Source organism: Dipodomys ordii, unplaced genomic scaffold (genome assembly GCF_000151885.1).
Source record: "Dipodomys ordii isolate 6190 unplaced genomic scaffold, Dord_2.0 Scaffold48, whole genome shotgun sequence".
Taxonomy (NCBI): domain Eukaryota; kingdom Metazoa; phylum Chordata; class Mammalia; order Rodentia; family Heteromyidae; genus Dipodomys; species Dipodomys ordii.
Window position 1 is genome coordinate 9,826,757 of NW_012267264.1, and position 72,089 is coordinate 9,898,845.

The 72,089-nt window shown below is 33.8% G+C and overlaps 1 protein-coding gene across 3 annotated transcripts; it reads left to right on the forward strand.

Annotated features, from left to right (window-relative positions):
* Nucleotides 1–8,351: 8,351 nt before the first annotated feature.
* On the forward strand, nucleotides 8,352–58,333 carry Tfec (transcription factor EC). Of its 3 annotated transcripts, none has more exons than XM_013020059.1 (8): nucleotides 8,352–8,453; nucleotides 31,693–31,944; nucleotides 34,964–35,050; nucleotides 46,443–46,557; nucleotides 49,697–49,756; nucleotides 52,128–52,203; nucleotides 56,574–56,721; nucleotides 57,577–58,333. In XM_013020059.1, the coding sequence occupies exons 2-8, from the start codon at nucleotides 31,765–31,767 to the stop codon at nucleotides 57,955–57,957; spliced, it is 1,047 nt and encodes a 348-aa protein (XP_012875513.1). In that variant the 5' UTR covers nucleotides 8,352–8,453; nucleotides 31,693–31,764; the 3' UTR covers nucleotides 57,958–58,333. The 3 variants fall into 3 exon arrangements, with proteins under 3 accessions (XP_012875513.1, XP_012875514.1, XP_012875515.1); XM_013020060.1 differs by having other exon boundaries at nucleotides 49,700–49,756; XM_013020061.1 differs by lacking the exon at nucleotides 31,693–31,944.
* The last annotated feature ends 13,756 nt before the right edge of the window (nucleotides 58,334–72,089 follow it).

Sequence of the window (72,089 nt, forward strand, 5' to 3'; positions counted from 1 at the left end):
GCTAACGTAGAAACACATAAAAATATAAAATGGATTCCAATATTATCAGAAGTATATTAACACATAAGCATAGTATTTGTTCCAGTTCTGTGGAAGAGCTATTCTTGTCTGTTTCATATGAGGTTTCATTTGAAAGTTACTTAAAGAATTTTTATCACTGCAAGTGGCAAAAGGTAGCACTAAATATTCAAATTATGTCAGCCTTCCTGAAATTGAATTTTTGCCTTCAGTGTGACAGGTGATTCACTTAAGTAAATCTCGTTTTCTCAGCCAAAATATGAAGATCGTAATACCTGTATTATAATACCCTTATTTACTCATAGGATTCTTAAATTAGTTAATCTCAGCAGTATTTAGTGCATTAACTGACATATGGTAAACACTTGTAACTGTTCACCATTTTTGTCTTTATTATAATAAAGTGGACTTCTCCAAAAAGATCTTAAGGTGTAAATTCAAAGGCTTATATTGTAGGTCACCTTCCTTACACTTGTTATTGTGATTTCATTTGGGAATAATTTTTTATAATTTGAAAAATAAAAAGCACAGCATGATTTTAGCCCATTTTTTTATTATTTATGCTTTTCTAAAATGAAAGGATAATATTAGCTGCAATTAACATGTTGGAAATATAACAAATATTACATGCTTGCCACTTTCATTTATTCAATAACTAGTTATTAAACAGTAACCATATACTATAAACTGAGTTTTGTATACAACGATAAAAAAGCAGTAATTCCTGCTTTCCTGGAATTTACTATGAAACAAATAAGAAATAAATTTCATATATAATATAGCCAGCCATTTTTGTTCTTTATGATATCCATACTGGATTGATATTCAGACCATTTTTGTAGCACTGTAGAATGCCAACTTCTAGAAGGCAAGTAACACACTGGTAAATGGATTTATATTTTCATATAAATTCCTTTCCTTTTTGCTACTGTTATATACAGCTGAAAGTATATTTTAATCACTGTTCTTTGAGAATAGTAAGTTGTTTATATTTAACTTGATTTGATAAATGTAAATAATGTTTGGAATTTTGATTTTTTTTTTTTGCTTAGTGAGATTTGCAAAATGAGAGTCTTACTTAAATCTCTATGCAATATGCTCATATTTAATGACTTATGTGTTAGTACACTATTACCTTGCACAAATTTTCATGTTTGTTATTTATAAGAACTTTACAATTTATAAGCTTCTCCCAATTTATTATAACTTTCACTTACAGTAGATTTGATTTTTTTTCAGAAACTTTGGTACACTGTTTGTGAGAATGTGAAGCATCTATTATTAATGAAATATAGGTATTTTTTCTGAATTGTCTTGAGAGAATAGTGTTCTCTTACTCAGAAAAGAAGTCCTTTAGAATGGAATATTTTTACAGAAAAATCATTATATCCACATATGTTCATAAGATACACTATTAAACTTAGCAGTCTTGTCACATGTAAGCTTCAGATATTGTTGCTTTAATGCATTCCCTCACTACTTTGATAAAAGCCTTAAGATGTTGCCACTAGTTCTTTGATGATTTCCTCTGATGTTACAGTACCTCTCTTTTTTCTACCCCAAAAATCTGTTTTGCATAAACATGAGAAGTCAAGGCAGTTTGAATTAATGAGTAAAGAGATTTAGCAACAAAAGTACATATATTTGTGATCAATTCTTTCTAACTTTGAACTCGTCTCCCTCTCAATGTATAGAAATCTTATTTTAGACATCTAGAAAATAGAGACTATTAGTGAATATGTCATCCAACTTCATAATTTTGAGTTTTATTCATTAGAGGACTTATTGAATTAAGAAGGGTCATTTGTAGGAAAGGTGTCTTATTGACCTAGTCTTGTGAACGAGTCCAGTATTTTGTTGGCTGAGTGCTTTATTAATTTTGTTTGTTTCCAGTTTCCAGATACTTTTGTAGTGATTGTTTATTAAACAACCATTGTGAATTATTTATTGTGTTCCAATTAAATTTAATAATTTTGTAGGGGTCACCTATCAGCAAATCAGTCACAATTCAAATTTGTCCATTTTATCTGTAAAATTCTGCTTTTCATGAAGCACTTGCTATTCAGGGTTCAATAATACTAGTTAAAGGGCTCTTCACTTATTCCTGTGATGAATTGCTGCTTGTCTTACATTAGTTCTCTGTGTATTGATGTCTGGTCAAAGCCCTCTATATTGTGACTCCATGTGCCTACATAATGCATTTCCTTATTTCCTCTTCATTTAAAATGTAGTCCTTAAAATGCACCCCCCCCCACACACACATGTAGTTCAGAATGTGTTTCCATAGATCTATTCTGGCAAAGAATGTTATTCTGACAATTCTCAGTGGTTTCTGTGGTATCGTATTGTGCTAAATGTCATTTTCACTTTGCTATCCATACCCTGTGCATTGATTATATAGACTTCATAACTACGTCTGATATTTTCACCAGTCTTTTTCTTTAAAATAAGGTTACTAGGCATCACTTCCACCATTGTTCCTCTCCTGTCACACCTGTTGTGTTTCTCTAACATCAGATCTGTTGCTTTGTGTCTGACTGCAGCTGAAGGTGAACAGTTGTAGGTCTGAATATTGTGTATGGAAGAGATGAGACTCTTCTTTGTTTTAGGAACTGGCTTATGCTACAATAGCATTGTCCTGGAGGCATTAAAGCTAGTCACCAAGAGCTGAATTGTTCGCATTACATGTATGCGCTTGTGTTTGTGTTTGCTCTCTTTGTTTCAGATCTGTCATCCAAAACAGAGCATAACATGAATATAAAACCATAAAATCTTTGGGCTTTTCAAAGCTCTGCCTTCTTTTTGTTGAAACCAGACAATGAAGTACGGTTTTCTACGTGATTATCAAGGTCTATACACAGAAGAAAAGAATCATTTCTGAGCACACAGCATTCCTTGTCATAGATATTCAGATAAATTGCCAGTCACTTCTATTAATTAGTTCCTATTTAAATGAATTTTTTTCATGATGTTGAATGTTCATATTTTCTCAAATTATTCTCAGAATAATTTTGAAAGTTTATTAACAGATTTCTTATTTAGATTTTCAAATTATTAACACATGCAAGTGAAAGCTGACACTGAATATATATGCACCAAAGCATTTGAAATTAAAGTTGAAGAGTTATTAAAGGTTTTGCTTATGTTCTGTGATGCTTGGCTTTCTCACACATTTTTATGAGGATAAAAGTAAATATTTTAATTCATTTATTGTTTCTTTCTAATCCTTTCTTTTTCCCATTGGTTGTCATAACCAAAATGAAAGAAAACATTATCACATATAGCATGCATATGTGTTATTCAACAGATAGGGCATTCAAATTCTCATACACAGTATAATTAGTATGTGTATTAATGGCAACACAGGTACACTCATTTGTTTACATTTTAAGAATTCTTTTAGTTAGCAAATTTTTGTCTCAGTATTAGGGAAGGATCTAGATACTGGAGATACATAAACTAAAGATCCTGGGAAATTAAAATTAACATTCTCTTGGTGGAAAACTTCACCTAATAAAAACGAGCTCCATTTTAAATTTCCCAAGCCATAGAAGTATGTCTAATTTATTTTGCACTTCAACACTGTCAAAATCAAAGTGAATATTTCCATGATAATTCTTTCCATTCTGACACAAGGTTGGCAATATTTGCAAGTGTAGAGGCTATGTATAGAGTGAGGAAATTCAAGGCTAAACCACATCCAATGAGTTCTAAATGGTAGTGTAGGGAAGGATAAAAAAATTGGGTTTGGGAAAATTAATCTGACTTCATATTTGCCCTGGCCAGGTACTCTGTCAGACCCAGACTCTCTCCTGATTTATTTTGGGATCTTTAGAGTGTAAAGATTAAAAATAGAAAATATTACTATATCATCTATTATCTATTACCTCTCTATTTTAACTTTTTGAATTAGGAAATAAGAATAATTTGTGTTGGCTTCTTCCAAATGTTCTAGCAATAAGAGAATAAAAACCTATTGCTGTCACTGCAATTGTTTTCTTGGAATTTATTGATAAGCTCAATTAATGTGTTGTGAGCATTTTATTTTCTTTGTTTCATCCCTGCACAATGACCACTTACTGAGACAAAAGTTTCTCTCTCTTTCTTTTTTTGCCAATCCTGGGGCTTGAACTCAAGGCCTGGGCATTTTTTGCTCAACGCTAGCACTCTATCACTCTAGCCACAGTGCCACTTCTGGCTTTTTCTGTTTATGTGGTCCTGAGGAATTGAAACCAGGACATCATGCATGCTGGGCAAATACTATACCCTTAAGCCACATTCCCAGCCCTGAGACAAAAGTTTCTAGATCCCATTCCCACCATTCCCACCAGGTGTATGAGTTATCCTTAAGAAAGTATTTTTTTTAATTCAGTTTTATTCTAGTCTTTGTTCTGGTCATATCTAGATTTTTTTAAATGTAACTGCAAATCATCTTTCTTTAACTTGAGAAAAAGGAGAATCTTTCCTGGTTCTTAAGCTTCTTGTAATATGTTCATGCAAAATTATAAAGTGAAAATGAGAATTGTAAGAGCATTTTAACCTCTAAAAGAAATTGGGAAATGCAAAATGAGAAAAACATTTCTTCTACTGCCCAAATATTATTACCCTTTCCAGATTTTTTCCTTTATAAATAATAACAATGTTATAATTATCATAGTTTATTTGAGAAAATATTGCTTTTCTTGTAGCAAAAATTAAATTTGTAGTGACTCATTATTTTATTCTTTTGTTTTTTTTGTGGGTCCGGTCATGGGGCCTGAACTCTGGGCCTGGGCACTGTCCCTCAGCTGTTCAGCTCAAGGCTAGCACTCTACCGCTTGAGCCACAGCACCACTTCCGGCTTTTTCTGCTTATGTGGTACTGAGGACTCAAACCCAGGGCCTCGTGCATGCAAGGCAAACACTCTACCACTGAGCCACCTTCCCAGCCCTATTTTTGTTTTATTCTGAAGAAAACACTATCTTGTTTTCGGATAGGATTTTGAAAGGATTCTTGAAATCTTAAAACAAACATCAGGCCGGCCGCCGGTGGCTTATGCCTGTAATCCTAGCTACTCAGGAGGCTGAGATCTGAGGATCGTGGTTCAAAGCCAACCCGGGCATGAAAGTCCTTGAGACTCTTAGCTCCAATAAAAACCACTAGAAAACCAGAAGTGGTGCTGTGGCTCAAGCGGTAGAGTGCTCGCCTTGAGCTGAAGAGCACAGGGACAATGCCCAAGCCCAGAGGTCAAGCCCCACGACCAACAACAACAAAAAGAACAAACATCAGAATAATACACACATATATATGTACATATATATATATTAGATATTAGTTTTACTGGTAATTCATATCATCAAATTTTTATCATTTTAACCTTTTTCTATCTGCTTCCTCCATTCTTCCTATAACTTTTTCTAATCTTATTTTCTGGTAGTTTTTAAAAAAATCTTTATTTACAGTAAAATAGTAAAGAATAAAGATTGTTGCTTATTTGATGACCAAACGTATATGTTGTATGATAGTGCTTCCCTGAACAAAGTTGATATTTTAAAGAATGTTAACAGCCTAACAACAACCCAATAACAACCTAACAGCAGCCTAATAACAAATAGTCCTACTAACAAATAATCTAACTTTGTCTTAGCATGTGCTAGCATTTCATGTTAGTGTCCTTTGAAGTAGGCATAATTATTGACTGCCTTGGCCAATAAACAATGAGTAGAAGTGATGAATATTTATTTCATCAGAAGCTAGAAGAACTTTTTTGGTTTTTGGTTTCTGAATCCAAAGGTACCTCTCTCATCCTGGGTCCTTGAGTAATTATATGGAACAGAGTTTACTCACTAACCCATACTGGACATGTAAAGTATGAAACAAAGCTTTAATTTTTTGACACTATTTGTTATGACAGCATATACCATCCTACCCTTTCTGACAGAGCACAGCTGTACAATTGCAGCAGACTCTACAGGATTTGTCATTTTTTCTAATCTCTAGGGAGCTGTAGTGTCAATCACGAGAGATGCTGTCTCAGTTAGAACAGCCGAATGTTACAAAGAAAGAAGTTTGCTTTTATTTATTATATAGATAATACGTTGCCATGTCTGAATATAACATGTTCAGATAAGGTGGAAAATCCATGACATATTTTTGATTTCTGGAATTTTATGTGTAATCATTCTCTCCCAATTTTAACAGTTTTCTTTCTTCACTTAAGTGTTCTATTACTTTCCAAATATAAATGCCTTTGGGAGGGAGAATATTTTAAGTCTTATCAATCATTTATACCTTAGCGAATGAAGTATGTAATGAATTAATTACAATGTTTTCTAAAAATAGTGTCTGATAGTGGCAAAAAAATGGGAAGATGATAAAGGACCATACACCTGCCTAGAAAAGGGAAAAGAACATGGAAATTGCATATTAAAGATAATTTACCTATTTCAAAATCTTTAGATGGACTTGTTCTCTGTTTAAGATTTTAGAATATGTCAAAGTATTTCTACAAGATAGAGAAATTTTGAAGTCCTTTGTGTATACAAAAATTAAGCTGTATTAATAGTTTAAAGGTTTCTAGAGATGTTGTACTTCCAAGTGGAGTTATTGTGGGACACAAAAGTTAAGGAAGTAATTTGGCTACTTTGAATGATTTTATTTGCTTTTCAGGGAGAAACAAAATGCTGAAAATGGAGCTGTGGCTCAAGTGGTAGAGTGCTAGCCTTGAGCACAAAAGCTCAAGTCAGTGCCCATGCCCTGAGTTCAACTCCAAGATCTGGCATAAGGAAAAAGAATCTTTACCATTTTATTTGTCTCATAATTAACTGCAATATTTCTTCATGGAGTCCATAAACATTAACCCGATGATAACAAAAGATTGAATCTAAGCTAGGAAAACTTGTGTGTAAGATCTCCCTTATTTTTGTCACAGGGAAGCAAATAACCACTATTACAAGGTAGTGTCTAGAGATAACCACTATTAACTTGTAGATGCCTGGTCATTTAGATGTATGTGACCTTAAGCATTCGCCTAACTTTAGAAACACCAAAGGTATGTCCACATAGTAATATAGCTTTAATTACCTTCTGAGCCTTACAAGTATATATAATGTATATAATAAATTATTCCACACATTCAATGCAATTTTTAACATAAATTAAAATCTTTAATGTTTATTTCTTAACAATGTTTCTGATGTGATTTAATATTAATCTAAATCAATTGATTTTATACTGCTTACTACTTTCTAACACTTCAGAAGATTTAAATGTATCTAAGCAGAAATTATGAAGTAACACAAAAAAGTTTTCTGTTGATAATATCAGAAGCTTTTAAAAATATATCTGAAGTTCTTAAAGCTAGATATGAAAAGCTAAACTATTTTCATATGATCTCCACTTTTAACAAACAATATACATTTGATTGTGTAATCGCAAAAATCAAAAGCAAGAAAAATGTGACTGTAGCCTTTACATGGAACTTCAGTACTTTTATTTGAATACGTTTGTATCTTTTAATAATATAGGCAAAAATAAGCAAATAGTGTGACTATTACAAAATGAGCATAGAGTTACAAAGCAAAAATTGCCAGATGAGAATAAAGTTCTATCTCTTGATTTTAATTTCTTAAAGATAATTAGTACATAAACTGAAACTTTATCAGTTTCATTAATACAGATAGTGGGTAACTAATTGTCATATCTATCAAGAATAAAATTCAAACTAGTACATAAACAACACTACTTAAAAATAAGAAATCTCTAAAGCTCAGTTGTATATCTTCAATATACATGGAAAGATAAAAAATTCTTGGCAGGACTAAACTTATTCTAGACTCATTTTGAGAGCAAAAGGAGATGCAAGAAAACTTTCATTATGGGAAATTCAAATAGCCTTTGAACAAAAACTCAAAATTGATATTCTAAACTAAAGTGTAGTTCTTGAGAACTGAAATGTGCAGATCAGTTTGTTGAAGAACTGTTACTTGTGAAGTACAGCATGTTGCAACAAATGTGGTATCTTAGTCCATTTTGATAACCACCATAGAGTACTTGTGTTTATTCTGGAGAAAAATGTTAATTATGGGGCAATAAATGGGCTCAACAGGAGTTTTTACTGTGGTCACACCACTGTGGAGGAGTGGTGTTGTGTGCTGTTTCTCAAATTAGTAGCATATTTCAGATAAAGAAAGGAAGTAGCCTTAACTTGAAACTGCTGTGTCATTTCTTCTTCCTTAACTGAAATTCCAACCAAGGTTCAGGAAATGCCCTCATGAGCTTACTTCTCTTTTTCCTCAACTAAGTGGATTCCAACCAGCCCAAACTATTCATTACTCATGATCAGATCTTTTACTTTGGTTGTCTCTTTGGGCCTGGAGCTTATGATATGGGAACAGGGACTGTAATCTGGTGTTGTCTGTCGAGGTGATTACACTGAAAGAATCCAATCATTGCTGGTAGGTAACTAATCTAGCAGGTTAATTTTCTGTACTTTAAACAAACTAGGAAGGCAAGTTTAATCAATATCTGTTGTACTTTTGTATACATAGCTTGCTTATAATTATGATTTTGTCTTGTGGGATAACTAGGTATCAGTATGTTAGAGTAGTCAAGCTGTGATTTGCTATAATTTGGATGAAATAAAGCTGAAACTCTATTAATGTCTTATTCTATCTAAGATGTAGAAATCACTGTTTTAGTTCATGATAACCCAAGGAATTTCTTTTTCGGGTTTAATATTCTCAGATATTTACTAAATTGGAACATGATTCAACATTTTATTGCCTCTCATGTTATTTTATGAGTAAATGTTAATGCCTATTTACATTCTAGGAATGTCTATTTTATTAGCTTTTAAAGGTAAGAAAATATAAATTCTGTTCAGAGTAGAAATAACACCAGGCAGTATATTAGCCCATGTTCTTTTCCAGAGTTAAAACATTCTTCATTTTAAGATGTTGTCCTAATCATTTTAAGATGTTGTCCTAATCAGTATTTCTAGGATATTTCTGTAACCTAAGATAACAACATTTTAAGTAACAATTTTTAGCTTTAATAAGTCTTATTTTTATTTAATTGTAAGAATTCAGAATTAAAATAAGGGCTTAACAATGATTTGAATTTGTACATACATGCAAATGTACATACATGTGTTAGATACATATATGTAAATATATAATTACCTATATGAATTCTTATTCCATATTGCCAATGTTATCTCAGAATGCTTCATTGAAAGTAGACATTTGAAGAACAAAAATAAACTTGAGGTAATATTTAATTCAGTTTGGGTAGCTGTAACTTATTTACTGAAACTTCATTTCAGGTTCATACTTTAAAGTAGACTTGATGATTTTTCCTGTTCAGACACTGTGTCAACAAAGCTAATTGTAGCTGGAGTTCATTATCAACATTATCCAGACAATTCTGCTTCAGTGTGTTTTAGGTGAATCTAAGTGCTATTATATAATTCCAATTAGCTTTTAAATCAATATTAATATGAACTTTTACTTTTTGTTGTTGTTGCTGTGATCTACTGTAGGCCACTTTGAAGTTTTGAAGCTTGTGGGTTCTAAAACAAAGACAAACAAACAAAAAAAACTCACCTACAAAAAAAATGAAATACAAGTCATGTAAAAGTCTCTCTCTCTTTTTTTTTGGACGGTCTTGGGGCTTGAACTCTGGGCCTGGGCACTGTCTCTCAGCTCTTCAGCTCAAGGCTAGTGCTCTACAACTTGAGCCACAGCGCTACTTCTTTTATTGGTTTTGATGATTATCTTTTTAGTTAATATTTTTCCAAGCAGTAAAATTGTGCAGTATATCAATTCAATTCACTTAAGTTAAACTCAGAGTTGATGTCAAATGTAAAACATGCTTCTTAAAAGTCAACTTTAATGAATGAAACATAAAAGTTTAAGTTCTAGGTAGCCAAGATAATTATGAGATTTTTACATATATCACATTTTCTAGTGTTAATAAGCTTTCTAGAGAGCTTTTGTCATAATTCACACAGTAGAAGAATAATTTTTAAAACAGTAGTTTGGTGAGTCAAAATGAGAAATAAAAAAAAGTAGAAACTGAAAGTAACAAAATATTTTACTGGAGGGTTTCAAAGAGAATCATGATGAACACTGAAAAAAATATAACAATTATTGTATATCTGTCAAAAGGTACCTGCCATTCACTATTAAATATTTTTCTAATAAGTACATTCAAACATATAAAATATTCTTAGTGTTCTCAAATTTTAAAACATTTGCTTTTACTTTTTTCTGTTAAATAAGTTTTTTTTATTGTGAAATGCTGTACAGAGGAGGGTTACAGTTACATCACTGAGCTAATGAGTACATTTCTTTTTTCAAAGTTATTTATTTATTATTTTTTGTGGGGGGTCTGGTCGTGGGGCCTGAACTCTGGGCCTGGGCGCTGTCTCTCAACTCTTCAGCTCAAGGCTACTGCTCTACCACTTGAGCCACAGCACCACTTCTGGCTTTTTCTTTTTGCTTATGTGGTGCTGAGGAATAGAACCCAGTGCCTCAGGCATGCAAGGCAAGTGCTCTACCACTGAGCCACCTTCCCAGCCCTTTTTATCTATCTATCTATCTATTTATTGCCAGTCCTAGCGCTGGAACTTAGGTCCTGGGCACTGTCCCTGAGCTTCATTTGCTCAAGGCTAGCACTCTACCACTTTAGCCACAGTGCCACTTCCAGCATTTTCTGTTTATGTGGTATTGAGGAATCGAACCCAGGACTTCATGCATGCTAGGCAAGCACTCTACTACTAGGCTACATTCTCAGCCCCACTGGCTTGTTTTTTAAATAGGGAGCAAATTTATACTCAGACCTGCCTAGATCTTGATCTTCCTATTAACACTTCCTACATAGCTGAGATGACTGGTACCATACCACTACTGCTAGTGGTTAGGATGAGGTCTTGTGAACTTTTTGCTAAACTGTAATCCTTTTGATTGCCAGCTCCACAGTTGCTAGGATTACAGATGTATGCCACCATACTTATGGATAAAACTTTCTTTTTATTGCAAACAACCATTTTTATTAGCCTCTTAAATATTTCTTACAAAAATGTGGTGATATAATATTTGGAAAGGCCTACCTTTAAACTGAGTAAGAACAAGATAGTAGGTGAGTCTTTCTCTTGAGTCAACCAGTAAGGAGATCTTTTGAAGTCAAAAGATCATGTCATTTTGACTTAGTTATTATCTTGGCAAGTTTGGTTAAGTTGAAGATGTATGTAGAGGAGTGCTTCTGGACCTATGTGGTAAGTTTTCGGATGCTAAGAGGCTTATGGTATTTGCTGATGAGTATTTGCTGCATTTTGATCCTTAATTCTAGAGACAAGTACCATATGAAAAGTACGTATGGATTCTCTGTGATTGGATTCTAGGGGTATGGGGAGGATTTAAAGAGATCATGATTGCAGTATATCTTGAAAAACACTAGCTATTCTCCTGGTGGATGGCATTGGACTGAAAGACAGAAATATGCAAAACAAGGCATATCCATAAACTTTCAATTATAATTTGGAGTCATATTGTGTGTGAGGGAATAGCATGAGGTAAGAGAAAGGATGGGGCCAGATCATGAAGAGTTATGCTTTTAAGACTTAGGTGATTTTAACAAAGGGAGTAGCAAGATCTGATTGTTCTATAGAGGGATCTCTCTGGCTTTAGCCATTTGGAAGAAAGAATGGATTGTAAAATTGTCATTAGCTTTAAGCCTTTTTATTTCTAGATTTCTTCTGTACTTGCATTAAGACAGCAAAGACAAACTGTGCAGTGTCTGAATAAGACCTTGAAAAGAAGATATGATAGAACTTTGTTTCTGAGAGATCAAAGGCTATCTACAATGATGTTTTCCACTGTAGAAATAACCAATGAAACGGAACATTTCAATGATATGAAACTGGAGCTTACTTTGCATTTTCCATATGACTTTAAGTTAGTGCTTGTGTGTATATGTGTGCTTTAAGTTGAGTCCACACCTAGAGTGGAGAGTGAGAGTCTGGAGCAGGGTCTGAAGATAAAAGATGAGGAATCTGGAGGTGTATACAGCTCAGTCCTGTGTCTGAAGAATAGCTCTGAATTTATTCCTAGTCACCCAAACTTGCATTCACAGAGGAGTTTTGCAGTTGAAAATCTAACTCACAGAAAAGGACTCCTGCCCTTGCTATGAGGCCTCAATCCCTCGAAGCCTCAATCCCTCATTTCTGTCAGATTTTCTAAGCTCCAAAGGGGCTAATGAGCTATTGTCTCATATCAGACGTCTGCCTCCCCCACCCCCCATCTCCAGTTAATGTTATCACTTATCAAACCAGTCTTAGAGAACTCTGCCTCAGGATAGCTTTGAGAGCAAAATTAAATACAGAAGGAAACATTACTTTGCATTATTTGGGAAAGTAATGCTTAATTTATGTTTTCTTTATAAGACATTTCACTATTCCATGTTTTCCCAAATGAATTGTTGGTTCATTTGCATTGGTTTGCATCTGAAACACCGGTTGCAAAATCACTTGGAATTTGTTCTCCCAATGAGAAGTATGACAAAGCTTCTGCAATTACTTTAGGAGTATACATGTAATGATGAAAATTAAACACAATAAGGACAGTATACATGAAAAGATGAACATTAAGCACAGTAAGAACAAAAATAGCAAGAAAATGTGCTAAGAGACAGACATAATTTATAAAATAAATAGATGAGCTAACTATTAGTGTCTGAGAAGCTTTAGTGGATATCAAATATACGTTTTGTGAAGTTTTCTCCCTCTCTCCCTTACATTTCCCTCCTCGCCTCTCCCTTACCCTCTTTTCCCCTCCTCTTTCCTCAAACATTAGGAGCAAACACCTAGCCTAAACTCTCCTGGTAAATCACCTCATTTTCATCTGTCAATACCCTGGAGGCAAGTGCTGACTTCCCTGTTGTTCAGAAGAGAAAAGGGAAGATTTTTAAAGATAGGTAACTTTCTCAAAATGTCCCTGATTGAAGTGATAGAGCAGGGACTGGGATCTAGGTCCATATGGTACCTAGACTGAAATAACTTATATAATCTTTCCTTGTATACTTAAAATTAAACTTTATATTTGTTGTTCTCTTTCATTCATTTTGAGCAAGGTCCCATCTTTGAGAGAGAAAAGAAGCAGTTGAAGGGGAAAAGGTAGAGAGACATTCGAGATCATGATTCTGCTAAAAAAAAATGTTTCCTCGGGTTACACAGGAAAGCTTTTGACTGTACTTTATTTGCAAAAGGAGCAGATGCAGAGGTAACAAGGGACCAGAAGAAATGGCTCTATTTCATAAAAGAAAGGGGTGAAGTGAAAAGACTCATTAATGTCAGAACTGTAGATGGATAACCAGTGACAAATATCAAGTAGATTTGTTTCGGTTTGGGCTGAGAAAGGTCATTGATTATTTTTGGTTAAACTGGTTCACAGAGGCCAGGTCCCCACTAAAAAAAGGAATTAATTGCTTCCATTTCCCACTAATTGCCTCAACATTTCCCTGTGCTTTGTCATTGGAGATTTGGTCAGAGGCGAAAAGTCAAAAGTCAGAGTTTGATGGAATCTACATAAAAAGGGAATCTGAGGAGACCAAATTATGGCATTTGGTGTAATAATGATAATGATATTTAGCATTTTTCCCTGGGAGTGCTGTAGATTTTTAGAGCCCTTTTCAATCTTTAATCAGACCATAGGGCACATTTAAAAGAGTTCACTGTTTTTATTTCCATCTAGAGGATAAGGCATCACAGAGAGATGAACTGACCCAGGGCAAGTCTCCTGAGATGTTAATCCTGTATGTGAGATTACACCCTCCAATGTTGAGTGTTAACTGGAAGCTTCAGCTCTTCCCAGTGGAACCACTCATACTTGTTCCTTCAGAGTCTTTAGGATTTTTTACATGTTACTGTCTAAGATTACTATCAGATTCAGACTGAAAAAAAAAATCACCCTAAAATGAAATAATTTGCTTTCAAAAAGTTCTTAATTCGTTTGGCTCCTGATTGATGCTTGAACTGCCTTTATAAAACAAGACACTCTGTGCTGTGTTTGCTATATTAAGCAATCTTGGTAATCCTGTATCATTCCAAGGTCTTTGGAATATGTGAGTTATATATATCTATATCTATATATAGATATATAAGTAATATATATATATATATATATATATATATATATATGTGAGACAATTACTGTATAATTGTTTTGGAACCCTAAGTGACAATTTTAAAGGAGAATTAAAGGATTTAGGATATGATAGACCAGTGGTGAATCATTGACTCCTATGATTACCTCATAATATCTTCCTTCAGAGACCCAAGAGATGAGTATTTTTTTTTCTCAAGAAGTTCTAATTTAGCAATGTCAACTTCTTAGCTAGCATAAGCAGAAATGCAAGTTACCATTAACTGTTTTCCATTATGAGTTCTTAGAAACCTGATGTATTAGAATGAATGTAACTTTTTTTAAAGCAAGATGGATATGTTTCAAAAACAATCAGTAATTTGATCTCAGACAGTTTATGTAATTTGACTGTAAGTTAATTTCTCTGACTATAAACTTGATCTTCCTCCTTAGATTTTCATGTTTATTAACGTTTGATATTTCGCAAAACACTTTATTTGAACATTTTTCTCATAATTATGTTGCTTTTGAGCCGGACTCTCTTCACCTGGTCCATGTAAGCCTTCCTTTCTACTCCCTCATTAGGTGATTACCCATATTAGGTCATTCACTAATAAGAACAACCTTGGGAACTCTGAAGGGTTCTTGCATCCATCCATCGTACAGTTAGTGGGGCTCGCATCCTGGTAGGGAAGTAGCTGGCCAACAGGCTCAGGGATTGTCAGGGTGGAGCTGATGTTAAAGTCTAACGGATTGATTTTCAAAATTCACAATCTTAACTGCACATTAGCATTGACATTTGTGAAACTTAAAAAGTTAAGTTACTTTGACCGGTACCCCCAATTGTGTGAAGGAGATTTTTGAAGCTTATCTTCCTTCTGCCAACATGGCGACTTATACTAAAAATAACAAACCACTATTATAGGTGGCATCCGTGTCACCAGACCTCGATTGGTTCTCATTTTTTTTTAAATCTAATTTGAGAATGAGTGAAGAGCCCATTTTCTCCTGCAGGCTCAGCTAGGTAGGCAGTGTTCATAAGAAGTTTGGAACCAGGTTGACTGCCCCCATCTCCCACCATTCTTAGACAGGACCACAGCCTTTTCCCCCCAGTGATAAAGCTAAGGATTAACTCTGAGAGGAGCCTTAGTTGTCAGACTAGTTACTCATAACTTTTGGACTTGTTTTTCTTAAACAATGTAACTTAATAAAAACTCCTATCAAATATATAAACAGGACACCCCTGCTGAAATAGAATGTCTGAGGCTGTATACATGGGGAACTTGGATTGACTGTTTTGATTAATTTGACTGCTCGAGTCAGTCAAAAAGTAATCACCAGTGAAGCTAACCATTCTGACAGATTTTTGGCCCACTAACTGCTTATTTGACTGCCTTGCCTGTCAGGTTGAAGTGGTCAGATTGATTGGAGACAGTGTAATAGAAAAATTTAACTTGGGAGAACGTGGGTGTCTGTAAACCAGAATCTACTTTAAATAACTTTATTTGAAATCTGTACTTATTTTCTTGGGACTGGGGAGAAGTTTGAAAATGACACATTGCAGTATTTGACTTTTCTAGAGTGAGATGTCTTGCTGCTTGTTAGAGTTGGTGATATATTTATAGGCTACAACGTAATCTTATTTTCCCTATGCATGTGTAGATTTCAATAACATTGAAACTTTACCCTAACTTAGAAAGCATTCTAATAAGACCTCATATTCTCATACTTTTCTGAAGGTTTGATGAAAGACACATGACAGCAAATGACTTCTCAAATGATGGGTTACCAATTCAGTTGTTAGCAACTTTTGGTAAGCAGAATGACCTTGTCATTCATATTAGTCCTTCTGAAAAAGGAACAAATTACGTGAGAAAACAGAAACAAAATACCAAATAAAATCTTTGGTACGACATACGAGAATTTGGCTGACATGAACTCAGCTGTTTGTGAAACAACTTTATATTTAACAATCATACTGCTCCTTTAGAAATGTTGTTTTGTAATAAGCTCCAAGATTTGGGCAAGACCAAAATAATATCACACAGAAAGATGAAAAGCATGATTTAGGAGAGATGGAAAGAATGATTTATGCTTATATAACAGTCTTGGATTTTATAGGGAGAATATAACCATATTATTATTTGCTGTAAACATAGCTTTATATAGTCTGGTGTATGTTTGTTGAATACCCTAATGTATTAAAATATTCTGTTATTGTTGGAAAGATTTAGTCATCTGATGGTCCTTAATTTTCTCAAAATTCTAACTTCCCCTGCAAAATATTTTGTAAGTATTCAGGACTTATATTTTATCACACATATCTTTAAAAATAAATGCAATGGAAAGATTTGATGGAAATAAGTGGTAGTATGTCAATAATGATTCTAAAATAATGACATATTTCTTTAAATAGCTCTGAGTTAAAGTCATTTTATGTCTCATTTTATTTTTTTAAAATTATTATTAGTAGAAGGGAAAAAGTTTATTTTAGTGCTTTTCAACTTTATGCTTTCTAGTTATGAGTGTTCTTAGCAACAGAGCTTTTGACCTGAGTGAAATCATTATATCAAATACTTTGAAGAATGCTATAAGAAAACCATCAGAGTATTTATTTAAGTTGAATATGTTCTTTATATTATGGTATCATTAATCATAATATTTGAATGATCATCTTGATCTTTCAAAAAATTTTTTCCATTTAAGACTATGAAAATGTATTGTACAAATTTACCTCTTAGGCAGTGTCTTATTCAGATGCCTGAGCAATAGGTAGTCTCATTAAAAATGCTATCTTGAAAGATAAAACTTTGTTTTAATGATTGCTAATGACTGAGAGCAAAGATTCAGGGAAGAAACCAGTGTGAATCGGAATTCATGCTTTGTTCCAGAGCTCCTTACAGTAGTCTCTCCCTGTAATGTCTAAAGTGTTGTGCAGAGCATAGAGGATAGGGCTTCACAAATCGCTGGCTTGATGTGAAGACTTTGTGAGACAAGGTAGATGGAGCTTCCAAGCAAGGTGCCTGATTCAAAGCAAGCTTTCCTAACAATTGATGCTATTATCATTAAGTTGTTCATTTAATTTTTAACTTTGAACAGAACATCAGGATAATGGTAAAGTTAGGTTGGTTTGATTTTTAACTCCATGTACTAACATAAGTTCTCAAAGCCTGAAGTGGTTAATCAAAAAAATGAAATAAATAAGGGAACAAAATAATGAGATCAAGAAAAGGACCATAAAAGGATTACAAAGGTCAGTGGATATAAAAGTGCTCTGTAAGTAGCAAAATACTATAGAAGTGTATTGTTCATTTTATTTGTTTCTTTGAATTCACTGCCATCTGTCTGCTTTTCCTAGAACCTTCTGGCTATATATTTATATGTTTTTGTTTCAAACAAATTTAGTTTCAGTGCTAAAAAACTTTCACATAATTTGTATCACTGACAGGGAAAATTATTAAATTTTGGAAAGATTCAGAAACTGAACTATTTGTGTAATATGTCACAAGATTTTCTGTTCAGCCTGAAAGAAAGTTGTCAGGCTTAAACTTAAGAAAATGGCCATTATTTTATTCTTGTAAATTCTCTTTAACTAGTAAGGAGAAGATTAATTCTAGGCTGGTTGTTGGTGACTCATGCCTAATAAATCTTTTATGTTAGATTTTTTTTCCCTGACCAAAGCAAGTGATCAATGCTAACAAGCATGAGCACTTATTGCAATGTTGAGTGGTTTCCTTAAATGAGTGAGCAATTAAAAGGAGACATGAAACTGACATAGAAGTTCATGAAGGAAGACGAGGAACATCATGTTACTTAGGAGCTTTCAGACAATATCCTAGATTGCTAGATTGTACACATCTAATCCTAGGTTGTACACAGCTTGTAAGTTTTCAGCTATCTCATGTTCTATATATTTGCTTTGGTCTGATAGAGTCTTCTCATCCTTTGGCTCCTCCACTTTCTCTCACCTTTTGGTCTGGTTGTTTCTACCTTCCATGGCCAGCCTTTAGTCCTTGTCCTAAAGATTCAGTTCTCAGTCATGTGACTTGTCTATAGCTCTTCTATTATATCTGATCATCCATTTTACACACACACATACACACACACACACACACACACACACAACAGGTGCTTTATGTGTGTGTGTATATGTAGTGGAGAAAATACAACTATGGGATTTACATCTTGTTAGCATATAAATCACATTTATATCTCTGGATATGGTTTTCCTGGCATAGAAGGTAAATAGAAGAGAAGGTATCTGGTGTTGAATCTGGCACCTGCAATTCATTTCTCAAATCCTTGCATTCTAGTTTCTCCTTCAGACAGAGATTTGGCACAGAAATGCAAATTCAGGACTCATTAGCATGTAACTGGCATTTCAAATCATAGGAACAGATGAGCTTTTTATTCTGTCCTGTGGAGAAGAGAGGGACAGAGAAGATGCTTTATCTGTGCCCTGAGGTATTCTCACTCCCAATTCACAAAGTCCCTCTAGTTCCTGCAGGGTGACTTCCATTCTCCATACTTCTTGAAAAGGATTCTCCGGAGAATTTCCAGTGACCCATTTATTTCCCAGTCTCTGGCAGTGTCTTCTGCTCTTTCTCTTCTTTCATCTCTGAGGAAGTTGACTTTGATAAGCACTTTTTTTTCCCTTGAAACTCTGTCCTACATTGGTATTGTGATGCTGCACTGTCCTCCTTTTCCTGGTACTTTTTTTTTGAGATTCTTTCAGTTTCTTCCATCCTTAGATGCTGATTGTTCTCAGCGTTCTTCACTCAACCTACTCTTCCTCCAGTTTCAATTCATCATTCTGAATAACTTTCTCTAAGATCCAGTTTCAGTGAACTGTCTACACTGGCCACCAAGTCCCTGACTCTACCTTCACACATTTAGGTGTAGTAGGTCTCCTTCTGGGATGTTTCAGAGGCAGTTTCCTTGACACTGGAAATCAGTAATGAATCCATCATTTCTCTTTCAAAACTTTTGCTTCTAGTTTTATTCCTTGTTTTGTGAAATCTACCTTCTCTACCACTTCCTATTTCATACCATAGCACTGTTTATGAAACTTCCTTTTTATTGTATAACTCAGTTACAGGTCCTAATATTTTTTCTATTAATTCCTTTCTATTATTGGTAACATTTGCCTATTTATTTAAATCTAAATGCTATTGCTCTAGCGAGGGCTCTTTGTATCTCTCCCAGAATATGATTCAAATCCCTATTTATTCTTCTTGTCTCTAATACCATCTTCCAATAACTCAGTCTCCATGTCATTGCCTGGGGATATTTCTGAATGTTAATTGATCATATTGATATCCTACTAAAGGCCTTATTAGGGATTTCAGAACAAAACATAGGGTAATAAACTTACCTGCTTATGAGCTATTTTCTACTTAATTTTACATTTTTATTTCTTTGCACTACAATTCCTTGAGATCAAAATGAAAAGGAGAAAGGAAATACTGCCCTTTGTAACTTCTATTGGAACATTTTAGTAACACTGAAAGATTAAGTTAAGGAATTTGGGGAAGTGATCTTTGCTAGCATTTTCCTCAAGTAACTTCAGCTGTGATTGAGAAATCCCCTACTACCAGCATTTCTAGGCAGGCTGTTTCTTAGAAGTCATCAGCAAAATTCACAATGCTACAAGAAGGAGAAACCCAAACAGAATTAAAGCCTGTATTAGCTTCCTTTCTATTACCAAAAACTTTATGTTTTAAATCCCCAAGGAGTAAAATTTCTTACTGTATAACTCTAATATGTTAAAGTGTGTTGCTCTGAGCTAGAATCAAAATGTTGCCCAGACTTAGTCCTTATCTGGAAGCTCCAAGAGAGTCATCTGCTTCCTGTCTTTTCCAGCTCAAAGTTCCGTATCACATCTACATCTGCTTTCATTAGTAAATCTGTCTCTGTCGGTTCTGTTTCCCTCTTACAAGGACTCTTGAGATTACATTGGATCTACCCAGATAATCCAGAATAATAGCTCCATTTTAAGATCCTTAATTAAACACACCAACACATTTCTTTGTGCAATGTAAAGCTAGACAGAGGTTCTAAGACATCTTTGATGACAAAGACATTAATTTACCTATACAAAGTCACGATATAAACAATTGGAAAAAATTTTAAGAAGGTTAAAATGATAGGCTTGCAAATAGAGTTTTTGTGTTTTCTTTTTAGTTTTCATTGAAAAACATGTTTTCTCCCATTTTTTAAAAAGTCATTTGTGTCCTCAAACAAATATGGAAAAGAGCTAGGAAAGTAATTATAATAAAATAATTTTTGTATATTTCAAAACTATGATAATTACTTTTGAAAATTTTCAGAGAATGTATTTATCCACTATAAGTTATTTTGACAACTTCTCATATCCATTTGTTTATGGCTGATATTTATTCCCAACTAAATGAAATTTAAGGAGACTGAAGTATAATGATCATAGTATTTACTTAGAATAAACCAGGCTGAAACTAAAATTATTTTCATGCTTCCTCGTTTCCCTCCTTTCCACTTGCCCTTGGTGTCTCGTAAAATGGAGTAATATCAGCAAAGCATTAAAAAAAAAAAAAGAAACAGAAAAAAAAAGCTAAGATTTTTTTTCCTGGAGGGAGTGATGGGTCCCAAACACTGTGCTTTTATGATACAGTTTTAGAAACTAACGTGGATAAAAACAACTTAAAGAATGCGAAGAGTTACTATGCTGTAGTGGCAGATTTTAATTTCAGCATGGTTGCCTCTGTGTGAAAAGAAAACAAATCTTGCAGCATGTGGTGGCTATAAGACGGATAATGCGAAACAGGAAATAAACAAAAGCCTAATCATGAATGAAACAAGTTCCATTAATATGGAGAAAGCAACTCCAACAGCTTTTCTGTAAGAGAGAAGCATAGGTTAACTCATGTTTCCATGTATCTATAGGTCATGCTTTTTATCTTATAAAACAAGTAACAAAACTTGCAGTTGATAAAATTCCTGCTCACAACCAGAAGATGAGAAATTAAGTATATATGTTGCTTGTATGTTTATGAGCAGGCCTAATAACCTGCATGTATGTCAGTTTCTTTGAAGAAAGCATAAGGGGAGTGTGTATGTAAACCGCTTGAATACTTTTATTCAGCTTCTGAATATGACTACTATTATTTTGCATTCTGGAGCTTTCATCTATCCCATAATGTCCTGAATTAATGTTTCAAAAAATTTTATAGCCATAAAAAATTTAAAGCAGAAGTACATTTCTTTGATTCTAAGGAATTGTTCTTCAGTTACCAGGGGAAGATAAAACTATGACAACTATGTCACAGAGGTCTTTCTTTTTTGAAATTCCTAAGGAATTTGATGAATGTAGATACTGTAATGACAAGTATACTTAAAATATGGAAAGGCAAAATCAATTATGTTTAGAAGTTAAGTAAAATAAAGACAGGATCAGTTTTATGCTTTTCTCAGAAATACCAGTGAGGTCTACAAGAATTGAGTGATAGAAATGTGCTTTTGAAACGAAACCATTTTCTGCAGTTTGTCAATCAAAATGAATAATCTTGAAGTCTCACTTTCAATTAGATTATTTTAATATTTAACTACCTAAAATGCCCCAATCATATTCTGTAGAAAATGGTTAGACTAGAATACTGCAGTTCTAATGATGACATGTTATTATGATAGAAATGACTTCATTAATTGATGATCATATATCAACCCATAAAGGAAGTAGATAAAAGATAATAAAAGTTTTCAAGTCAAAGAAGGTATACTGTTTGGGAATTTTTCAAGGATAAATCTTTGAAATCTTTTTTTATTATTATAAATATATGTAACTTTCTTTGTTAAATATCCTTTATAAGATCTGACCAGGCTGTAACCATACTGATATTATCCCAAATCCAAACATTAGGAAAATGATTACTATAGTGCATTTGTAATAGAAAAATATCAAAAACTGAAAACATAATAGGGTTTGAATATTTATCACAGTTCCTATTTTTGTGGCTTTAGGTCTGTTTTGGAACATGCAGACTTAAAGAAAATTACACTGGTAACTTCCTAAGATATTTGAAAATCTGATGTTTTACTGAAGTCAGTCCTGTTTCTCTTTTCTTCTTCATATAATTCAACCAGTATCAAGATGGTATACTGAGACAATATGCAAGAATTCTGTATTAACTTTCAAGTTAAACAGTATGGTATAAACCATAACCTAAGCACATTAGTTGATTTAAGAAGCAAAATATCTTTTAGCTTTATAAATCTTAAAAAAATTGTTGGTGTTAAAGATCCAATGCAATCAGATAAATCATTTGAATTGACCATTTTTAACACTTTACTAAGTCTAGCTTAAGTAACTGACATGTATTTCCAAATTATCTAATTTAATTCTAAATACAGCTGTTGTTAATAACATTAAAATAAAATGTTGTTATACCTGAATGATATATTAAAAAAATGAAGAACATGTTTTTTCTTTTTGCAATGTATTTGTCCAATGGGGAAGGATAATTTTTCATTTCATTATATATCCAAGAGATTTGAAGTTTGCTTTGTGATATCATATATTTCATAAAATAGTAATTAACTCCCTTTGTACTGAAGTCTATCAGAAGTATTTATTCACTTACTCTCTTTTAATAGGTAGGGCCTTACTATATTGCACAAGATGGCCTGGATCTCCTGGGCTTGGGTGATTCTGCTCCAACCTTCCTAGTGCTGAGACTGCAGGTCTGGGATGTAAATCTTTACTTGTGCTTAAGTATTAAAAAGTAATTGTGTAGCTTCAATGAAGTTTTTATTGCCTTGTGAGGTTTTTATGGTATCATGAGGTTAAGTAAGATAACACATATGAAGCATAGTTCCCATCCCACATTTCACTCAGTCAAAAAGTAATGACAAAAAATGCTATCCAGAAGCCTCGGGTTAGGTGTTTTTCATAACTCGCAGTGTTTCAGGTTCATATTATCTGTACATTTTGATATCCCCTAGGATTTCAAGACAGCGCTCTACAGTCCAAAACATTAATACAGCTACAGCGAAGTCTATGGGCATTTATTCTAACTCTGGGATAAAAATAAATGGTATTAGTTGCCTCACTTCATTTCATACATGATGTTTGTTAGCAAGTGGGATCACACTGACTTGTTTATTTTATTTTATTTTATTTATTTTTTTTACAACTTTTTGGGTTTTGAAATAGTAGGTAATGGGTTAAAGGCTGGTAACATGAGAGTTGTAATATAGGTGAACTAAGATAATCAGTTTGTAATTATGCCAAAGCCTTGAATGCAGAATTTTGGAAACAGAGAAAACATATTTATTTCTTAGGGGGTCTTACCTTAGGGTGTAAGGCATGAAAAATTCAAATAAACATTCTGTAAAATGTGCAAAGAAAAATGTGCAAAGAAATGTACTAAACGTTTTATAATAGATTTTTCCATTATGTAATTAGAAGATGGGTGTCTAGCTTGTTCAGTTCTAAGCCGTTTCATCTTCTGATCATGTTCTCATCATCCTTGTATGTTCATCTCATCAGTCATTACCCTTTTGAATGTAATGGAAACGATATCCTTTATATAGCTCAGAAATTATAGTTAGGTTCAAGACTTCTATATTTACCTATTTCACATCCCCTCCTAGATGCTTTCAAAGTATCAATTCATGAGTTTGTGATTCTCTGTCCTATCACAACCTTATCATCACAATGAAACTACTGTCGTTCCCTAATCCATTTCTAAGCATCTCTTCAACCCACCTCTTTTGTCTACATGATCATGTCACCCTAATCACATGGCTTTTTTTGAACAGCTCTCTTGATGAAGATTAATTTACCTCTCAAAATTCATTTGACTGAACTTCTATTGATCCTCCCTGTGATAAAGCAAATAAGAAACATTTAAATACTGAGAATGTTGCTGATGTTGTTTCTACTGGCCTCTGGAGTCTCAAATCTCTCTCCTCTGTTCTATTATCTCCTTTCAGTGTATTTTTCTTACTTTGCTTCCTCCCATGCCATGATTTCTGCACATGATGCCGCATCCCTCTGACCATCTTTCTCCTACTCTTCTTTTCATTGCTTTATATTTATTAGCAGATCTAGTTCTCTCATCTTCCTCAGGGAACTCTTCCTTCATCTCTGCCTAGATGCTTTCCTTTTCCAACATGTTATGTTTATGTTCCTTTCTTATCACAATAAAGACTTGAAGGTACATATATATATATATGTATATATATATATACATATATATAAATCATTTGTATGATTGCTTGATCAAAACTTATCTTTTCTATCTGCCATAAACTACATGACCATACTTGACTTGGTACCCATTGTAACCCATTACATGCCTATCATACATAGTCAAAGTCGCATTTGTTGAAAAGGACAAATCAGCAAAATTGATAGCAGAAAGTCACATTTATTAGGATGTCCTGTTCATATTTTATCTAGGTCATTCTGCTTGACTTTATGAAACATTTTACTTTCATAAGACTTGTCACATTGTATTATAATTATATGTTTAAATATTGATTCTCCCCTAATAGGCTGTGAACTCTTTGAAGAATGTGTTATGTGTGTTGTGTTATCATTATATCCCCAAAGCCTATTATAGTAGCATAAAACCTGATGTTGTGTAGCCATACAAGTTATCTACATACTTGAGAGGGAAAGTTGCTGAGCGATAGAGCATTTGTCTAGAAAATATGTAGGAAACCCTGGATTCTATTCCCCACACTCAAAAAATATATAGAGAATTACATAGTCTTTCAAATGTATACCACATATATTTCAAAGAAGCATGACTTAAATGTTCTGAATGTTTTTTCAGTTATTGATGTGGCCAGTTGACTATAATGTAAATGAATACAAGATTTGATTCTTTTTGTTACTATCTAAGAAATTTCACATACACAGACTTTAAAATGAAGTTGGACTAAAAGCACATTAGTTGCTAATATTTGTTCTCTTTCTTTTCCATGATGCACAGTGGTATCAAGAAACTAATATAAACAAAATGAATAAGCACATATGATTGGAGCTAAAAGAGTTGTAAGAGAGGCACTATATTTTATATACTAAAAGCAACTCCTTATCAAATGCAATGATTTTTACCAGTAGAGCAGAACTGAATTAGGAAAACTATGCTTAATAATATCCATGTCTTTCTAAAGTATTTTAAATGTGGACCTCTCCTTAAAGACACACCACTGGAATTATCCAAACTCAAATGATTGGGACTGAAGAAATATGTTACAATCACATTTTATATCATTATCTCTTAAATAGCTTTAGATTATATAATACTCAACTGAAATACGCTGACAGTTATTCAGAAATCTAAGTAAAACTTTTGATGAACTGAGTCCTACTTTAGTTCAGCAGTTATATCTCAATCAGACAAGCTGGACTGTATAATTTTAGGTTTAGTCAAGATGAGATTTATGGGTATATCATATCCACAGACTTCTGTGAGGAAAGTAAGATTTGAAGAAATGAGTTATTAATCTTTACTGCATAATATTACAAATGTCATGTGGCTTTTATGAGTTGGTACGTAGGAGGGAGTAGATTCATAAACCCCCCAAAATAGATTTCCTTTTATATACCTCTGGTATCAAGAACATAATTAATGGTTACCTATTACTCACTTGTGAAGCTCAATTCTTTTCTTCATTTATTAATTTCAAGTTTAGTATAAAATTAACAAAATTAAATAAGGGCTGTCACACTGGAGTGAACAGAATTGGCTATTATACTTTCTGATATGTGTGAAGACACACGTGCATATGTGTGCTTATGTGGTTTATTTACTATCATCAAGTAATATATTTGCTGTATTTATTAAATATGTGGCTGAAGGTATTGTGTTCATTTTCCTACTGGTGTCTAAGGAAGTCTTTTCCTACTGATGATCGAGACAATTACTTGTGTAATGTTTGCTATGATTTTTAGCATTGAGTGTCTAAAGACCAGTTCCAAGCAGTTGATTCATCTCCTCCCAGCTTCTTTGCCCTCAGTTTAGATAAGTGGTCTCTGGGTGGATAGTGACACATGGGTTACAACCTTGCTTTCTGGAGAGGAATAACTTTCCCTTGGGACTGACTTTATCAAAAAGAAAGCTCTCATTAAACGTTTGCTGAGTGAATGTTGAAAGAATTAGCTGAGAGCTGTTATCTCAGGATTTTTCTATTAAAAAAGATAACACTTTTTAAAAAGCTCTAATAAATATATTTACATGTGAATTATAATTTAAAACACATATGTATAGAAATATTTGAAGTATGATACAAGTAGACAGAGTCATTGAACTGGTTGGTGGAGTCCTTCAATGCTTTTTTTTTTTTAACAGCTACTCCTTTTTCTCTTAATCCCTTATAACTTGTATTTTCCTTGCTATCCCCATAATATGCTATAAAACTCATTTAAGGTCTGCATCATATAGAACATTGAATAGTAAATTGAAAGAAGGAATGTATTTATCTTGGAGAATAATTTGAATACTACTGTATAAAAATACACATCTTTCCATGTGAGGACAGAGGGAACCCTTCCAGCCTGTATATCTTGTCTGTTCTGCATTGATCTATAGCTCTTTGCTTACCAAGGGATTTTGTGTCCAAATGCAAATACTGTATGTAACTAGGTAGTATTTATTTGATTTTTAATTACTTTCTAACTAAATGTTTTGTGAATCGTATTATCACCCTCAAAGAGTAATCTAGACTCTAGAATTTAAAACCCATACACCCTAAGAATCATTTTTAGTGCCACTTCAACTGCTATTATCAGAAATCATTTATGACTTCCTCCCATTCACAGGCTCTCAAGAATTCCTGTGTTGATTACTCTCAAAACAGAAATAGAAAAATGGAAAAGAAAATGAAATCTCAGATGCATGTACTTTATAGTCCAGGGGATATTCTCTAATGTTGCCTTTAAATTGGAGATGCCTTTTTACTTCTGCCTGATAAAATTTCCCTGTAACTTGTTGGACTTAAAGGAATCCCTGTGATTCTAGTTATTCTTAGGTACTTTGGTTTGCTCAGTAAGCATATTACCTCTGGTTCTCCTAATGGATCTAAGCATCTTTTTTCCCCCCCAAAGATATTGGTAAATGTGTTTAAGAAATCTGCCTGCAGTGGTACTGTAATTGAACATCCAGAATATGGAAACAATTCAGCTGCAAATTGTCCTGCCTCTACTGGGTAGAGACAGGACTGCTGGGGATGATCAGCTTTAAGTTCTGTGGCTTATGAAAGCTTAAGTGAGGATTTGCTTTCAACAAGTACAGCTTCTCTTCTGCCCCTTGTCACGAGTTTAAAAAAGCTCATACCTTGTATAATGTAACCGTAGGCTTCCACTTTTTACTGAAGGTAATGTAACTCCTTCATGCAACAAATAGAAAGGAGTCAGGAAAGATTTTGCAAAACTAGCTTCCAAAATGGCTCTATGGTTTTCCATTACTACCAACTATGAATAAAAATCTCCATTGCTATGTATACTTGCTATATACATTGCTATGTGTATGTTAATGTTTTAGATTTTGGTATTCTGACATTAGTATCCTCTTGCTTTAATGTTCGTTTTCATGATGACATATGATGTGGAGCATCTTTTTGTGTGCTTATTTGTCAACTGGATATATTTCCTGATCTGATATCTGTAAGGTCTTTGGCTAATTTTTCAGTGATGTTATTTTCTTTGTATTGTTGAACGTCACTTTCTTTTTAATAGGTTGAATATTTCATTACTCTGTATGTCTTTTGCAAATATTTTTGCCTGATGTGGCTTTTTATTGTCTTCATAGTACCAGGCAGGAAAATTTAATTTTAAAGAAATCCAGCTTATCACATTTTTTTTGTATCTAGGAAATTGGCAGCATGAATGAACTCATCTAGATATTCTCCTATGTTAATTTCTAGGAGGTTTTATATTTTTCATATAAGTCTGTGATGTATTTTGAGTTAATTTTTGTGAAGGTTGTAAAGTATGTAACTGGGCTCATTTTTGACAGCTACTATCAAATCACTGTTAAGTGTCATTATTTTGATTTATAGGTAATGCAAATGCCTTTTAATAACAAAATAATCCCAAGTTCTTCCTCTTGTTCCTGTATCAAATTGCTTACATTTACTTATTCATGGGCATACACAAGCCTATATGTGTGTGTGTGTGTGTGTGTACATGTATGTATGTGTATACACATAAGTTTATGTATATGTATTAAACATACTATATATAGATAAGCATAAATTTATGTATGCCAATATAAACAATAATAATTACTATCATATTGTTATGGTTCTAAAACAAAATGTTATGCTGTATCAATTAAAACTAAGAAAAATTTAAAAAGTTATTTTACCTTCTCTTATTCATTCTTTAATGCTTTTCTTTATGTAGGTCTGAGTTTTTAAAAATCAGTATGTACTATTACGTTAAAGAACTTCTTTGAACATTTATTTGCATGGTGAGTTGAGTGATAAAAATATTTAAAACATTAAAAATATCCTAATAGTTCACTTTTGGCAAAAATTTTTACAGAGTACAATATTCTAAATGAAGGTCATTTTTACTTCTTCAGATTTTTAAGCATTTCATTTCATTTCCTTCCTAGTTGCATGTTTTCTGAGAAAAAGTCAGACAATTCTTATCTTGGCTCTTTTGCAGGTGAAATGATAGTTTTCTTTGACTTTTTGTAGTTTGAATATGATTATCACTGGGCATGGATATTTGCTTCTTTCTTCCTTTCTTTTTTTGTTTCTTTTCCTTTCCTCCCTTTTCTTGTTATACTTTTTTGAGGTTTCTAGATCCATGGTTTGATGTCTGATAATTGTTTTGAAAAATTGTAATTACTATTTCAAATGTTACTTTTTTTCTTGCTTTGTAATCCTCCGGTATTTTCATTATGTAAATGTGTAGTTATTCCGCAGTACTTGAATATTCTCGGCATAATAATCTTTTATTTTTCCTTGTATTTTTTTTAACCTTTCTATTAAGGAGTCTTTCGATTGAGGTAGTCATTCCTTAGTCCTGTCTACTAATAAATATGAAAGAAGTTCCTCATTGCTGTAGCAATAATTTGATTTCTAGTACATCTTGTTTTTATTCTTAAATGTTTCTATTGCCCTTCTTTTATGTGAGCTATTCATATATTCATACACACCTGTGGCAGAGTAACTACAGTTGTTTTAATCCAGTCTGATGAGTCTAAATTTGCTTGCCATAAATGGATTCTGATTGTGATTCTGTGTCTTCAGATTGTGCTTTATCTTTTAAATAAGCTCTTTAATTTTTTTTGATGACCATATATGATGTCCTATGCTTAAAGATTAAACAAAAAGGCATATGCAAATTTGTCATAATTCATACTGTTGTGGTTGCCTGTATTGCTAGAGTGATTGATAGTAATACTACGTAATAGGTTATAAACTCTTAGAACTCAGGGATCATATCTCTAACTTCTCTTGAACTCTTGATATAACACTTGAGTAAATGCTCTAATAATAGATGCTTATAGAAGTTAATGGATGAAGAGTGAAAAATGAATTAGATATGAATATTATAAATTCTGATTCAGCATGCTTTCCTTCAGATCTGAGATATTTTGTTTGTCAGTATACATTGTGCTTTAGTGCAGAGTTTCATACTGCAAGATCACTACACTTGTGAAACTGAAAATGGTATTTATAATGTATGTTTTGTAAATGTACACAGATTTAGAGGGATTAACTTAAAACTGTAGGATAATCTAAATAGCTACCCTTAAGAAATTACCAGCAGCAATTTAATGAAATGTTATTTTACAACTTTAAAGCTCACAGCAATATAATTAGTAATATGTGTAATCTTTATTACCAATCTTAATCTTTTTTATATGACTGAAAAATTATTTTATGGTAGTACAATTAAAATAATGCTGAAAATGTCAGCGTAACAGAATTAAACTAAAGTAACTACTACAATATTGTACCCTAAACCAGCTAATTTAAATGCAAAATACTTTGTAAGGGCTATTTATCTGAGCTAATGTATGTTAAGGGATTTAAGGAGTAGTTTGTGTAACTGAAATAAAAAGAAAAATAAGCACTGTACAGCAATCTTTGCTATTGTTTAACATGAGGGAAATATTAAGTAGGTTTATATATGGGCCACTTGAGGAAAATGTATTAGAAGCTACATCACAGCTTAGTAAATAAAAAGTCAACTGGCAGGCAATACTGGATTCATAAGTTTTTAAAGGGAAAGCTTGAGATGCTGAACATTGCCCTTTTACAAATAATGGGTTAACAATAACCATGATAGCTAGACCGAAGTTGCTCAGAATTTAAAGGTATGTTTTGTTGAAGATATTCACAGCTGTTTACTTGTCAATGCCAAAGGAATTTCTTCTGAATATTTCCATCTGTCAATCCACAATAAAAAAACTCCGCGATGTCTTATATATAAGTTTATCTGATTTGGGGAAGGGAAGGGGAGACACAGAAAGGGTGAGACAAAGGGTGAACCAGTTCAGCAGTAAACTATTCAACTTGGGGGGAAGGAAGGGAAGTCGGGAAGGGAAAAACTGGGAAAGAAGGAAGGAATGAGGGACATTGTTCAAAAAGAATGTACTCTTTACCTGACTTATGTAACTGTAACCTGTTTGTATATCACCTTTACAATAAAAATCTCAAACTTGGGCTGGGAAGGTGGCTCAGTGGTACAGCGCTTGCCTTGCATGCCAGAGGCCCTGGGTTCAATTCCTCAGCACCACATAAGCAAAAAAGAAAAAAAAGCCGGAAGTGGCTCTGTGGCTCAAGTGGTAGAGCGCTAGCCTTGAGCTGAAGAGCTGAGGGACAGCGTCCAGGCCCAGAGTTCAGGCCCCACGACTGGACCCCCCCCCAAAAAAAAATCTCAAACTTATACCAATTTATAGCTACAATGCATACTATAGGGAAGAGTAAAATAACCTTTTTACAATATAAAACTGGACTTAGTATGGAAATTTGGGAAAATACTGAAAAGTTGAAAAAAAAACTAGCTAGATTTGTCATAGCACACTGTCACACATAGTACATCAGAGTTAACATCTAGTATATAATCTTTATAATATAATATATTATATTATTTGTACATGATATATTTATATAATATGCTATAATCCTTACATATAATAGTATATGATAGTAATTTTTAATATTCTTGATAAGTTTTTATGTTTCACAAAATATTTAAATGTAATTTAATGGAACCTAAGGAATATATATGATATCAATTGCACTCAAATTATTGATTTCACTACATTTTCCTTGTTTGAAGCTTTCCTTTTCTAGGACTCTCAAGATATTGTTGTTGCTTATATATTATTTTCTAATTTGCTCTTACAAGCTGGATAAAATCGAAGATTTAATAGCCTTTTTCTTCCTAAAACTAAAACCCATTAAAATTGCACATAACAACAGAAACATAGATATTAATGTGAAAAAATGTAGACATTACTATGGGGTTATGGAGGTAATTCAAGTTCTGGAAGGAGAATGATAGACTCGATGATTCTTCAATTTGCTGGTTCTGATTTTGTAGGTCCCAGCACACTTGGAAAGTTCCACAAAGCCTCAACTGCAGAAGACCCAGCTACCGCAAGGACCGCCCTTTATGACCCTTGACCACCAGATCATCAGCCAGACACTCAGACGATCCCACTCTCCTTCAACAAGCTGTGTGCTTTGGACACAGTATGGACACCCAAGCCCAGATAGAGACGCTGGCCTCACAGGAACTCCACTCACCAAATTACTAACTCTGGGGAAAGACAATGGCAGTGTGGAATGGCGTGTAAGTCTAATTGCTGGTTCTAAAGCTCTAGCTTTAAAACAGAACAGAACAAAACAAAACAAACCCCCAAATGGAAGTCGATGTTCACTGTAAAACCGTTTTACAGTGATCATCTCAAATATATGTTAACAAAAGGAACGTTTTAACGAATTAACCATATCACCTTGTTATGAATAATACGTTATAATTCATTCTTCAATACACTCTTCAATTAAGTATCAGTGACAATCAAAATAAGCACTAACAGCGGTGTGCTGGTGGCTCATGCCTATAATCCCATTTACTCAGGAAGCCAAGAGTGGAAGAAGCATGGTTCTAGGTGAGCCTAGCAGAAAAGTTAGTGAAGCCTTATCTTCAAACTAATCAGCATAAAATTGGGCTGGAAGTGTAGCTCATGGGATAGACTGCCAGCCAAGCAAGCAAGGTCAAACCACAGTCCTATCAAACAGTACTGCACTAACAGTAATATCTGTTTACAAATTTAAATTCTAATTGTACAGGTTTTCTGAATAACTTTGGTAATTGGAGAACTTATCCATAATTTTAGTATCTTAAGCACAAAACTGGTGGAAATTATTTAAATAACAACACTTTTGTGTTCTAAAATATTCATTAGAATAAAATGAACCATCTTATTGCACTTAATGTTTCATGAATTTTTTCAGAATCTTTTTTTTTTTTAGTGCTTGATTTCATTTCATTAATTTATTTTGACCATGGTGGGGCTGAAATTCAGGGCCTTGTCTATGTTAGGGAAATCATGAGCTACATCCCTGGGTCTTTATATGTATTGATTTCTATCTTCAAATTCTTACCTATGATCTAGTAAAACACAGGCAATTAATGGACAGAGAATACTAAATCAGTTAGAATGTTGATATTTACTTAGTTTATTTTTATTGTGACTTGTATTTCAGTAAACCTTCAAAAATACTGATGTATTAATAGTGTCACGAAACAACAAGAATCTGGAAAAAGATGTGATATTCATGTTTAGACAAACTATACTGTCTCTATTTTCCATTTGAGTAGTGCTCAGAATCCTATTATTTGAAACCAAATGATAGAAGAAAACAATCATACAGTAGGACTCTCAGAAATCTAAACAAAATGTAGATTCCTACTTGTACATTTACTTAAACTTTTCAATAGTAGATATAAAGATCTTTCAAAAACTGGGATATAGAACCAGCATTTCTATTCACTCAGTGAGGAGCATAAAAGATATGTAGGATGAAAATCATCTCCACAGTAAATATGTGATATGATTTTCATCTCCACAGTAAATATTAGAATTATAGCCAATATGACTCATAACCACCACTTTCAAAGTTCATTTTCTTGTTTGGAAGATCAGTTTTTAAGGGAAAAATTCTGAATCTCAAAGCATATGACTATACCAATCAATTTAGATAAAATCCAGAAAATGACCTTATCACAAAGTTTTTTTTTAACATGGATAAACGATATATATATATATATACACACACACACATATATATGTACATATATATTTTAATTTAACCCCTAAACTATTTTCCCTTGTGACTGTCTGAATTAAGTGATAATTTCTGAGATTTATATCAGTACTTATATCACATTGATAACAGACATATAATGACATTTTCATGGCATATGTTACATTTCAAATGTTGAATTAAATAAGTTTTTCTTTTGCTCTTTAGCTTGTTAATTACTCGATGAAAACACTGTATCTTATTCCTATCTATATATCTAAATTTTCATATTAACTTCTGGCCAATAATATAATCAGTGGGTATATTTGGTGAATATGGAAGTCATAAGTTCTATGAGCCTTGTCCTTGGGTTCTACTGTCTGTGGTCTATTTCCTTAGTAGAATTTGAGCTTCATGAGGCAGGAATTTATATTAGTAGCATTTTGATTTATGTACAAATCATCTTTGGGATTTTTTTTTTTTTTTTGCCTATCCTGGGGCTTGAACTCTGTGCCTGGGTTGTTGTCTCTGAGCTCTTTGTCTCAAGGCAAGCACTCTATCACTTGAGCCACAGTGCCACTTCTAGTTTTCTGGTGGTTAATTAGAAATAAGAGTCTCACAGACTTTCTTGCCTGGGTGGCTTTGAACTGTGATCCTCATTTTTCAGCCTCCTGTGTAGCTAGGATTACAGGCATGAGCCATCAGTACCTAGCATTGGGAAATGTTTTAGTAGTGGTGTCTCAACATTTGATTCAAGTTGGCCAATGATTTTTCTTAGAAAATAATATTAATGAAATCTCAAGATCTTCTTCAGGGCCTAGAGTGTGTGGTTTAAGTGGCACAGTGCTTGCCTAGCAAGTGCGAGGTCCTAAGTTCAAGCCCTGGTACCAGCATAATAAATAAATGAAACTAATAAGCTTTCATAATATTCGCCAGTTTTAAATTTTTGTCAACTATAATCTAACCGATGGCATTTAGATATCTACGTGTAAGAGTCAATTGAAGGCTGGGAAGGTGGCTCAGTGGTAGAGTGCTTGCCTTGCATGCTTGAGGCCCTGGGTTTGATTCCTCAGCACTACATAAGCAGAAAAAGCCAGAAGTGGTGCTGTGGGTCAAGTGGTAGAGTGCTAGCCTTGAGCTGAAGAGCTGAGGAACAGTGCCCAGGCCCAGAGTTCAGGCTCCACAACTGATCAAGAAAAAAAAAGTCAATTGAATTTTTTTTATTACTGATTTTTAAGGAGTCTCCCCTCTACATCCTAGATCTGTTGGCTCTGGCATGAAATATTTCCTGGAAAGTTGTATATTTGTGTAGGTCCCTCTTTCCAAGGGTGTAGCCCAGCTATCATCTGGAAGCAAATGCAACAAACAGCAACAGAACAGTTTCAAGATGATCTCACTTTTAGTGATGAAATATTCTAGGCTTTGATATACATAACCAAAAAAAAAAGATTTAAATAGCCAAAACAACTTTTCGAGTTTTCTAGGATTGCCCTTTGTAATCTCAGTCTGAAGCTCCTCTTTAACCATTATTTACAATCTTCTAAATATATTATATTTTGTAGGTGGAGGATGTTATTGAGGATATAATCGGCATGGAATCAAATTTTGAAGAGAAAGGAACAAACTCTTCTCTGCTAATGCAAAGAACAGTAAGTGTTTCTACACCCAAGGAAGTCAGTAAACTTAAAATGAATATTAGAATCTACTGATTAAAATAAAGAACTTTCATTTGATTAGTAAATGGTAATTTATACTGCACTTTTGAAACAGACATGAAATAATAGGTAAATATTGGGAAATGCTTTTTGTTGATGTCAAAAAATCAAACAGTATAACTAAGAATATTATAAGATTATTTATCTATATGTAGGTGTGTATGTATGCATGCATATGTATGCATGCAGGTATGTGTGTATCATATGTATATCAGTCATCTATCATCTAACTAACTGTCTATCATCTCTCTGTGTCTCTGTCTAATCTTTATGAACATACAACCAATTATATGTCTAATTTTCAATAGTATTTTCTAGGAGCAATTCAGTCTTCTTCATATTCCTATTTATAGCATTGTGTGTATTCAAACAGCTTCATGAGGTTGTGACTCAGCTTCGATTATTTCACCATTATTAGGAGGTACAAAATTCAGAGGCTGTATCTTTGAAGAGCACAGAAATGTTAATAACACTAAACCATATAAATTTATCTCTGAGACAAGAACCAGGGTTTAAGGATGAGTGGAAAGGATTACAATAGGACACATCCTACTTTAAAGGATATGGAAAGTCTTCTGGGTTGAAATGAACACAAATTCCTAGAATACTATTCAATAAAGGAGTGGTATCGTATTTCCTGTTTGATCACTGTTGCTTTCTCATTGTTCATGTGTTGACCAAAGAAAATATTCTTAAAAGGCGTACATCTTCTTTCCACATATTACATGGTTAGCGTTGGCTTGTTTGTGGGGTGAAGACCTTATAAAGAACATAAACCTATGAAATATGTGAATTGAATTGCTTCTTTAAGTTTGTATTTAAGGAAAGACTTTATTTTAAATATTTGAGACAGATGGGTTCATTAGTTCATAGTTGGCTAGACTGTACTAAGATGAATGCCTTAAATTTAATGCCCTCAGTTCTGGTAGCAGCAGGAAGGGGGAAGGAAAAACCAGTATGAATATGATCTAAGTAGTTGATTTGCATGTGAGAAAAATCAAATAATGAAACTTGAAATTGTTTTACAACTGAGTGATAGAAGAGTAAGTTTGATGAAGGCACATTATAAGTATATGTCAAAGTGTTACAATGACCCTTCTCCTGCTCTCTCCTTCCCCCATGGTTTGTATGACTAATATAAGAATGAGGTGGCAACTCCTTCTTCCCTTTCTTCTTCTAATTTCAAATGGCATAGTTACATAAAAAGCAATTCTCTACATTAATATTTTATCAACGCTAATTTCTTCTTGTCTAATATCACAGCGTGAAGATAATATTTTCTTCACTAGTATTTAACTCCTATGTTTGAGGGAATGATATTAATTTCCTGCCATCTTGTCTTCCTTGCATGTGGTACTTACTTCATTGAAATGATATATTGAAGCAGTCTTTGTCTAATTGAAATATTAACATTATTTGTCAAATTTTATCTACTTTGTGTGTGTGTGTGTGTGTCTGTGGTGTGTGTGTGTGTGTGTGTGCGTGCACATACATGCATGCCAGTACTGTGGTTTTAAATTAGGCACTTTTGGTTGCTAATCAAGTACTCTACCACTTGAGCTATGCCTTCAGACCTTTTGCTTTGCCAGGTAGGGTCTTGCTTTTGCCCCAAATCATCCTCAACTTTTAATCCTCCCACTTCTGCTGTCCACATAGCTGAGATCACAAGCTTGAACCAACAGGCCCTGCTTGTTTGTTGTGGTGGAGTCTCCTTAACATTTTTCTTTTTCTTTTTGGCCTGTGTTGGTCTGAAACCCTAATCCTTGGGATCTCCAGCTTCTGACTAACTGAGCATTTTTTGCCACTCCTTGCTACCTTACTTATTTGTTAAAGGCTTTGTAGAAAAGCCTACTCAGTACAAATACATGGCAATGACTCTGGGGAAATTTGTTTTTACAGAAGGTCCTTTTATAAAATATATACTATTAGCAAATCTGTATTAATGGTCATTTGAGTGAGACAGGGCATTACTTTTGGAAAACTTTACAAGTAGGGAGGGAGATGGTGTGGGTATGGGTATTAGGGTTAAGTCTAAACCTAGCAAATCATCTAACTGGTTTTGTGTTGTTTCTTATTTCTGCATGACAAGAGCAATTAAAATGCTGATCAGTGAGATGGTTTAAATTTATATGCTAGAAGGCTAATGTACATATTTTAAGCATATATTTTAAATGTTAGAGAGTTGTTTTGGAGCTCATATTAAGGAGAAATCATGTTAAATTGAAAATTGGAGGATATGTTTAGGAAGAGAATGTTTCAAATCTCATCATGAAATATTCTCAAGATTGCATCAAGTGAAGGGAACAATACAAGTCAAGAAGTGAGAAAAAAGAATGTATAAGAAGAGCTGGAAAAATAGGAATAGCAAACAGAGGATTTTTATAGCTCATGGAGGCAAAAATAAACACTTGTTTGATTCAGAGGGATGATTTTAGTAAGTGTCCTAGCTAGTGAACTTTGGTTCACTGGTGGTACAAACTAATTAATCAGGTAAGGAATTTATTGGCTCATACCATCTAAAAACCCTAAGTAATATGATATGTGATAATCCTTTCACAATTTTCCTCCTTTTCCTTCTGTACTGCCTTTATTTATTTCAAAACTTGTATACACATATATGTGTATATATATACACACATTTGTTTCTAGATAACTTAGTTTTTCATTTTAGACATCCACTAGCTTATAAGAAAGCAAAATAAAAGTTTTTTAAGTTCATTACTCTAATGATTAGCTCGTTACTTCATTACTGGTTTGGCTTTTTTGTTCTCTACCATTTAAATCACGCCTCCAGCCCTGTTTTTGCTGACTGTGTTTGATATAGAGTCTTGTATACATTTCTGCCTGGATTGGCCTCAAACGTTGACCGTCTCATTCTCAGCCTTCTAGGTAGCTAGAATAACAGGTATGAGCCACCATCACCCAACCTAAAAGGGCTTTTAAAACCAATGAATTCAAACACCACTAGTAAATTCTCCATCCTCATTTGACTTGGCTTTTCAGTGGCATTTGATATGGATGATTACTCCTTTCTTGAAATATTACCTGAGATGCTGCGCAGGTATCATATTATCTTTTATTTTCCCACGCATCCCACTCATTTTTTCTCCTTTAACAGATGTCTAAATGCTATGTGTTCCAATGTTCAGTCTTCAGCTAGCTTTTTTCATATGTCTGCACATATTTTATGGGTGATAATCAACCCATCTTCAGGCTCAGATCTACTTCCTGTGTGTTACATTCATATATTTTACTGCTTGCAATACAAGTCAGACTTCACATGCCTATAGAAGCTTTAGTTCCTTTTGAAAATCTGCTTTTGGTTGATCATGAACTACAACAAAAATAAAACCTTTATCTCCAAATTCAAGGTTTTCCACCTGTCTCAGGATTACTCCGATGCCCACATCTACTGTTTGCCTTAATCAGAATCAGAGATTTCCAGAATCATATATTTTTTTCTTAGTCACCATGTCCTGTCCTAAAGCAGAGACTTGTTGATTATTTTACTCAGCATCTAACACAGTGTCTGGCATAACCAAAGTGCTCAGCACATTAAATAAATTATTGTAAAATGTGCCCATGGTACAGTAATCATTGTTCCCATGAAAAATTCTACTTAGGAATTCATTTGATAGATAAAAGGCAGCAGCTACAAGAACAACAATAATGCCTACTCTGTATTCAATACTAACAAGTAAGATTTTTACAAAGCACTTTTTCTGAAACATTGCATGTAAACTTCACAGGAAACTTTTTTACAAATGAGGAAAGAGGCTTAGAAAAAATTTTAGTTACTTGTTGAGGTTTATATATTAAGTGAATAGCGGACTCATAGCTTGAATCCAATCTTGTAAGAGACCAAATACGATGGTCCTACCCTATCTGTCATGTCAACATATGCAAAAACATAGCTATTACATGGAAATGTAGACTTGGGGGGGATATGAAGGGACAGTAGGCAGGTTTGATCTTCTTTCAGACTGCAGCTGAATGATTGTTTAGCCTCTAAGTTTAGATCTGTCTCTATAATTCCCACCCATTGGTCTTAGTCTAACCCTTTATTTCAGAGATGAGGTTGTGTATAATAATTCATTTCTTTCGACATATATCGGTATTTTTCAATCAGGTATCTGTAAATGCTGGTGGCATTTGGCAATCTAAGTAAACTCTTATAGTTCAAGACCATTCCAGAGATGAGGACAGAGTAAATATTAACAACCCCTGGTGCTTAGCTAGAACTTGAAAAGACTGAATAACATCAGTGAGCAAGCTTTTGTCAATCACAATCTAGACCAGATTAGTCTTAAAGTCCAAAGAAGAGCCAAAGTTCACCTTAGGACACACCTCTCTGGTTATTGTTTGCAAGTTAAAGGAAAAGAAAACGATGAAGGAGAAAGAGAAAACCATTGCTATTGTGAAGGTTGTAGACCCTTCAAAGTTAAAACTGGTGAGCAAGTATATTTTGGAATTCTTTCCATGTTTGGAGATGAAACCAGCTTAAATACTGAATTAAATCTTTATAAATTAATAGTCAATAAAATAAGGTATGTGGAAATTGAGTTTTGAAATTTGTAAAGTATAATTTACTGTATTGACAAGCTTGTTTATCTATGAGTTGCTTTTAATAAGTGGTCTGAGCCACAATAAAAATGATTATAGCTGGCTTAAGAAAGGATTGTTAAAATAAATGTTTTATTGTGTTTTTTTTACCTAAAAGGATAAAGGTTTCACTAATTGTTTTAATGTTTATATTGCTAAGAGTTTTTTTTATTAATTTAGTACTAAATGGATAATATGCATATAAAATATGTGATATGAAAGTTCTTGTTATTCTCCTCTTTTATATGCTACCTTTTTTGTGTATGTATTAAAAGCCAACTTTGTCAAATATAAGGTTGTTTCTCCTATTCCAGCCCCACTCATTATTTTTATTCACTTATATTAGAGGAAAAATAATAATAACAAAATAACACAGTGGGATTTCTCTGGTCAGTGTTTGTCATTCAGGCCCCATAGTGATGCTTTAACAAATAAAATAAAGTTAAAGGTAAATCAGTGGTGTGTGTCTTAGGACTGGGAAAATCTGGTTTACTGACTCTAAATGAATAAACACCCAAAAGGAAGAAAGATATTCTTTCAAGTGTACGTTTTTCATGTATGCATACATTGTAGAATGCGTGCCTCCCTGTGGTGTTCTTCTTTAGACCCGTAGTTTATTTTCCTTTTATGTCTACAGTTATTCTGTTTAATAGTCTCCTGATCATTTTTAACCATTTTAGGTTCACGGTGAATGCCTTCACTAAAAAGCAAAACAGAGGATCTAAACAACTTCAAACTTGCTGTCAGTTTCCCTTGAAACTCACACTATGTGACATATCACACGTACACTCCCACAGACTGATTAGGATTTTTTTCCTTTTGTTATATATAAACATCAGCAAATCATTTGAAAATAATATATACATATATATATATATATATATATATAACTTCATATAGACATTCTGTTTTGTATTTGTAAGGAAATTATCTAGTTGGTCACGTATCTGTATATACACATGTGTATTTCCAGAAAAGCCTTGGGATTTCCATACGTAATCCAATTTCAGAACATGATGAGTGTATGCTATGGTGCTCTTTCTCTCTTTCTAGGTTAATACAAAAGAAGAGTATAGAAGCAGTAACTTGTAATTAAAATAGAAGATTTCTAGCAGAGTTTTTCAGTCTTATTGTATTTTAATATAAATCAGATTTCCAAATGAGGGAGAGTATTCGGGATGGCTAGAACACTCAGCAAAGTATGAGAATGCAATTTTATTCTCGATATTTATTGATTGAAAAAGGTATAGGGAAAGCTCAGTAGAAAAGAATAAAACTAAGAAAACAGTCCAATAATTTCCTATTGTTCCAAACATTTGAGATTAAATGTACTAAAGGCAAGAGTCATAGTAAGAGAGGGAAGAAAGAATCCATTCTTTGTATTTATCAGACAAGCTTGGATTTAAAGCTAAGCCTTTTAGTTGCTTACAAAGCTATTTTGTCTTGAGATAATTATTTAATTGATACATAATTGTTTCATTTTCAAAGTTGTAATTATGCTTTTTATTATAATTATAATTATACTTATTATGCAATTTGATTTGGTTAATATTTGGCAGAGAATACTCAACTATGAGTTAGCATGAATGTTATGATAAAGTTTGTGTTTCATTATCTTTTAAGAGATTCTCCATCTATGAGTTCACATTTAAATTTCTGAGAAAATAATGTTTCCCATAATGGTTGTACATTTCCTTCAGCAATGTTTCAGGATTCTGACTTTTCCCTCCTTGTTTCCTTTTAATAATCACTGGTACAGTGAGTGGGAGGTGGCATCAGAGGTGTTTTGATTTTCATGTTCCCCATTACTAACAATGGTGGACATCTTCTTATGTGATCACTAGGTATGTACATATTCTTGGGGAAAAATGTCTATTTATGGCTCATGCTCAATTTGAAAGTTGTTTTCTTAATTTATTTTGTTCCTGGTAGTTGCAGAAGAATATATGGATATGTGTATGTGTGTGTGTGTGTATGTGTGTGTGTATACATAGAAAGAGACAGAAGAGAGACAACTGACATGATTTCAAGTTCTTAGCCTCTATATGACTTTCAGGTAGTTTATCTTATTATGTCATTGTCTTTTCTCATACTTGTTGGTGATTTGATCTACAAAGTTTTAAATTTTACTTAAGTCTCTCCTTTTTTTCTCTATTGCTGAGATTTTCGTATTATATTTAAAAAGATCACAACCATATCAACTGTCATAAAATTTTTGCTGTTTTGTTCTAAGACTTTTTTTATTGCTTTTTAAAAACAGTTTTATCTTATGTTTCATTCTTTAACCCATTTTGAGTTAATTTTTAAATATGTTGTGAGATAAAGACCCAACTTCATTCTTTTCCTGTGGCTATTCAGTGTACCCAGCACCATTTCTTGGAAAGAATTATCGGTAGATAACCTTGGCACCCATGTTAAAAAAAAACGTTTGACCAGATATTACAAGTTTTATTTCTATCCTCATCAATATCCTTAATAGGTATGTATATCTCTTTTTATGCTAGAACAACACTATGTACTTTACTATAGCATTGTAGTAAGCTTTGAGAACTGACACTTGTTTTTTTATTATTAATAAGTTTTTTATTGTGAAAATACTGTACAGAGGGGTTACATTTACATGAGCAAGGTAATGAGTACATTTCTTATCAAGCATTGTTGCCTCCTCCTTTGTTTCCCCTTCCTATCCCTGCCCTCCCCTCCCTACCTTCCCTGACATCTTGTTCATTTACAAAACTGTTTTAGATCTTCAAGGTATTCCATATGCATTTTAGTATGTAATGTTCTATTTCTTTAAAATGTAGCTAGTATTTGATAGGAGTGACATTTAATCTGCAGATTGTTTTTAGTAATAGTCTCATCATTAAAAAAAATGTTGGGCTGGGCTGGGAAGGTGGCTCAGTGGTAGAGCGCTTGCCTTGCATGCTCAAGGCCCTGGGTTCGATTCCTTAGCACCACATAAGCAAAAAGAAAAAAGCCGGAAGTGGTGCCGTGGCTCAAGTGGTAGAACGCTAGCCTTGAGCTGAAGAGCTGAGGGACAGCGCCCAGGCCCAGAGTTCAGGCCCCACGACCGGATCCAAAAAAAAAAAAAAAAAAATGTTGGGCCTTCCCATCCATAAACATGAACTATCTCTTGATTTATTTTTTATTTTATTTTATTTTTTTGTTGTCGGTTGTGAGGCCTGAACTCTGGATCTGGGCACTTTCCCTCAGCTTTTCAGCTCAAGGCTAGCGCCCTAGCGCTTGACCCATAGCACCACTTCTGGCTTTTTCTGCTTATATGGTGCTGAGGAATCGAACCCAGGGCCTCATGCATGCGAGGCAAGCACGCTACCACTGAGCCACCTTCTCAGCCCCTCTTCATTTGTTTAAGTCTTCTTTAATTTCCCTCAGCCATATGTTTTAGTTGTCAGTGTGCTAGTTTTTCTTTGAGTTGTTTATTCCTAAGTATTTCATTCTTTTTTGATACATTTTAAACAGAAATGAGAGGAAATTGATATTTGTGATGTGCAATTTGGCCAAACTCATTTGTTAATTCAAATATAGGTGTTTGGGGTAGAATCTTAGGACTTTATAACTTTAAGTCATGGGCCATGTCATCTGTGAACAGAAATCACTTCGCTTACTCTTTTCCGATTTATGTAACAGTTGTTTCTTTTACTTATCTGATTATTCTGACTATAGCATCCAATATCTATTGAAGAGAAATGGTAAGAACAATCAGTTGTTCCCTTAGATCATACAGGAAAACTTCCCCTTTAAAGATGTACTACATCTTTCAGTTTATTTAGTTTTCTTTCATTTTAATTAGTCTTACTACAATCATGTAAAACGTGTTATTATTTTCACCAAAGGAGAAAACCTTTGCTTTGTAAATCACTCTCATATTAATTGTTTTTACTTCTTTATATTCTTATTTTATTGTTTATTTTACTTTTTGGGTTTTTAGTGAGGAGAATTGGTACTTACTTTATTTAAATAATTCCAAAAATGGATCTACTTTCCTCATATTGTTAGAGCACAAATTTCATTTAAGGCATTTAAAAATGGTAGACATTAATTTATGTGCATGTTCATTAATTTTAAATTCATTTAAAATTTTTAGTGTAAGTTGTTTTTTTGGTTGGTCATGAGGTTTGAACTAGGTGAATTCCCTCAGCTCTTCAGCTCAAGGACAGTGCTCTACTACTTGAGCTACAGTGGTTATTTGGAAATAAGAGTCTCATTGACTTTCCTGCCCGGGCTGGCTTTGAACTGCAATCCTCAGATCTCAGCCTCAGCGTAGCTAGGATTACAGGCGTGAGCCACTGGCACCCAGCTCAATTTAATCTTTTGTGTGCTTTTCAGTGTGATTCTTTGTCATGCCCTTTTTTTTTTGTGTTCTTAATCATTAAACCAAAAAAAAAAATACTTTTTTCCCTTCCTTCCTTCCTTGTTTGCTTCTTTCTTTGTTTCTTTCTCTTTCTCTTTTTTCTTTTCTTTCTTTTTTCCTTCCTCCCTTCCGTCCTTCCTTTCTTTCTTTCCTTCCTTCCTTCCTTCCTTCCTTCCTTCTTTCTTTCTTTCCTTCTTTCTCTTTCCTTCGCTCTCTTTCTTCCTTTTCTTCTTTCTTTCTTTCCTTCTTCCTTTTTTTCTTTTTCTCCCTTTCTTCCTTCCTTCCGTCTGTTTGTCTCCCTCTTTCCTTCTTTCTGTGTGCCAGGACCTGGAGCTTGAACTCAGGGCCTGAGCTCTTGTACCAAAGCTGGCACTCTATTACTTCAACCATGGCTCTAGTTTCAGCTTTTTGCTGGTTAATTGGAGATAAGAATCTCATGGACTTTCCTGCCCAGACTGGGTTTTATTTATTTATTTTTATTATGAAAATACCATACAGAGGAGTTACAATCACATGGGCAAGATAGCCAGACTGGTTTTGAACTGAGATCCTCAAATTTCAGCCCCTGATTAATTAGGATACAGTTATAAGCCACTGGTGCCAGGCCAGTTCCTAGTGTTTTGTTCAGTATATCCATTATGTTTCTCAAAGTAACAATGAAAATGTTCAGATCAGGTGGGTGATGCTTGAGCTTTTCAAATATGATCTTGGAAAATTCTATTTAAAAATATCATAAAATGGCTTTTAGCTTAAGAAAAATAATTGCCTTTTTTATTTCCTCCCAGTTAGTTGTATTTGGTTGAAACATATAGAATATCTCAAATTCAGCCAACTAACTTTATCCTTATTTTGTAGTACTGGAAATTGAATGGAGTAAGTACTTGACCTACTTGATCCTTCTTTCTGGGATCTATAATGAAAAAGAACATTAAAAATGAGTTTATTGTACTGGGGGTAATTTGGTGCTAGAGATGATGGTGATCACGTGAGAATTGATCATCATGTGAGAATTTCTAAAGTATCAGCACTAAAAATTAACATGAAGGAATAAGTAAAATAATGACTGTGAACAACATAAAGAGAAGAGTTTTACTGTAGTTAATGATAAAGATACTATTTCAATGTATATCAGAATACCATATGCAGGCAAGAGAGTCTTATTGAAATGAACATAATTAATATATTAGATGATTTTAACTGGATTTTCAAAGTTTATTTTCCCTCGAAATACACAATATTTACCACATATATCATAGCAGTTTATTACTCCAGAAACTAATTTGGTCTTAATAAAACCCTCATATTTATTTCCATTTTGATTTTATAATATAAAAAATTTCTCTCAGGTTGAATTGGAGTTCTGCAAATACATAAAACTATAGTGTTAGATGTCATATAATAATCTTGTTAAACTATTTTTGATTATACTTATTGTTTTTAGTCATTTGGGAAAGGAAAAAGTTACTTTTTATTCAGTTTTTGGCTAACTGCCCAGAAATGGAATAAAGATGGTTCTAATGGAAATATTCATATCCTATGTTGTTAATGCAGCTTTTCCTGGAAAAAATAGCTAATAACTTGAAATATGAATATTTTTAAATTTAGTTTTCTTGAGCAATCAAATCAACAAGTTTGAATAAAGAGGCATTGCAACTTAAGTTGTGAATAATAAAAAACTTTAACTTTCTGCACAATTGTTTCCACGAAATACTTTAACAACTGCACTGTGTTTAATTGGATGTGCTCTGTATTCACTAGAGGCAAAAGTAGGTTTAGAATATTTGTGGTTGGGATCTTTTTTAATTATCTAGAACATTAAGTGTACAGTAAGAAAAAATACCCATTCCAGAATGGAGAGTTTCTCACTTAATGAACAGTATGAAATAGCCTAGAATGTGAGTTGTCTGTATCATTGATGTCATTAAGAAACTCCTGATATTCAACAATTAAACCTTATTAGTGGTATTCAATGAACTTTCCAGCTTTGCTAGATATGTATTGATTTTTTATACAAAATGATATTTTTAATTTCATTCATTTATAACTATGTCATATGCTGGCTCAAACCTACATAACTTTGTAAATATTAATCAGAATTTTTTCATGCATGAACTCATTTCTCATCTGTTTAAATATAAATAGCTTTTTTACAGTATCTTATACATAAACAGCTCATGCATATTTCAAATTAGTCAATGCACACTCTTGTTTAAAATTAAAATGTGATGTAGTATAGTCTCATCATTAGTAACAAGGTGACAAATTTAAAATGAGGAATTTAAAGTTCACAACTAAATATATCCAAGTACATGGAAAGCTAATTTATATTATTTTTCTTTTTTTTCTCTACAGCTATCTGGAAGTATTTTGGATGTGTATAGTGGTAAGAAGGGGATTTCACCAGTTAATATGGGTCTTACAAGTGCTTCCTGTCCAAGTAATCTACCAATGAAAAAAGAAATTATAGGTAATGTTGGTTTTATAGTTTTACACTTTAAATTTTTATCAACTACATAAGATATAAATGACATCAATTATCATGTTAAATAGAATTTTAATGTGAGCAAAATAGTTAAAAGGGAGAAATTTAAAAGGTAATTTCCAATGTGTGTATTTATGTATGTATATACATAAAATATATAAAATTGTATATATATCTATATCATCTGTCTATAGAGAAAGAGAGCATGATGAGTCTACCATATTTACAGATTTATTCCACACATTTTGGATCAAACATAGAAAAAAATAAAAATTAAAAATTAAAAAATTCAAACTCTGTAATTTTAAAGTTCTTTAAAGTACCTCTGCTCACATTACATTATTTAGTTGGTTTGGAGAAGCTCTCAATCAGTCTTGGTAATGTTAGTTGTGTTTAAATCACTACATGATTTGCTGGTTTTCTACTTTTTTAATTTTGTAGAAATATATTTTCTCAAATGCAATAGTGTCCAAATTAGCAAAGTAAAAGTTATGGTAAAACTACCAAGTAAATGTGCTTAAATGCTAACGTTGGAAGGAGGCATGTCTTCAGCAAAAGTGCTGATCTCTGTGCATCTTGAATATTTGTGGGTTTTCCTTAGTGGTAGTCTTCTTATAAGATAGATACAGATAAAAGGGTCTACTGCAAACAAATACATACATATGCATTGCATGTGTAGTTATGTGTGTGTGTGTGTAATCTTATACCTATCATATGTTTATTTGTGTGTATATGTGTATATGTAATAATTTTGACCTAGGTTCATTTGCTATTGAATAGATGAAACTATTAACATGATTGCAAAATAAAATAATATATTAAATTAGGGAAATAATTTTTGTAAGTATCAAGAAAAGCTTAGTTAAATTTTTGTTTTTAATTTGTGTGTGTGTGTGTGTTTGCCTTGGAGCTTGACATCATGGTCTGGGCACTGTCCATAAGCTTTTGTGCTTCAGGCTAGCATTCTATACCTTGGGACATAGCCACTTCCAGCACTTTTGGGGGCTGACTTCCAGCTACTATCCTTAGCTCTCAATTTCTGGAGTAGCTTTGATTACATGTGCGACTCGCAACTGTTGCCCAGCTGGTTTAAACTTTTTTTTTTTAATAATGGATTTCATGATGACTTATATCTAACTTTCTCAATTGAGTAAACAAAAACTTCCATTTTCATAGTTCATTTCAAAATTATTTCAGTTGAAAGAAGTTATAGTCAAATACTTCCAAATATATAAATGAAGGACGCAAAGGAAGAGTTATTTTCTCAACTATAACATTGTTTAGAAGAAGAAATGGACAAGTTCAAGGATTTCCTTACTGACAAGTCCAGTGTTAGAACTATAAAGAGTAATATAAAATTCACTTAAATTTTTTTGTAACAAGTGATTAATCAACTAAAAAATTTCTAGGCTTAATTCATTCAGACAATATTAATGACTTTAAATAGAACTTTTTTTTTGGTCCGACATGGGCCTGAACTCAGCCTGGGCACTGTCCTTCAGCTCTTCAGCTAAAGGCTAGCGCTCTATCACTTAAGCCACAGCGCCACTTCTGGCTTTTTCTGCTTATGTGGTGCTGAGGAATCGAACCTCATGCATGCAAGGTAAGCATTCTACCAACTAGTGAGCCACATTCCCAGCCCAGAACATATTGTTTTATTACCTTTGTGTGTGTGTGTGTGTGTGTGTGTGTGTGTGTGTGTGTGTATCTGTGTGTTTTATGTATGTGAGAGAGAGACAGAGACAGAGAGACAGAGACAGACAGAGACAAAGAGAGACAGCGACACACAGAGAGGGACAGAGAGAAAGAGAGAGAAAGAGAGAGAGAGAGAGAGAGAGAGAGAGGGAGAGAACACTGATCCTGGGGTTTGAACGCAGTGCCTGGATGCTGTCTCTGAGCTTTTGTACTCAAAGTTCACTTTAGTACGTGAGCAACTGCTCCACCTCTAGTTTTTTGCTGCTTGATTAGAGGTAAGAATTTTGTGGATTTGCATGCCCAGATTGACTTCCATTAACAATCCTCAGATCTCAGTCTCCTTAGTAGTTATGATGACAGGCATGAGCCACCAGCACCCAGCTTGTTTTACTACCTTTTTTAAAAAGCGTAACAATTCTGAGAACAATGTAATATCTAATTTTATGTAGTCATGAGTTTCCCCTAAAATTTATAACTTTAAACAACTATTTACAATTTGATGTAGTCTATGAGGAACAGGAATCCAGGAGAAGCTTACCAAACTGATTCTGACTCAGTCTTTTGTAGAGCTGTAATCCAGACATCAGCTAGAAGTACTCAATTGGACACTTGAATAGGATTGGTAGATGCACTCCCATTTCTAGGTCTTGCAAGGTAATGCTGCTTATTGACAAATAATCTGGTTCATTGTTGCTTGGGTACCCTCATGATATCATGACTGGTGATCTCAGTGGAAGCTGACGTCTTCTATGATCTAGCCTTGAAGCCACACTGGACATTTCTATAAAATTATGTTGGTTTCACAGGTAAGCTCAATTCAGGGCAGGAGAAATTACAAAAAGTGTGAATATTAGGAAGTAAGAACAATTGTAAGCCATTTTAAAGGGCAATACCCACAGCCACAACCACATAATCCACAGAGTGTAGTGACATTTATTTGAAAGATAGCAGAGAGTTGTGTGTATACTGGAGGAATGCAGTCCCAAGTCTTTGGGCATAGAAATTTTATGTATGAAGGATTTAGGTTGGAATAATTTCTATATCACAAGGTTCAGAAGATAGTAAAAGAAATGGTAGACAGTTTAATACTTTTGTATACTATATTTCTCTCGCAGTCATCATGGTAATAATCAGGTGAATTATTCATATTACTGATGAAGAGCCTGAAGACAGGAATTTTGGTGTTTGATCACGTAATTACTAAATGGAAAACCAGAAAAATAATAGTCCAAGTTTTACTACTCCAAATCTTGATGGCTTTACTCTTGACTTCACTTGAGAATTTTAAATTTCTCAATATTTGTATAAAATATTATTTTTATCATTTTGGATCAAGCAATGTACATTTCATGTAGCATTTCTAAGGTATGTTCCCTAAAAAGGTTTGAAAGTATTAACTAAGCAGTGTTTCAACTTTGTTCCTTTTCAGTAGAAACTGACCCACGAGCTTTGACAAAAGAGAGACAAAAAAAAGACAATCATAATCTCAGTGAGTATAATTTCCTATTTGTGAAATAAAATTAATGTAAGAAGAAATGCATGGATATTAAATTGTATTGTCTTTTATTGATGTCCTGTAAGTACTTGAAGTCAGAGGATCAAAATTAATTTGTACATGCTCTGAATTCTGAGCTACTTTGGGAAATGCAAAATCTGAACAAATTGTTTAAATAGGGATACAGGTGGACCCATTGCAACGAGATGTAGAAGTCATTATGTCAATAAATGAACTTTACAACTTTGGGGGGGGAGGAGAGAGAGGGGTATGGGAAGGGATGGGAAGGGGAAACAAAGGAGGCAACAATGCTTGATAAGAAATGTCCTCATTATCTTGCCCATGTAATTGTAACCCCTTTGTACGGTATTTTCACAATAAAAAAAGAGAAAATTTACAAAGCTACGTATTTTCACAAAATGAGACATGTTGAATTTTCTCCCTTGATTGATATCATTCTCAAGTAGGTACCTCAGATAAATACATTTGCTTCCATGTGCCCTGTGTTGTGACTTTTTGATCCAAAGACTTAAGAAAAAAGTGGCTACAGAAAATGTATAGCATTTAACTGTCAGAAACTTAAGTCCAGCATCTCATTTTTCTGGATTTATTCTTTTCTTCCTAGTGATTTGTCATCTCAAAGGCATTGCTTATGTTGTAATGCTGAATTTCCCAGGCTTCCTTGAGGTTAATTTGACTCTGATAAGGGGTCACAGGAGACAGAGAATGTGAGCTTTAGAGTGCTTAGTTTTGTCACAAGTGCTTAAGTATTTCAAGTGGGCTTTTGGCTAATTGAGTGAGAATCTTTTCGTTCTAGGAGCTAAATCAAAAACTGAGAAAAAATAAAACAGAATAAAAATAAATGGTAACAAAGCTCTGATGTGAACAAGTAATTTCCTTATAAGTGATTGGCTGGATTTTATTCTGGTATGAATCTGTGTATCTGAACTCCTGTCTAATGTACCTTCCGTATCATAGTGGTGACAGCTGACTGTAGGCAGAAAGAGCTGACTAGTGGTTTTAAGAGTTCTGAGAAAAATGATGGCATTCCCAGAACCCTTAAGGATACACCAGATAACTTTGGCTCAGATTATGAGACATAAAAGAGTGGGGAGGGTTGATGGCTGGTGGAAGCAACTAATATAGACTGAGAAACTATAGAGTTTTCTTTTAGTACATCTGTTAATGAGTACTGCCCTTGTTCTTCCTCTATTGATAGCTGCAGTTTATCAACAGGTCACTTAATGTAGTGTATTATAGGTGTCTGCTGGGTGCCTTATCCAAGTGTTTTCTAATCTGGATCTAGAACAACCCATAAAACTATAAAAATTGTTAGAGCATAGCAAAAGTACAAGGCAGGTTTCTCTTCCTCCACGTCTAAAAATGTAAGAGGTATAGGTCAAGTTAGTAAGTGCTAAATAAAGTGCATTTCATTCTTCCTAATGACTAGAAGACCATGAGTGAATTTGACATTCCTAGTCATCATTGTTTGACCTGGGAATATTGTGATAATGCCAGGACTCAGCTTGCTGCCCACCTACTTCTCTCCCCACCTCTATTCCATTCTGTGCTTGGGATGGCTTCAAACTGAAACCCTATGGATTTCAGCCTCTCAGCTGTCTAGAATTAAAAGTCTGAGCCACTGGTATTTTTCTATAGCTCTTGATTGAAAATATTAGGCACATAAAATTGACTGCTCTTAGAATAAATATTGGACACATGTCTGACCATATATTTGACATTTATTGAGTAGTTACTATATCTATATATATATACACATATATGTAGTTGCCATGTGTTATGACTGTATGTAAATGCCAACAAAGAAAATTGTCTTAAAATCTATATTAGTAGTTCTTAAAATAGGAGAAGTTTGAAAATCACCAACATATATATTACTAGAAAAATAAATTAATAGGTATTTGCACACTGTAATGTGCTAAAAACTCAGGAAAATATATGAATAAGTAAGCATGTTACCTGGCCTCAGAAGATTACAACCTTGATGGACCAACATTTGTGTGAAATAACAAAATAAACATATATATACACATATATGTTGAGACAACATGTATTTATGTATGTGAGTAAATATTATACCAATTTAAAGAACAAAAATACTTCTTTTAGAAAAAGAGGATTAAATAATTTAAAATCATATATTCACATTTCTAATGTTATAAATTGTATTTTCTGATAAGATATATTTGAATTTTGATTTTGTTATTAAGCAATATTCACTTTTGACTAAATTTTAAATAATTTTTCTCACTATTTTTCAAGTGATTTAATAAGAAAGTTTACAGCTGACCAAAAGTGAACTGTGCCTTAATGAGAATAATCAATAATATTTCTCCTTTAATAGTTGAAAGAAGAAGAAGGTATAATATTAATTACCGAATCAAGGAGCTTGGCACTCTTATTCCAAAGTCTAATGATCCGTGAGTTCAAAATAATTTCTGTAATAATATTGTGATTTCAATGCCCCCCAAAAATGGGTGGGAGGAAAGAGGGAGGATAGATTCAATGATGAGGAAACTAAGCATCTCAACAGCAAAGGTAAGGCTATTGCTGGGCTCATGTTAAAATATTCCAGGATACTCAAGCATCAAGGTTGTCACAGCGCTGCCATCTGAACATAGGAAATACATTTGCTTCTAAATTCATAGCTGTTCTTCTTGTATAATAACAATAGCAGCAATTTCACTGATGATGTCAAAGATATTTGTGATGATCACTGGGATATTGCTTATGGGGTTAAAACTTATTCCAATTTACAATAAAATAAAAAATGGAATTGTCACATTTTTAAATTCTAGAGACTCTCAAGTCATAAATAGAATTGAAAATTCTGTCAATGCTGGGTGACAGTGGCTTAGCCTTGTAATCCTAGCTATTCAGAAGGCTGAGATTCTAGAGTCACAGTTGGAAGCCAACTCAGGCAGACAAATCTAAGAAACTCTTAGATCTAATTAACCAGCAAATCACTAGAAGTAGATGTGTGGTTTTATTGACAGAGCACCAGCCATGAGCAAAAAAAATAAGAAAATAAATAAGAGAAGTGAGAGTACCAGGCTCCAATATTGGCATAAAAATCAAAAGAAAATGAAGCAAAAACCCGTTGATTGATGCCAATCAGATTTTATTGGCAGAGTCCAATATTAACTTTGAGACTATAAATCAAGAAATAGCTAATCAAAGTGTCAATATAGAATGTTGAATGATTATATAAAAACAAACTAATATGGATCTTTAATAACCATTTGGAAATAATCTGTAAATATTAGCTAGATTTTAGTTGGAACTTAACAAATTTTGGACTAATTGAGTATGACTAAGAATGTTTATTAAAGAAAATAAGCAAATACTCATTACTTATAAAACCATGTTAGGAAGTTTGGGAAATTGTAACCCTTAACTGGTAGCAGGAAAGGAACCACTGAAGTAGTATAGGTTTTTTTGATAAAGAAACTATTAGAGTATTATACATTGTACATAAAAAGGATATAAATACCCCATGAAAAGTTCATGACAGTTTTAGGGGCTAAGAATGCCTCAATTTAAACATATCTCTCAGATTTATTTGCACATTTATCATCACAAATAGCTTTGAGATCATCAGTGAAATTGCTGCTATTGTTATTATACAAGACTCATCTGAACCTTAATGCGCCTCCTGATTAAAATTAATTTTACCATAGGAAATCAAAACAAATACATAAGACCAAATTCAGTAGTTACTGTTTTTATGTTAATAGACATTTGGAAAAGTGTATTTCTTTGCAGGTCAAAATAGTGGAGGTAGGAAGGAAAAAATATACTTTTGTTTGAGAAAATCACAAATCCAACATTCATTATGATGTTTGCATTTTTTATATTAATAATTTTTTATTGTGAAAATACCATACAGAGGGGTTACAATTACATGAGCAAGGAAATGAGTACATTTCTTATCAAGCATTGTTGCCTCCTCCTTTGTTTCCCCTTACCATTCTTAATTAAAACATTTTATTGCTTTCAAGTGGATGTGAATGCCTAAAAGACAAAAGACTTCTCATAGTTTTGTCTGATTAATTTCTACTGCAATTTATACATTGGTGTTTCCTGCTTTGGTCCTAAGTCTATTCAAGCTTTTCACCAGCCCCCCTTTAAAGTTTCAAGATTTTTTTTTTTTTTGTCAGTCATGGGGCCTGAGATCTGGGGCCTGGGTGCTGTCCCTCAGCTCTTCAGTTCAAGGCTAGCACTCTACCACTTGAGCCACAGCGCCACTTCTGGCCTTTTCTGCTTATGTGGTGCTGAGGAATTGAACCCAGGGCCTCATGCATGTCAGGCAAGCACTCTACCACTGAGGCACTTTCCCAGCTCCAAGTCTTAAGGTTTTTTTTTTTTTAACAAAAATTGTTTTATGAGAAAGGAAGGGCCATTATCAATATTCTCTTTTGTAAGTACTAAAAGTAAAAATTACATGAGGAATACTTTTTATTGAATGCACAATAACAATAACTCTTGAAAACTTACCAAATATAAACTAGATATAATCCATGATGATGACAGAAGATTGGCATGTATCTCCTGAGGGAATGAAAAGGTTAACAATTTTATGCAAGTTGTTTGAAAATGATTATGACTATAAAGAACATTTATAGACATTTTGTTAAAGTAAATGAACATCAATAGTAAAGTAATATAATATCCATGAAATAAATGGCATTTGTTCTGGAAAAAAAGAGAATCATAATGTGTAAGTGAAATTAAAGGATCTACAATCTGAGGCCAATAGGAAGATTATAACAACTGACAAATTTAATTCAGTAGCACATTAACCACAATTATTCAAAAGCTTTATGAAACTGTGCTCATAAATGGACATGTAGAATATAATGTAATGTACAACTACTTAAAGATAATAAAAAAGCTACCTAAAAATCAAGAACTAGGAAATAACCAATGTATTACTGTTCAACCAAATTACAAATACATTTGTGTTTATTCCTAAATCTAACACAGTTCTAAATCAAAATATAAAACACCTCATTTGCTGATGTAAAGACCATACACATTAATGTTGACATTTTCCTTTTCTAAACAAATGAAATCTCAGTTTAACTCACTGAGTATGTTATTCTTATTGAGTTGTTCCAACATTCTTTCTTTAACTATGCTTTTATGTTTAGTATATGTAGGGTACTTACATATTTTTTTAATTTAAAATCATTTTAATTCTAATTTGCTTGAAATTATCATGGAAGAGAGGCAGAATTCCTAGAAAAAGTTAAACAATTTAATAATAACTTTCATTTATTCCAATGCTTTCAAATAGCATGAATGAGTCCTTTTGAAAATAGCACACTCTAGGTACAAATTGAAAAAAGACATTGTGTTTTTTCTACTATTATTTTGAAAATTAATCTCAGCTCTAGATAAACAGGTCTTTGAATTTGGAAGTTTGCTAGCAATACACTTCACCAATAACCTTAATCTTTTTTCCTCATGAAATGAAACAAAACTCTTGCTACTACTTAAAGTTTTAGTTCAGGAGGCTACAAATAGTTCTATTTCAGACACTATTGCTTCCATGACAAAAGTAGCTAGTCTTTTTATATTATCCTATCATGCAATAAATTCTTACAAGTAGCTATTGTCTCAATAGCTATCAGAACAAGATAGATCACCTAGACCCAAACATGCATTTCCACTTGGTGGTAGAAAAATGGATCTTCCTTTAATTTGTAATTGCTAATGACATAGTCAACTAACTTTAATTTCCAGTGAGACACATTAAACTCATAGCCTTCATAACTGCGTTTTCCCACTTCAGATGAGAATAAATACAAATTAAAGTCAACACGTAGGACTATGTAAACAAAAAAATACATTTAGAATAATATTACATTTCCCCGCATAGTTACTTTATGCTGTATTTACAACATCTTATGTTATTAATCTGAAACAGAGTATTTTCAGCAATTAGTTTGGACTTATTCTCTGCGCATTATCAATGCTCATAAAATATTACTATCCCTGATTTATATTCTCAGGCATTAAAATCAGTAGCTTGTTCCACATTTCCATATTGAAAATTTCTCTAATATGAAAAATAAATTTTATAAAATATTTCCTATATTAGAGACAAAAGTTTACCTAGTAATATTTCGTTGTATTTATTTACCTTAAGCTTGTTTAAAAATAGGCAACCATATCTAGCATTTTTAGCTACTCAGCTGTTTGTGCAGAAAAAATTTTTTCAAATGGTGCAAAATGTTTGCTCTTTTGCATAAAGTGATATTGTCAAAGTCTGGTATGTTACAGAATCAATCCGGATTACCATTCAGTAGAGTTTTTATTTTTTTCTCTTACAAACAAAAGCAACCTTATTAGGAAATAAGTTAAAAGATTGGTACATTTGAAATGATCTTAAAATTTTTAGGCTTAAGTTGCTAGTAATGTACATTTCCTAGTTCATTAATGCAGAAATACTGAACATAGATTTTAATCTTGGAGTTAATAATAAAAGCAATTTTCACTAAAAATATAAAAACTGTAATGGTAGAATCATGATATTGCATTTAGTTCTCCCACAAAAAGTCACTTTATTACTTTCCTTTGACACTTATTTTCATTCTGGGATTAATTTTACTATATAAGGGCTTCTTAACTATTCTATTAAAATTTCTATTCAGAAGCAATAATATCTAAGAGTGAATAATAGTCATGTAAATCATTATTTCATATTAATGTAAAAGATTTTGTAAGTTCTTATGAATTCTGCTGACATGCACAATTGTGAAAAGGTTATCTCTCCGCTCTACAGTGATATGCGCTGGAACAAAGGAACCATTCTGAAAGCATCAGTGGAGTACATCAAGTGGCTACAAAAAGAACAACAGAAGGCTCGAGAGTTAGAACACAGACAGAAGAAATTAGAGCAGGCGAACAAGCGACTTCTCCTCCGGATTCAGGTTTTTATAAGACTGTTACCATGAACTGCATAGCTAACATATGGCATACTGTGTCATACGTTTTATCTGTTTTATTCATTGGTCTCATTGACTTTCTTATGAACAGTTTTTCTTGTGAGAGTTCATTTGATCATCTTTGATGGCCCTTTAAGTGTTTATCAGTTACTTTTTTTTTTTTTTGTAAAATTTGGCTTCAATTTGAAGCCAATTGAGGTGAATATGCATGCATACATATATCTATATATATTTAGCAAATGCAGAAAAATGAAATTTGTTTCATAAATACATGTATTATCCCAGCCCCAAACATAATACTAAGTAGAACATTTGTTTCTATAGATAATATTGGACACTAAATTCTTCCCTTCTGTTTAATTTCTTTGGCAACATTGCTATGAATTTTATTGCCTCAAGCCACATTGCAGTAGTTTATATTAAGCCACTTCTCATTGTTCATGTGACATGAAGTATCAAAATATGGGGTTTTATAACCTTCTCTTTTTCTTTTTAATGCATACATTTACTCTATTTCCATGAAATGGCCCAGAATTATGGAGAGAAATTAATCAGTAAGAGTAAATGGGAGATAGTCTACTATTTCCATATGGCTATTTTGTAGTGTGAGCCACTAAGGGGCCATCATATAACATGAATAACTTTGGAGATCATTGAGAGGAGAATTTTTCAAAACCTGGGTGATTTTCTTGGGGTTACTTTGCAGGCAACAGAAATGCACTGAATTTTTTTCTTTGTGAAGAATACTCTTCATTATTTTGGTTCTAATTTCTGGTTTATTCTCTAGAGTTATATCTTTTTTGCAAGCCATTATATAATGATTCTTGTTTGAAATTTCAGGAACTAGAAATACAGGCTCGTGCCCATGGGTTGCCAGCCTTGACTTCACTTGGCATGGTTGGTTTAGAGGCTCACCTCACCAAACAGCAGAGTCACCCTGAACAGAATTCAGTAGACTATTGCCAACAACTGAACCTATTTCAGAGAACAAGTCCTGAACTCTGTGATCAAGCTATGGCCTTCTCTGATCCTTTGTCACACTTCACAGATTTATCATTTAGTGCTGCTTTGAAAGAGGAACAAAGATTGGACAGCCTGCTACTGGAGGACACAATATCCCCATTTGGAACAGACCCTCTGCTATCTGCCACTTCCCCTGCGGTTTCCAAAGCAAGCAGTAGGAGAAGTAGCTTTAGCTCAGAGGATGGGGATGAGTTATAAGAAATGCAAGCTCAATCTATCAACTAGTAAACAATTTCATGTCAGTGCTATGGTCTATGTTTCATACATTGCTTTTGTTCCATTTTTCTGAAAGAAATGTGTTGTTCATGAAAAACTGACTAGAAACAACAGAAGGACTTACAGAAAGACAAATCCCGATACTACATAGTCCAAATCTACCTAAATTTTGTTTTCCCAGTAGGCAACAAGTCTGTATTGATGTCTTAAAAACTTCAGTGTTAACAAGTTATTAACAGACTGTGAAGAGAAATTGACTGAAAGATACAACCCTTATTTTAGTCCTTCTCTTTAATATTCTACAATTCACCTCTTAGATTTGTGCTTAAGAATCAACAAATGGGGCTGGGAAGGCGGCGCAGTGGTAGAGTGCTTGTCTTGCATGAGGCCCTGGGTTCCATTCCTCAGCACCACATAAGTAAAAAAAGAAAAAAACCGGAAGTGGCGCTGTGGCTCAAGTGGTAGAGCTCTAGCCTTGAGCTGAAGAGCTGAGGGACAGTGCTCAGGCCCAGAGTTCAGGCCCCACGACCAGACCCCCCCCCCAAAAAAAAAGAATTAACAAATCCAGTGATATTGCCTCTTTTTTCTGTGGGTCCCCTGTCCAGACTTCAAGCCTGATGAGGAAATATTTACAGATTTCTTTGTCATGTAATTGAAAAGTGAATCTATAATCAACATGAGAATTTATTAAAATAAAGAGAATTTGTTTTAAATTTTGTTACGAAAATAATCCCAATGCTTTTGGTTAGCTCAATTCCATTGGTTCTAACAGTGTTCTGACACATTTATGTCTCTTTCTTCTATTTAGAGTAAGAGAAAAAAATGGATAATTTTCTTCAGCACATAATTAAGAATTTCATCATTTCCCAGAAACATTTACACATGTGTACACAGTTTGGATAGGGCATATTATTTCATTTTTTCTTCTTTCTTCTGATTTCTCATTAGTAACAGAATCACATCACAAATTCTCCTTTCTTCTTCAAGAGATATCAGACAATCAATTTCAGCAAAGAAAATGTAAAATGGTCTCTTACTAAGAAATTGTTTCAGGTATTCAAACTTTTTCATTATGCCCAAAGTTGGATGGCATTCGATGAAGTTTTCTCCAAATTGACTAATAAAAGTTACATAGACAATACAAATAATTAGTAAATGCAGGACCTATGTTACATTCAACTCTGAATCTAGTATAAAGTTGTTTTCCCCCAAGAACTCAGAGTGTCCTGTACTCTTTGGTGACTTTGTTACCATTTCACAAACACATCGACAATGTCTCACCCTGATTTTATTTCTTGAGTCTGCTTTAGGTTTGGGAATTGGGTTACCAAAGATGTTGCTGTGTATTATGCTCCACATCTGAGAGGTATGGTGATCACCTAGTCAGACAGTATTTATGAAGGATTATTTAGAATTTCAGTGAGTTCTTGTTCTATAAAAACATTGAGCAGACAAAGATATGGTGGTTGGGGGGAGGAAGCTGGATTAATAAGACTATGTGAATTAATAGAATTAAAATATAAGCTTAAACTGTAAAATAGAGATGTTTAGAGAAAATGAAAATGTTTACGAAAACTGCAAAATTCAATATCAGAAATTCTATGTGAGGAAGGTATCTTTGTGAAACAGTCAGCACAAAGATCTGCGCGACCTCTGAAGATGCTCATTGAATAGTCATGTCATAGAGGATGAAATGGGGTAGTAGGAAAAAACTTGTTAGTATTAGGAAGAAACCTAAAAATGCAAAGCAAAATATCTATTACCACCTTGAATGAGGTGTAATGTTATGGATTATTGATCATTGAAATACTGATATGTGAAAACTGTTCACATGGAAAATAGGTCACCACAAAACTTTAGATCCTACTGTTGGAGAAAGTGGAAACATAATAAATCCTTATCACATGATGAATATATCCTTCTTAGCTTCCATCAGTAGCCCTGATTTTGGAGAATTAAATGAATTTTAATTGATTAACATGAAAAACACTAATTTTGAAGACTAATCAATGTAGTTGGAGTTTATCTGTGCACAAGCCTGGTATTTCTATCTTGAACAAGAATCATTAAATTATGTCTTGGGAAGAGAATATAGCTCTTCAATAGAATGACAAATGATGTAAGAGTAATGACATCAATGGCGCAAGACTTTTCAGAATGTGGAAAGAGAAAAGCGGATAAGATGAGAAGAGAAACCAGAATCTAGTAAGATGTATGTTTTTCATGGACCTCAAGAATCTCCTTTCTGGGGTTGGGAAGGTGGCTCAGTGGTAGAGCGCTTACCTTGCATGCATGAGGCCCTGGGTTCAATTCCTCAGCACCACATAAGCAAAAAGAAAAAAGAAAGCCAGAAGTGGTGCTGTGGCTCAAGAGCTGAGGGAGAGCACCCAGGCCCAGAGTTCAGGTCCCACGACCCAACCGGACCTCCCCCCCTCCACCCAAAAAAAAAAAAAAAAAAGAATCTCCTTTCTCTGTAATTTGAGAAGTTAAATCAAATTATTTTCAATTCTGATAATAAGGGCAGAATTTTATCATACGGGTAAAAAGCACATACTTAGTTTTCTGGCACTTGTTTGTAATCCAGGCCCTGAAGAGAGTCAGGAAGATCAAGGACAGCTTATGATATTTCACAACAAACAAAATCACTCAGCATAAAATATCCTTTGAAAAATGCTTGTGAACCTGATTTTTACTCTTGTGATTCTGTTAAATATCTCTCTCCTACATTCCCCAGCAGTATAAAACAATCAACTCCACAAACTTTGCCTTTACAACCCCATGCTCTCCTATTCCAATGCTCCCTCTTTATTTTAAAACATCTGCATTTTTGCCCATGGAAGTAACTTTTTTCAGTTTGGTTGTGGGGCTTGAACTCTGTCCCTGAGCCTCTTCATACTCGAAGATAGTGCTCTACCATCTGCACCACAGTGCTACTTCTCGTTTTTGAGTGATTAATTAGAGATAAGAGTCTTATGGGAACTTTTCTGCTCAGGCTGGCTTTGAACTGTAATTCTCGGATCTCAGCCTCCTTGAGTAGCTTGGAATACAGGTGTGGGCCACTGGTGCCTGGCTAGAAGTAATTTTTAGTTGTGTTTAATTTTAATCTTGTTATTCATATACAAGGGAAATGTATAAAAGAAAAGGGAGAGTTATTTTCCTAAAAGAATTATGCTATGAGTAAGTTACATATTTTGGAACTGTAAAATATGACTACTATGTTTAAAAGCAAACTAAATTCAAGAATCTTGTCTAGCATCAGAGCAGTTACTTATGACATGCCGGGCTAAAATTAATTCAGCTCTTTAATCTTAATAATAGTAATGTGGTTAAAAATCTCTGACTTTAATAGCATTTTATATATATGAATAGTTGATGTAACATTGCTATAATTATAATCTAATATTGATTATATCAAGAAAACATTGTTAATATAAGACTGTATAATTTGTAATTATTGCTATTTTTCATTTTAACAACAAAGCAAGGTCTTATTTTCTAAGAAAATGAAGAGCATTGGTATACTTCAATCCATATATGAATTTTTGTACAAGTACTTTTTAAATGCAATAATATTTTCTTTGCATAGATTAAAAAATACTATAACCATTAAATCTTTTAACATTTTTTTTGTTCTGTCTTTGTATATAGAATGCAGTGGAAACATAGAGTATGGGTGAATCACCTGAAAAGATACTTAGCAGCCATGAGACTTCATAACTGACAACTGCTTTCCATGTAGCCCATGCTGAAAATGATGCTCCAATATTTCCCCATTATTGAACGTAATTGTTACATTTTCTAATAGGGTCTCCTGCCATCTGCTTCTCCATGCTGTTATGCCTTTGATTTATGGAAAATATTTATCAGAATGTTGTAAAATTGCTAACAGGCAAATGGCAGCAGTGAGATCACTAAGAAACTGCAGAACCTTTTAATATACAAGATACTCCCCAGACAATCTAGATAAATAGAATACTGTGTTTTAATATGTAAAATGTTTTAAAACTGCTAATTGGTATTGACTAGATCCATCCCTTGATAATTAAGTTAATAAGAGTTTTGGTGATAGTAAGATTTTCTAATATGTAATGCCACATTTATGATTTTTTTCCTACATACCTGCTTCAAAAATGATGAAGCATCAATGTTTTGTTAACTATAACAAGTTATACTTATCATGCTATCCCATGTTTAAATATGGGCTCTTTGTTTTTTATGACTAGATAATGAAAAACATAGTAAGTACCAAAAAGTTAATCAATATAAATATTTCTATGTATAAACAATAACCAACCTAATGCACATAAAAGTAAGTCAGGGATTTTTTGAGCAGTATTTAAACTGAACTGATGAATGAATGGATTTTATAATTGATTGTATGCTGTATGTGACTGTACAGGTGTTGGTGCATTTGTACATGAATGTCAATGAGGGAGCTTTAACATTTTTTTCTAATCTCTATCTGAGAAAGGTTTTCTTCAAATGAGAATTCTTGTGTTAGGCTTTATTATATCATATGTCTGTAAAACATCTTAAGCCATCTTCAAATTTCTTTCTTTGGAAACACATGCACACACATACACTCTCTCTCTCTCTCACACATACACACATACACACACCTTATTCTGAGTTAAGTAGAAATATGAGGAAAGCTATAACATATTTTAATATTTTTATTGTAACAGGCAAAACTTATAAAATATTAAAATATAATTCAATCAACACATTTATTATCTACCCACAAGAGGATTAGAACTTATCACAAAATTATTGCTATCACTAGCAGAATTCTGACTATATGATGTTTAAAGAATAAAATACAATAAAGTTTATCATATAGTGAATATCTATCATATTAAATAGATATCAGTTTTATTAATTGGCAACCATAAGACAAGACAACAGCATATTGAAAGGTGATGATTTTGATAGGTTTGGGTGTATTTTGGTTAAGTATATGATTCACATATTAAGAAAAAGTTACCTCCAGGCTATTGTTCCTCGCGTGGTTTAAAATTTACATATTGCTTCCCCTTATGTCAAAACATCTGGTGTCTGCAAATGCTAACATTTCTTTAAAAAGTTTCACAAGCCAGGAAAAGTGAATTGGAAACATTGTGTGGGAATCAGTGGAGCATCATAATAGAATAAGAGCTATGTTCAGAAAAAATTACATTGCTGCAAACAATACTCTAGCCAGTATTATAATTTATTTGCTTACACAAGTGAAAGGTAACATTATGTGTATATGTGTAGAAAAATAGTGTTTGAGTCTTATGCTGTTTCTTCAAAAATGCCTGTTAAATATAATTATATGGAACAAGCAGGTTTCTAAGTTCTTCAAAGTTTATAGTACCTTTAAAAATGTTAGAAGCAATTTATAGTCATAAAAGTATTCTGATATTCCTAAGACAGAAAGTAGGCAATACTTGAGATACTATTCATTTCTGTTTAGTCATTGATAAATAATGTTAGAGATATAGATTCCCTTTTCTGTACAGATTCCCAAAACAATCAAGTCTTTCTTTGTTAGTTCTAACCTAGTCTGAGCCTCTGTTCTTTCCTCTACCAAGATCATATAAAGTTTTCTTATTTTTAAGACCTACCCTGTAGTCAATGTTTATCATCATCACAGAGGATTATGATCTCATCTTTAGATACCAACCAGCTGGTATCTAAATTCCACCTTCATTGTGTTTAATGCATAGATTATGTCTTCATGAGAAGAATAAGTACTGGATGAGAATACATGCATATATATATACACACACATATATTTGCATTCATATAAACACTGTCATGTGGGAGGAACATCTGTGTAAGCTTCTTCAGACAATAAAATGAGAGACGTAGTTTTATTTGTAATTCTGACAAATGTAATGAGATAAATGTATGATTATCATAAATGAAAATAATGTCACAATGAATACAGAGCAATCTTCTATTGAAGAGATTTCCATTTATTTATTTGTTGCTTCTTTAATAGGCAAGAAATGGCAGTTGACAAAAGAACATAAAATATGAGATTCATAAATTCCATAAAATATGGAAATCCCTAAAGCCTGGGAAGTGCTATGTGGGTGAAGTGGGGTGCTTCTGGAAGCACAGCTCAGAACATCTAAGTAAATCTCAGGCAAACTGAGAACTAAACGTTGTGGTTGGTGGAGAGGGGAGATGAACAGAGGAAGGGGAGGAGGCCTCTAATTATAGACCACCAGTCAGATTACTGTCACTCCTCATAAACTGGGATGTAACTCTAGGATTTCAGAACATTTGGACTCACTTGGATTAATAACGTTCTGTGTGTGTGTGTGTGTGTGTGTGTATGTGTGTGTGTGCACGTGTGCACGTGTGCATGCATGCACACTGGTCCTGGGGATTGTAGTCAGATCCTGAGTGCTGTTCCTGAGCTTTTCTGCTCAAGACTAGTGTTCTACCACTTGAGCCACACCTCTACGTTCATTTTTTGGGTGGTTAATTAGAGGCAAGAGTCTAATGAACTTTCCTACTTGACCTGGATTTGAACCTTAATCCTCAGAATCCATTGAATGTCAGCCTCCTGAGCTAAGATTATTAGTGTAAACCACTGGCACCTGTCTTAGAGTAGTAATTCTTAAAGAGTCTTCTTTGTTATATATAATCTGGGTGATTGGGGAAAAGGACAGTTGTCAGAAGTTCTCTTGTCACTTCTCCTATGTTGAGATTAAAGAAGTATGTTTCAGAGCATATGGAAGAAAAGGAAGAATAGGTAGAACAGAAGGATGAGCCAAACAAAGAGGAGGAAAGATGCTGACCTGTCACCCAAGAATGGTATTCTCAAACAGCTCCATCACTATTCACTTCCTCTTCTCAGATAGAATATAAGTGCTTCTCCTATTAATATTAAACATATGGAGAATCTTATACTTACAACCACCATCCTCCCCTTTCAAGTACCTCTCCTGTACTGCCTATAAATGTCCCAAATCAACCAGTAATACTATGCCTCTTTTCATTAATAGTCATGTGTTATTTAAGAAAATTATTCTGAAAAGAGATTGTATAATTAGAAAGGTATGTAATACCTCTGGGTGGGATGATTCAATACAATAATGATATCAATTCCACTTGAGTAATGTATAAGGTTTGTGGTTACCAATACAAATAGCAATAGATTTTTATAAACTAGACATGTTGGAATTAAATTTTATAGCAAAAGACAAATAAGGAAAAAGAGGAGGGCTGGGAAGGTGGCTCAGTGGTACAGCGCTTGCCTTGCATGCATGAGGCCCTGGGTTCGATTCCTCAGCACCACATAAGCAGGAAAAAAAAAGCTGGAAGTGGTGCTGTGGCTCAAGTAGTAGAGTGCTAGCCTTGAGCTGAAGAGCTGAGGGACAGTACCCAAGCCTAGAGTTCAGACCCACAACCTGACCTCCCCCCCAGAAAAAAAAGAGGAAATAGCTCAGAAAGAGCAGTGAGAGAAGGCAATGGGTGTTAGATGTTACCAGCCTTTAAGAGTACCGTACCTCACTTAATATAATTTTTTCCAAGTCTTTCCATTTCCTAACAAATGGGGCAATGTCATTCTTTCTGATGGAGGCATAGAATTCCATATGTATATATACCACATTTTCTTGATCCATGTAAGCCAGGCCCAAAGAAACATAGGTCCCATAGTTTGCCTTATTTGCAATAACTAGTATATTAGTATATGTCTGAGACAAGCAGAAATGGTCAGATAAGTTGATGCTAAGTGAAATGAACCCCAAGTTAAGGACTGAAATGTTTTTTTCTTTCTTGCTATTGTGTCTAACATATTTATAAGATATTTCTTTTTTGCTTTGTATGCCCCTCCCCAATGGTGTAACCTCTGTTTTCACTTTTTTTGATGTTAGTATAATTTGTGGAGGGGAAGGGAAAAAACAAATTGTTTAAATAGGGATACAGGTGGACCCATTACAACAATGAGATGTACAAGATGTTATGTGAAAATGAACTTTACAACTTTGGCGCTGGGGGCGGGGTGGTGAGTGGAGGGAAGATGGGAAGGGATGGGTCAAGGTAAACAAAGGAGGAGGCAACAATGCTTGTTAAGAAATGCACTCATTATCTTGCCCAAGTAATTGTATGGTATTTTCACAATATCAATCAATCAATCAATCAGCTCCCTCATGGTCAAAAAAAAAAGTACCATACCATTTTTCAGATTGTAGCCTCCCTTTTTGGCGATGAGATAGCGACACAGGGCTTCCAATGCAATTGTTTTCACAATACAATTTTGCTGAACGAATACAATTTAGAATTTGTGGGAGAGGGAGTGCACAGTAAAGACTTAGTTCAATATTTTAATGAAGAGAAAAGTCACAATATCCATATATACTGGGGATTTAAAAGTATCCAATCTACAGTGATAGGGTAATCTTCATGGCTTATTTACCTTCAAAAGGGATAGTGATAGTTTTGTACATCACTGAAGAGAATTTCTTCTTTTTTGTCAGTCATGTTTGCAGTTAACATTTATTGTTCAAGAATATTAAACTATGCCAAACAAAAGTGCACCAGAGACAATTTTTTAGCCCTGTTTGAATGTTTTTTTTTAAGCTTCTTGTCTGCTAGCACCAGCTTCCTTGTTCTGAAAGCTCAACTCACTGAAGAGAATTGCAAGGAGGAAGTCTTTCACCAATCAGGCTAAGGTAAAAACATACGATGGAAGAAAGTAGGAAGGCTAAGTACAGAAACAGCGAGACAAAGTGAGAATAATTTAACAGTGACACTAGATGCTATACTGGAAATGAACTATACAACTTTGGGAGAGCGGGAAAGGGATGGGAGGGGAAAAACTGGGAGAAAATGAGGAAGAGAGCGGCACTGTTCAAAAGGAAATACACTCATTAACTGACCAATGTAACTGTGACCCCTCTGTACATCACCTTTACAATAATTTTAAAATAGAATAAAGTAGGTAACTTAATTGGGTAGAGTTGGGAGAGATAGGAGAGAATGATAGAAAGGGTGACATTGATCAAGATGCCTTGTACTCATAAACTGTTAGGTTTGTACAACTACTTAAAGATAATTTAAAAATACCATAGACAGAGTACCCTATCAATAATAGAAATTACTCTCTTTCAGTTCTTGGGGCTGGAAAAAGTAATTGGGTGCCTCTTAGATTGCAGTTGTTTTACGATGTCCCTACATGGCAGGGAGGGCAAAGGGTTCTCTGTGGTCTCTGTGGTAAGTGCACTATACTGTGGAGAAGGCTCCACTTGTTTCACTCACCTTCTGAAAGCTCCATCTCCGGCTATGCCCAGCTTGAGCTTTAAGGTGTCAGTTTTTGGTATGGATATCAGGGTTTGGCAACATTATAGCAGACTGGAGACTGCTTATTGGAGATTTGTTATTTGTTTATAGGCAAAGGTAAGATCCTGGAAGGACATGAACAAAACAAGATAGAAGGAAATAAAAAGGGAGGTTAACAGGAAGAAAACAAGGACTTGAGGGGAAAAAGGGGAAAGGAAGAGGAACACAGAATAGAGGAGGATAATTAGGATCGAAGTCTTGATTACTATACTTTTATGATATGCCTTAAAAACCTATATAATGAGGTAGAAATTTCCCTTTTTAAGGTCCTTCACATTTCCATATGAATTTAAAAACAACCCATCAATTTTTGCAAACAATCACTATGGTTACAATTGGAATTGTTTAGAATCTATAAATCAATTTGAGAGACAAGATAATTTAAACAATTTTAAGCCTTCTAATCCATAGAAATAATGTCTCTTCATTTATTTAGATTTTCTTTAAATTCCATTACTTCTATATATTCTGTTACAGAAATCTTACATATATTTACTGCTAAGTAACTTATATTTACGAAACTGTATGTAACTATTTTGAACTTCAGCTTCTGTTTTTTTCTTAATTTTTAGAGCATGAAAATGTAACTAATTTTTATAAATTTATCTTGTAACATGTAATCTCTCTAATCTCACTTATAAATCATAGTAGTCCAATCTATACATGTTTTGTACAAATAAACACAGTTTTTCTCATTTATCTCAAATTTAAAACATTTTATTTTACTTTCTGCCTAGCTGTTTTATTCAATACTAGTCACTAGTATAAAATGAACAAACACAGTGAAAGCAGACAGCCTTGTCTATTCCTGATCTATGGGGAGAAATATTTAGTCTTTCACCATTACAAGCTTGCTGTAGATGTTTCATAAATGCCCTTTATCATGTTAAAGCAAGTCCCTTCTGGCTTAGTTATTTTTCGTTACATAAATATTACACTAAAACCTAATGGCTGAAAATAACAGCAGTTGTTACCCTAGAGTTTCTGTGGGTCAGCAATCCTGGCGTGCTTTAGTTGTGTACTTTGCTTCTGTATCTTTACAAGCTTGCAGCCATCTCCAAGTTCTGCTGGGAGAGATTCGCCTGTAGCTCATTCAACTGGATGTTTTAGTTTGGAATGCAGCAGTTACATAGAAACAATGTGGTCCTTTTGGGTCTTGTTTTACAGTATTCTGGGAATCTGGAAAGATGTTCAATCTAAGCTAAACCTTCCAAAGTACTCCACAGAAATAAAACCTGTGAAGATTGTTTCTGGTAGTATCTTTCTACTCAATCAGGCTAGCAAGAAGAAAGACTCTTTCCAGGCTTGAGTCTGTTTTGTAGCTTATGACATTTAAAAAAATGATTCTTTCACTAATCTTACATAGTTTTCTCACATCCATCACACTCGAGTGGCCTCTGTTGAACACCCAAGGGGGAGTCCTGTGATACCTCTGGGTGTCTCTTCCCTTGTGTTCACTCTCTAGTATTCTGTTTACAAACTCTTTTACCTGTATTTATGATGCAAGAGATTTAGCTGTCTCCTTGACCATCTTATTTTGTATTATGTGAATGAAAATCTCCCAGAGCAAGGAGCTGGAGGAAATTATAAGGCTTTTTTTTTTTTCATTTGCAGTCTGGCTCATATAGAAGAGCACATTGCTCTCTGATATCCAATGCCTCTTTAATTTTTATAGCTGTATTGTATCTTTAAAAGTACTATTGCCACAAAATTAAGAAAAGGAAGGAGTGGGTCAAAGGGAGGTGAGAATGTTGAAGGGGGTGACACTGATCAAAATGTATTATATTCATATTTTGTTAAATAACACCTCCTTTGTACAGCACTAAAAGATAAAAATAAATAAAAAATGTTATTGCTTACTGGGCTTCAGTGGCTTACACCTGTAATGTTAGCTACTCAAGAGGCTGAGACCTGAGGATCATGGTTAGAAGCCAGCCAGGGCAGGACATTTTGAGATAATTGTCTCCAATAAACTACCAAAGAATTAAAAATAAAAAAATCCAAAGATGAGCTATGGCTCAAGTGGTAGAAAGCTAACCTTGAGAAAAGACTCTCAAGGACAGAGCTCAGACTGACAAAACAAAACCTAAATAAAACCCTCTTATTATTTCAAGTAGAAAAGGAAATCTGTTTCCTATACTTAATCTTGGCCCAAATTTCATGAGTTGCTGTTAAAAAACATGTCCATGGAAAAATATTAATATTTTTCAATCAAAAAGAAATACAGCCAGGCAACAGTGGCTCATGCCTATAATCCTAGCTACTCAGGAGGTTGAGATCTGAGGATCAAAGTTCAAAGTCAGCCCAGGCAGGAAAGTTCATGAGACTTATCTCCAATTAACTACTCGAAAACTGGAAGTGGTGCTGTGGCTCAAGTGACAGAGTGCTCGCCTTGAGCTGATGAGCTCAGGGACAGTGCCAGTTTCCAGAATTCAACCACCAAAACTGACCAAAAAAAAGAAAAGAAAAAGAAAGAAACAAATGTGAAAAACAGTAAATCATTTGAGTTTAACATTAAAGCAATATGCTTGCTGATAACTCATATTTTCAGCTATGTACATAAAATACATCTGTTAAACTACCTTTTCTTCTTTATTTTATTTTATTTTTTTGTGAACATACTGTACAGAGGGGTTACAATTACATGGGCAAGATAATGAGTACATTTCTTATCAAGCACTGTAGCTTCCTCCTTTGTTTCCCCTTTCTATCTCTTTCCATCCAACTCCCTTCCCCCCCCCACCAAAGTTGTAAAGTTGTTTTTTTGACATAACGACTTGTACATCTCATTGTTGCAATGGGTCCACCTGTATCCCTATTTAAACAATTTGTTTTTTCCCTTCCCCTCCACAAATTATACCATCAAATACAGTGAAAGTAGGGGTTATACCGTGGGGGAGGTACATACAAAGCAACAAAGAAATAATCTTATAAATGCGTTAGAAACAATCACATGAAAGAAAAAAAAACATTTGAATATTTATCTTGGGATTCATTCCCCTAACATCAACTTATCTGACCTTTTCTGCTTGACTCAGACATATACTAGATATTGCAAATAAGGGAAACCATGGGACCTATGTTTCTTTGGGCTTACTTCACTTAATATAATTTTTTCCAAGTCTTTCCATTTCCTAACAAATGGGGCAATGCCATTCTTTCTGATAGAGGCATAGAATTCAATTGTGTATATATACCACATTTTCTTGATTCATTCATCTATTGAGAGGCATCTGGGTTGGTTCCATATCTTAGCTATGGTAAATAATGCTGCAATAAACATAGTTGTGCTGGTAGCTTTAGTGTGGTCTTATTTGTGATCATTTAGGTAAATGCCCAAAAGTGGGATTGCTGGGTCATAGGAGAACTCTATGTGGAGTCTTTTGAGGAACCTCCATACTACTTTCCAAAGTGGTCGAACAAGTTTACACTCCGACCAACAATGTAGTAGGGTTCCCTTTTGACCACATCCCCTCCAGCATCTGTTGTTATTAGAGTTCTTGATTCTAGCCATTTTAACTGGGATGAGGTGGTGTCTCAATGTTGTTTTGATTTGCATTTCTTTTATGGCTAGAGAGGTTGAGCATTTCTTCATGTGTCTATTGGCCATCCTTCTTTCCTCTTCAGAGAAGTTTCTCTTTAAGTCTTTAGCCCACTTATTTATTGGGCAGTTGTTTCTTTGAAGATTTGTTGTTGGGGGATTTACTTTTTTGAGTTCCAAGTATATTTTAGATATGAGACCCTTGTCCATTGTATGGCTAGTGAAGATCTTCTCCCTATCAGTGGACTTTCTATTGATCTTGCTAGCTATGTCCTTTGCTATGCAGAAGCTCTGAAATTTCATGCAATCCCATTTGTCCAACCTTTCTTTGATTTGTTGTGTTTCTGGGTCTCTATTAAGAAACTTTCGGCCTGTACCAAGGAGACCTAGGGTTTCTCCTATTACATCCCGTAATGTTTTCAGAGTGTCTGCTTTGACCCTGAGATTTTTGGAGTTGATTCTGGTGCAGGGTTATATATAAGGATCTAGCTTTAGTTTTCTACAAGTAGTTAACCAATTTTGCCAGCACCATTTACTGAAAATGCTCAAACTCAAAATTTTTATGATTCCATTTCAGTTTATATATTTTATTTGTTCAACTTTTGTTTCATCATACCTGGTCTTGAGTATGACAGAGAAGTTGGTATCAGGTTTATATTTTATTTAAAACTCAAAACAAGAAAATCTTTGATTAAAAAAATGAAGAGAGCAACCATTTAAAACACTGAGTAGCATAAAAATAAGAGTTCTAATTTGAGTGGTACTAGGTTTTGAACTGAGGCCCTGCACTTGCTAGGAAGGCATTTTACCACTGAGCCATAGCCTTTAGCTCTCTTCTAAGTCTCTTTAGTCTATCCTTCTGTAAGATAATATGACAGTAATGTACCACCTCGCCCACCTATGGATGCTGGGAGGCTCTCACCAACTATTCTGCCTGGTGTGACCTCTAATTATACAAGGTTTGAAAAGAAGAAAGTCCAAACGCAGATGTTTATCTGTATGTAGGTATCTATACCTAGACATAGATTCATAATATATACCTATATACTTATTTTGAAAATATATGTATCTGTATATCCATATCTATATCTATATATACATTTATAGAATATAGAAACAGAGTTCGATAAAAAAATTGATGTATACTTCTTCAGGGGAAAACGAAATTGAAGCCTTATGGTGTCTGACAGGTACCTTTAGAAGCAAAGTTATCTGAGGAGTGTTAACAACAAGA

Coding starts and splice junctions, on each gene's coding strand:
- Tfec (XM_013020059.1), top strand. CDS start 31,765: ATGACCCTTGACCACCAGATCATCAGCCAGACACTCAGACGATCCCAC. Junction 46,558..49,696: donor AATGAAAAAAGAAATTATAG/GTAATGTTGGTT, acceptor GTTCCTTTTCAG/TAGAAACTGACCCACGAGCT. Junction 52,204..56,573: donor ATTCCAAAGTCTAATGATCC/GTGAGTTCAAAA, acceptor TCCGCTCTACAG/TGATATGCGCTGGAACAAAG.